Below are 72,089 nucleotides of genomic sequence, written 5' to 3'. Positions count from 1 at the left end.
GGGGGCGAATAACACTTGACGGATTGACTCAGCCGGTCATTCTTTTGAGGTCGGCAACATGAGTACCAACTTGCACAGAAAAGGGAGCCAATGGAGTGTCCTGCGTCAAAGTGGTAAACACATCCAGGGTTGTGCACCCCAGCCAATGAAATTACCTTGGCAGCCTTATGCACCTGATGGTGCGAGGAGAATCGATTGTCCATCCATTGTATTCTGTATTTCAGTAACATATGTGCAACATTCAAACTCTTTGCTGAGCTCCATTTCTTTGTTCCTGGTTTTCTCCAGCGATGGCCGATCTAATCACATTATGCCTTCCAAGGCTTCCACATTGTGGCTTTTCGATATCATGGTGTCTCGCTCAAATACTTCTCTGCACTCTTTTACTCTCGATTCACCTCTTCTCTCTTCGTACTTTCAGTTCCGATTCGTCACGTCCTTTTCTCATTTGTTATTTGGTATGAATGTTAAAATTAAATTTGTCCAGAGAAATATAATCATTATTATTGAAGTTGTGAAAATATAAGAGCAGAAACGGACAAAGACAAAGGAGTTTCTCGCATACCTTCCCACATTCTGTGCAGGTAATCTTCGATACCAACTGGCCCTGGAATATGTCATCAATGATGGAGTTCTCTTTCTGCTTGTGAATTAACCAGCTCTCCTCCACGATATCCTGATGGAAGAACGAAACACATGCATTAGTGTTTGAGATGTCCTCTTCAATGTGCAGACAAAGTGTGTAATGTTTGAAGACAAATCTAAAAACAAATTATTGTTTGGTGTTGGCTTAATGGTTAGGGTGGGGACTTGGGATCTGAGGATGCTGAGTTCAAATCCAATTTTTCTCTTGAATTAATACCAGGTGGGGTTGAATCTGCCTGTCATCCTTCTGAGATCAGCAAAATGAGTGCCAACATGCTGGTGTACTGTGTCGGAGTGGCGACCCATTCAGGATTGCGTCCAATAGCCTTGGAGATTGCTGAGACAGCACCAATGCTCTGCACAGAGTGTGGTCCCAATGGATGTTTGGAATTCTCGTACTAATTAAATTATTGCTCTCAGGGACTGTCTCAATTTTGGACATGAAAATGTCAGGGAAAGAGGAAGAAAAGGTGGTTCACCAAAGATAAGGTTAATAAAAGGGGTTTGTGGGGTGGGAGGAGGTATATGAAAAAAAATGGCTATTTTTGTGTTTGTCATATGTTGAACTGAATGTCATTTGAAAATTATCGAATACTTTGCAATTTTGGGTTTGAAAATTTTTTTTCACAATTTTTTGGTGTTATTAGTTTTTGTTCTCAATGTTCAAAACTGGAAAAGGAATAAAAATCTATCTGTGGAGGTCTTGATGTGATTGAACTCACTCTGTTGGGATGACCATCAGCGCCTGGAAGGTCGATGGAGATGTCATCACACACACAGTTCAGCTCTTCGTGAAGGCAGTTGAGAAGACAGTCCAAAAACTCCTGAGCATCTTGCTGCTGAAAGGCTGTAAACTGGCGAAAATACTTATCCACCAACTTCTGGCAAGGTGGAGGAAGATCGATGAAGAGAAAGGGTGAAAAGTCAGTTTTCACAAGTCCAGCAGATGATACAATGGAATTCAATATCTGACAAGAAATTTAAAAAGAATTGAACTGCAAACACATGACGACCATGACTGATGTAGATTGTACAATCAGATTATTTTTTATGCCTCCACTGACGAAGTCGTCCGATCGAGGGATGATGTTTATCGGGTTCTCCGTCCATCCAGACGTCCATACTAATTCTTTCTGTTTTCTCTTCAACCACTTATCTGATTGACCCGAAATTTTCACCACAAGTGTGAATCCTCATGCAGAATGTTTCCATGGTACATCTGATGGCATTGGTCATGTGGTTCAGCGGACATATTTTATTGTATAAAAGCCTTCAAAAATCTTCTTCCCTGAGAAAAATGTTTGTCATTTCAACCTGATTGGATGCATGATTTGGCAGCCAGAATTATTTAATATTTTGAATCTGGGTTCAGGGATTTTAATCAAATTTGGGACAAGTATGTGTTATGATGTAATAATGTGGGCGGAGTGCTCATATCTGGCAACATTGTGACGTCGAAGAGTGTCCTTATAATTTGTCTTCTTTTTTTTGCTGTTTGGCGAATTATCGTTAAAAGTGGTCAAGAGTCGTCTCGTTCACATTTGCCATCATTCGTTGGTGGAGCTTAAATATCCTTCAGTGCCCTTCCTGAAAAGTAGGCAAGTTATCGCCAGCATCCTGAACGAATCACAAATTCCTTCTCCATCTCACCTTCAGAAGGAACAGCTGCACTCACAGCAAATGATGCTTCGTGCAGCCATTTGCTGTTTAATAAAAATGAAGATGACGAAGTAGTCTCACAGCAAAACAACTTTCTTTCTTTGGTGTGATGTGAGAACCTTCCCTTATATTATCTGCTGTGTATCACAGGTGATGACGAACATGTAAAATGGAACTTCCATACATGCATTGAATGTGTAATCGCAAAAACAAGAGTGAATCTTGACCATATTTAACCCAATATAAATAATTATAAAATCCCATTCACGAAGCTTGGAATGTTGTCCCATGAAACCTGCACCTGTTTACATAATGAACCATGAAAGAATGCTCCGGCTTTCTCTCAATGTTTGCTTACCTTCAGCTTTCGCGGCTTGATTGCGAGATGGTTTCCATCGGAGTACACTGTGAGGCTCCTCATTCCAATACAGATCTGTTTTTTGCTCCAAAGAGCAAACATAATCTGGGCAAAGGCAAAGGTCATCTCTCCACCTGACCCAGATGGGTTTTGGGGGTTTAATTCCTTCAAGAATGTCTTTCCTGTCAAACACATTGAGAGTTTGATGAGTATGAGGGGAAAAGCAGTGAAATTAATTTTCAAATTGATATTGTGATCACTGGAGGTCTTTGGGTCTCTAAATATGCCGCCTGCTCGTGTTCGACTCACTTGGGCAACTCACCAATGCACTGGATCAAAACTACAACTTGACACCCTCAAACCGCTTTCTCGAAGCGAAGTAATCCACAGTGTAAATTTATCGTTATTTAATTCCCAGACCATGACCATAAGTTATTCTTACATTTAACTCCAGATTGTGACTCCACATCCTCAATTTCATAACTTCCTCAGAAACTATTTGAGTAATAATGTCTCAATTTATACTCCCTGAGTATGTAAGATGGGTGTGTTCATTGGATTACGAGTTTGAGGGACTGAAAACTTAGCTCGAAGGTAGCGTACTTGCATATGAGCAGATGAGCATATGAGCTGTAAGGTCTGAGTTTGATCTCAGTCAAGATGGGATCTGACTGGAATCTGTTCATCTGGTGGGCAGCAGACGGGACGATGTGTTTTCGAGTATGTAATTATTTTTGAAGGTACATTGAGGCAACTGACATGTGCGAAGCATTCACTGGTCCAGCACTTCAATGATCCCGTTGTGCCTTTCAAAATGGGGTGGCATTGGTGTGCTGAGACCCTGGAAAACTCCGAATCACTGTCACGAATAACATCAAACGGTGATATTTTATCACCTTGTATATCCTTTCGTGGTGTCTCCACTGCTTCAGCAGCATCTTCGATTCTTGGAGGAAGGCTGGTGAGTATTCGGGGCACAGATTTTGTGACGTAATCATTTGGAGATTCCATATAATTTGGGGACATCAAATATCCTGTGACTATGTGGTATCTTTGATGCAGGGCTAAATTTTATACTTTTGAATTAACAAACTTTTGCAGCAATGTAGATCTAAAAACCACTAAAATCATACAACTGTGAGAACGAACTTCACAACAAGCCGTTATCGGACCAGGTTACGAACCGTGGAAGTACTCCAGTAGACCAGGAGTGTTTGCCAAACACTGCAGGACGCAATTTATAAAGCAAGTCAGGCCGAGGTTCATGAGGCCAATGAATCCATCTTGGGTATCGGTCTTCATCGCTTTGATCTAATGTTGGGTTTGGGAAGAGGAAAACAATTAATGGATCGTTAAACTGACATTGAGTGAAACAATCCATTGACAGACAATGTGCTTCCTTCACTTGTTTTCCTGTTTCCTTCCTTCGTCTGTTCATCTGCAGCCAAGATCTCAGTTCATACCTGTCTCCCTTGTACCTGTGTCTCACCCTTTCAATGCTTTGGGTTCCTCATAGACGGTTCACTCAACCTGATGAATCTCCTGTCTGTGTGTGAGTTGCTTTGGCAACTCGATCACATGGTGCACTCCACAGGACAATCATGAGGGTAAACCATTTGATATTAACAGAGATTGGATGATATGTCCTATTTTGGGGATGAACAAAATGACTGAAAAGGTGAGGATGGACACATTGAAGAGAAATAAATGTTGGAATAAAGAAGGAGGAAAGAAACGTGCAGGTCGGTCGATGACCTTCATTTGTTTCTTTATTTCTGTACCTTTTTATCCTCGGGACAATCTCCGGCAGCTGGTGGAGATTTGCAGTCAAAACGATTCATTTCTGGAACAAAAAGTTTTTGTTTCAGGAGAGTTCAGTTTTACAAAGATACAGACACTTGTACAAAGGAAACTGTAGATTGTGTTTGGTCTCACCTCTGATGGAAGATGGGCTTAGTGCAGTATTCGGTGGTTTGACTGCACCTTGGCATTGAGCCGTCGTGCTCATTTCGATTGCAGACAAGGATGTCTTTGTAAAATTGTCAGCCAATGGGGATCGAGGCACTGCATTGCCTTTCACTGCAGACGACACCTCACTCGCTGGTTTGTCTGTGGATGGGGAAGGGGACTCTTTGCTGCTCTTAGCTGCAGACATTGAGGTCTTTCCTCGTTTGTCTGCAGATGTGGAAGGAGGCTTTTGGCTGCTTTTTACTGCAGACGTTGAGGCCTTTGCTTTTTTGTCTGCGGATGGGGAAGGAGGATTTTTGCTGCTTTTAACTGTGGACCTTGAGGCCTTTGCTTGCTTGTCTGAAGATGGGGAAGGAGACTTTTTGCTGCTTTTAACTGCAGACGTTGAGGCCTTTGCTGGTTTGTCTGCAGATGGGGAGGGGGGCACTTTGATGCTCTTAACTGCAGATGTTGAGGCCTTTGCTTTTTTGTCTGCCAATGGAGAATGATGCTTTTTGCTCCTTTTGAATGCAGACAAAAACTTCCCTGCTGGTTTGGCTGCAGATGGGGAAGGAGGCTTTGTGCTGTTTGTAACTGCAGATGCCGAAGCCTTTGCTTCTTTGTCTGCAGATATGGAAAGAGACTCTTTGCTGCTTTTAACTGCAGGCATTGAGGTCTTTCCTTCTTTGTCTGCAGATATGGAAGAAGGCTTTGTTCTGCTATTATCTGCAGCTGGTGTTGTCTTTTCTCGTTTGTTTTTCAGCATTGCAGGAGCCTGTGCCTCAGCTGATGATGTCAGACATTCGCCAGGTTTAAGTCCATCCTGATGCCGTTCACCCTTCTCATGGGTGTTTGGCTTTCTTCGACGCCAAAAACTCTTTTTTCTTTTCGCACTCTGTGGTGGTTGTGGTGGTTTCTCAACAACACTGGAGCTGCAAGGGCTGAAATCACAAGAGGAGGAATTATAACACATTTGATGAGTTCAATTTACACTTCTTTTCAATATCCATGAGTTCAATGAGGGTGAGGACGAAGGAGGTTTGCCTCTTTGTACTCTTGCACAAACATCCTATCATCAAAAACAACGGTATCCCTAGATATTAGCAAATTGTCCAGCAAAGGAACAAATTCTCTTTTACTTTGTCTATCCTTAACAATTGATGACTGCAATCTATTTATTTTGAGGCTCGCAGGATGGACTCAAGGTATGCACACTCGTCTCTGAGCCATTGAGCCTGGCCTCAAATGCCATCCTCATGTTTCAGTGGCAGGCAAGGCATCGATGTGTTTGTCCGTCCCTCCGATGAACATTAAATTAGGCGTCCCGTCTGTCAACAATTGTTGGAGCACGTTAAAGATCCCATGGTTTCTTCCATGAAGAAGAAGTTTCCATTCAGATTTGTAATTTGCTCAGGTTGATGAGTGATCACCGAAATCACCGACATTGGATCTTGCCAGCCGGTTCGTGAAAGACTTCGGCCAAAATCTTTCTTGGGCCAAACAGACAATAAACTGTAAAAATAGGTTGTGTTAGTTGCAGTGGAAGTGGTGGTAGTCGTCGTTGTCTTTCACGAACCATAGTTCCTGCCCCATTAACATCACCCCCACCTGCCCCATTAACATCACACCTACCTACCCCATTAACATCACACCTTCCTGCCCCATTAACACCACACCTACCTGCCCCATTAACATCACACCTCCCTGCCCCATTAACATCACACCTTCCTGCTCCATTAACATCACACCTTCCCGCCCCATTAACATCACACCTACCTGCTCCATTAACATCACACCTACCTGCCCCATTAACATCACACCTACCTACCCCATTAACATCACACCTTCCTGCCCCATTAACACCACACCTACCTGCCCCATTAACATCACACCTCCCTACCCCATTAACATCACACCTTCCTGCCCCATTAACACCACACCTACCTGCCCCATTAACATCACACCTCCCTGCCCCATTAACATCACACCTACCTGCTCCATTAACATCACACCTTCCTGCCCCATTAACACCACACCTCCCTGCTCCATTAACATTACACCTTCCTGCCCCATTAACACCACACCTACCTGCCCCATTAACATCACACCTCCCTGCCCCATTAACATCACACCTACCTGCTCCATTAACATCACACCTTCCTGCCCCATTAACACCACACCTTCCTGCCCCATTAACACCACACTTACCTGCCCCATTAACATCACACCTACCTGCTCCATTAACATTACACCTTCCTGCCCCATTAACACCACACCTTCCTGCCCCATTAACACCACACTTACCTGCCCCATTAACATCACACCTTCCTGCCCCATTAACATCACACCTTCCTGCCCCATTAACACCACACTTACCTGCCCCATTAACACCACACCTTCCTGCCCCATTAACATCACACCTTCCTGCCCCATTAACATCACACATTCCTGCCCCATTAACATCACAAATTTCCATGTTTTTACCTGGACAACAATCAAGGATATCGAATATTTAATAAAACTACATTCTATTTTCCTGCAACAATTTCAATTTATTGACTTTCATCATCTTTTGTGTTTTCTTTGTTTTTGCTCATTTACTGACTTGATATTAAAAAACAAAATGTCTGACGAGGTGGAGGAAAATGTTTCGTTTCTGATTCGAGATTCATTCACCTGTTGATCACAAACAATGAATAATCGATTAACCACAATCCCCAAACATGAGGAGAGTTTTCACTTACCTTTCTGAATTAAAGCAACAACAGAAAACTGTTCTAATCTTCTTCACAAACTGAGACATTTTCCCAACTCTTCGAGGGCTCGTGAAACGTGAACGAACCGTCAAACCGTCCTCACGAAATGACGTCACAATGTCCTTGTTTCGTGGGTTCCAAACGGACGCACTGTCACCATGGCGACGTGGAGTTTGTGTTATTCAAATTGTTTAATATCATATTTTCATCCTCGTCCACGTCCGTGAAATCAGAAAATCCATAATTTACCTCATCTTGCTGAACATGTGTTGTTTGGATCGTTCTCCCAATGTTACAAACATATCCGGCAACGAAAGAATAAAAATAAATTATTAAAAGGCAAATATTTAAATAAGTTCATTTAATTGGAAATGAGAAAATTATTTTATTGTAAATTGTAAAAGGTTCTTGATCATTTCCTGGATTAGTGTTCACATCTCGCTGTTGGAATATCTTCGTCATTCAAAACACCTCGTTGTGCTGGAAACCATGGCGACAGGAATACTGTGCTGTGATTGGTGGAGACTTGTCATACCTACCTGCTCCATTAACCTGGAGCCCACCTGGAGGCTCCAGGTGTTTTGACGTCGCCCCCACCTGGAGTGGATGTCATGCCTCATGTCACGCCCCCACCTGGAGGCGACGCCACACGATACACATTCACATTGAGAATTTGCAGGACCCCCCAACCCCACTGAAGACCACCCTCAAAGATAAAAACTCCCCTTTTCATGAATTGGGGTCACAATGATGATCTGTGGTAAGTGTGGATGTCATGGGCCCAGAACTGGAGAAGAAGTGCGATAAATAAACACAAACATCCGACCGTGAATTGTCGTGAGGCTTCAGTTTTTTTAATGTTTTTTTTTGCCTCCACTGAGCTGTCTGTTGCCTATACACTGCCCAAGAAAATGTATGCATCAGAACAACGTGTTGAATGCTCAAAACAAGTCCCTCATCGGACAGGTACTCTGCGCTTACAAATACAAACATTGATTTATACATAAAATTCAGGTTTATATGTGTGTGGGTCTTTTGGGCTTCCATCGATTTAAAATGTTGCCATGGTAACTGTGAGATCGTCTTTGATTCCAAACCGAAGTAGTGCTGCAGGTCTCGCGAGATCAACGCGATCCAGATTAATCCGCAGGAACTATTTTGCATGACAGGTTGGTGTCCCGTTGTTATGGTAATTTTAGTCATGGATCCCGACTCTCGATTCACAAATGAGCGTCCTTGGTTACAAGAAATGTCACATGACGTTTTCAAGAGGTTTGTTATGGTGGATTGGGATCCTGGGGTCCTGAGTTCGAGTCCTTTTTAGCCAATGAATTAACACCAGGAGGTTGACTCAGCCTGTCGTCCTTCTGAGGTTGGTGAAGTGAGCACCAGTGTGTTGGTGATAGGGGCACTGCATCAGCGGCATTGCCGTGCCCCGAACCAATGATGCAACCAGCAGTCAAAAAGGCTGCACATGAAGGGAATCGGTTTATGAGTCATAAAAACAGGAAACAGCAAAAAAAAGATTGTATTTATATTAAAATCAACATATATTCACTTTACTCAAAGCATGGTTTTTAATGGTGGTGTAAATAGGAGCTGGATGTGTGGTTTCCTACTTGCTTCCATGTTTGTACATGACGTCACATCAAGGGGAAAATCTGCTGGAGCAGAAGCCCTCTCCGTCTCCCTCTCCGTCTCCCTCTCCCTCTCCCTCTCCCTCTCCGTGTCCCTCTCCCTCTCCCTCTCCCTCTCCGTGTCCCTCCCCCCCTCCCTCTCCCTCTCCGTCCCCCTCACCCTCTCTCTCTCTCTCTCCGTCCCCCCTCACCCTCTCTCTGTCTCTGTCTCTGTCTCTGTCTCTGTCTCTGTCTCTGTCTCTGTCTCTCTCTCTCTCTCTCTCTCTCTCTCTCTCTCTCTCTCTCTCTCTCTCTCTCTCTCTCTCTCTCTCTCTCTCTCTCTCTCTCTCTCTCTCTCTCTCTGTCGCTGTCTCTTGGGTTTGTTGGTTGCACCATTGCTTGGAGACGCTGTTATTCCACTGATGCAGTGCCCCAATTACCAGGACACCGGTACTCATTTTGCCAATCTCAGAAGGATGACAGACTGAGTCAACCACACCTGGTGTTAGTTCAGCAGCTGACGCGACTTAAACTCAGGGCATGAGTATCCCAATTCAGCCACCCTGACCTCGAAGCCAACACCAGGCTTCGAAACAGAAGCTATCGGAAATACATGATTATCGGAAATACATGATTATTGGAAACGCATGATTATAGGAAATACATGACTGTCGGAAACACATGATTATCAGAAACGCATGATTGTCAGAAATATATGATTATCAGAAATACATGATTATCAGAAACACATGATTATCAGAAACACATGATTGTCAGAAATATATGATTATCAGAAATATATGATTATCGGAAATACATGATTATCAGAAATATATGACTATCAGAAATACACGATTATCAGAAATATATGATAATCAGAAATACATGATTATCGGAAATACATGATTATTAGAAATATATGATTATCAGAAATATATGACTATTAGAAAGACATGATTATTGGAAATACGTGACTATAGGAAATACGTGATTATCGGAAATACGTGATTATCGGAAATACGTGATTATCGGAAATACATGATTATCGGAAACATATGACGATTGGAAATACATGACTCTCGGAAATACGTGACTATCGGAAATACATGATTATCGGAAATACATGATTATCGGAAATACATGATTTTCGGAAATACATGATTATCGGAAATACAAGACTATTGGAAACACATGATTATCGGAAACACATGATTATCGGAAATACATGATTATCGGAAATACATGATTATCGGAAATACAAGACTATTGGAAACACATGATTATCGGAAACACATGATTATCGGAAACACATGATTATTGGAAACACACCATTATCAGAAATGCCTGATTATCGGAAACACATGATTATCGGAAACACATGATTATCGGAAACACACCATTATCAGAAATGCCTGATTATCGGAAACACATGATTATCAGAAATACATGATTATCAGAAACACATGATTATCGGAAACACATGATTATCGGAAACATATGATTATCGGAAACACACAATTATCAGAAATGCCTGATTATCGGAAACACATGATTATCAGAAATACATGATTATCAGAAACACATGATGCCACAATTCAAGTGTGGTCTGTCCCACTGACAGACAAAAATAAGTGGGGAATCTTCCTCTTTTTTTCGGACCTTCCATGATATTCGTTTTGTTTTAAGACAAAGTTCGTGATACGATGATGAAATCGATGCGATTGATCCCCACGGAGACAGTGTAAACCAAGTTCATTAGAGATCAGCGCGATCGGGTGGATGAGTCCACTTGAATGTGATCGATGAGGGTGTTGACATTGGCACGCGCACGTCCTGTTCCATGTCTGAAGGGGGTGTGCACCCCTTGCACCCCTTGACCCCCTTGCACCCCTTGCACCCCTTGCACCCCTTGCACCCCTTGCACCCCTTGCACCCCTTGACCCCCTTGACCCCCTTGCACCCCTTGCACCCCTTGCACCCCTTGACCCCTTGCACTCCTTGAACCCACCTCGGATCAGCCCTTGCCGGGGTGCCAATTGTGATCGCGGTTGTGGTGAGGTGTGGGAAGCGCGATGGTGTTCGTGGTCAGGATGTTGAAGCTGTTGGAACGTTTGTGGTGAAGTGATTGAAACGTTTGTCGCGATTGTGGTGAAGAGGTCAAAGGTAGGTTATTGTGGGGATTTTTTAGGAAGGCGCGTAGTTTGAACGAGGAAATGGTGCGCGAATGTTCATGAGGTTTCCTCTGTGTGGCCCGGTCTGTGGAGTGTGTGAGGGAGAGGTCATGTGGGGAATAAGGTAAAATAAATGAGATGAAAGAATAACAAATGGAATTGAAGACCGAACTGTGATAATGAGACCATCACACGGGATCGAAGCTTGAATCGAATACATTCGTTTTATCGTGAGGCTTCTTTATAAAGGGTTTATACATAAATTTATCGGAATTTACTGGAAAGGAATTTCGTGAGGCTTCTTTATATCGGGTTTATATATAAATTTAAAGGAATTTACTGGAAAGGAATTTCATGAGGCTTCTTTATAAAGGGTTTATATATAATTTTATAGGAATTTATACCGGGCATAGTGGCGTGCGCCTGCAATCCAGCTACTCGGAGGCTTGGGTTGGAGGATCGCTTGAGGACGGGCGCTCTGCTCTGCACTGGGCTGCGCTATGAGAGGGTGTAGGGCAGCCCGGAATCATGGTGAAACCCAATCCTTATCCCTGTGTCGTAAGAGGCAACCAGGATTGCGTCAGGAAGGGCATCCGGCGTAAAACCTATGCCAAATCAGAATGCGGATCATAATGGATGATCCGCTGTGGCGACCCTTAACGGGAGCAGCCAAAAGAAGAAGAAGAAGATATAAATTTATAGGAATTTACTGGAAAGTAATTTCATGAGGCTTCTTTATATCGAGTTTATATATAACTTTATAATAATTTACTGGAAAGGAATTTCATGAGGCCTCACCTGCAATAGTGTACAGCTTGGTTGACCAGATCTGAGGAAGGACAGAGCCACCATGATGGTTAAGCATAGCGTACTGAGATTGATGAATTACCGGTCTCGGTTAACTTGACTTGGTGGAGTGGCTGTAAGAGACAGGATTTCATACATTGGAGAGAAGGCGGCTGGGAGTGGATATCAACAAGATGATGAAGATAATGAAGGGTATACACAAAATAACTACAGAAGAGGTTTCTTGCAGAAGGGAGATCAAGTGACAAGACCAAGGTCTGCACCCTGAGAGTAAATAAGAGTAGAGTTAAGATGGTAATTAAGGGTCTTTCAATCAGAGAGTGGATGACACTGCAAAGGTTGTCTGTGGAAAGGTAATGGCAGCAAAAACAGTCGATACGTTTAAATTGGAATGAGATAGGTACCGAGAATCAGTGGGGATCGAGGGAGTGGGACATAACATTGTTATTTACAGGAATTGTCGGGAGCTGGTAACTGAGATATGGATCGGTGATTGGATGTATGTGTCATGATTGATAGATCTCTGAGTCTCTTCAAAAGGTGAACGGGCTGTCGGGGCTTGTTGATTGCTCATCATCATCCTCCTCACCCCCCCCCCCGCCCCCTGGCACCCCCAAAAATGTTTAATAATAACAATTAGTTTATATTTTAAATTAAATATAATGTATTTGTTGTGCAATTGTTCATGTGTATAAATACCCAGGTGATGTCCGTGCTAACTCCACTTTCCTCATCCCCACTCCTGCACCTCCACACCCTCTCCCTCGGTGAATTTGTTTTGATAAACTGTTACATTGATTCATGTGGTTTAGATACAGTGCAGGCTTGTTGGGCCAAATGTCCTCCTCCTCAGTCCGAGTTCCTTGTTGACGACGACGACGACGACAACTACTACCTCGAGTTTCCTCGTATCTTCGCTGCTCCTCGAGTTGCTCCAACTATTCATCATTGTAGTCCCACTACTCGGGTTCTATTGGTATTTTTGTTTTGTTTTGGTTCTCTGAACCGAGTTGGTTCGTTTGTTTATTTTATTTTCGTGTTTTCGTTCTTTAATGAGACGTTTTGTGTTGAGGCCTAGCTTGACTTGTGGCGTTATCGATAAAATATCGTTTAGAATTCCCTTTGTTTTTTTACTTTATGACCCTTTTCCGTGATAAATAGCACAACATTGTGAATGAGCTGAGTAATGTTTGTTTCGAACGAGTTTGTTTAAAAATCGCGTTTTTCAACGTTTGTTTTCCTTCAGGTTAATCACACTGTCCTTTATTTCGTGAGCAGTTTTGTTTGTAAAAGATATATCTCGGTATTTTAAACATGTCGATGAATCCTGAATGGGCTGGCGTTGCCGCGAGATGTTCTGGCCAAGCAAGTGTGAGCAGCTCCACACATCCATTTAACGTGTTGACAAGGAAACATGGAGTGAGATGTGAGATGGGACAAGCTATCCCAATGGAAGCAAATGTTAAGGAAATGGCGAATGTCGTTGGTCCATCAACAATAGTTGCTGCCTCAAATGTCTGGAAGGGCTGTGTTCTTCCTCAAATCCGAAGCTGAAGCAAATAAGGCGATACAGAAAAGGATTGTTGTGGGTGGATTATTTGTACAAGTCAATGCGCTCTCGAGTCTTGGTACACGGATTACCTTGTCCAACATACCTCCTCCTTTCATGGCCGTTAATGCATTTGTGCCTTTCCTGGACCGATTGGGAGTGCGAGGATCACCTATTAGGCCCCTGTCTCTCGGTTATCGTGAGCCTGTCCTACCTCATATCCTGACTTTCAAAAGACAAGTCTCATATCGAGTTGAGAAATGACATGGAATGTGAGGGATCCTTTGTTATTCCTTTTGAAGGGAAGAGTTACAAGATATTTCATATGACCAATGAGCCTTGTTCTTTTGTATGTAAGGCAAAGGATCACATGAGAGCAGACTGCCCCACTATCTTAAATGAAGTTTCTGCTCTTTGGTACCTTAACAAGCCAAAGGAAAAGAAAAGTGTCATTCCAGAAGCTTCTGCATTGTCTTCTCATCCTGGCCCTTCTTCTGCTGACGATCAATGGCAGACAGTGTGGGTGGGGAAGGGAAAGAGAGCGCAGAAGAGAACATCAGAACCAGAAGACAAAGGGACTGCTGATCAAACTGACGTTGTAGACGCAGCCGACAAGAACTTGAAGTGATCCGCAAGCTCAAGTATTTTGGAGGAGACAGAAATTGTGACCAAATTTGTGGAAATGGAAAATGAGGAATATGCTGTTCCTGAAGTTACAGATCATCGGAAGTCTTTGCTGCCAGATGCACCCAAAGACTTGTTGAGTGAACAGAAAGATGGAACATCCAACAAGCCTGGCATGGTCATGAAGAATGATTCTGTGGCATCTCCTGACCTGTCCGAGTCAAATGAGACAGATGTCTGTCGCTAACACAGTACATCCAGACAAACCAAAAACAACTGAAATGAGGATTCATCATAATTCAATGATTGCTGCATCCAAGGCAGTGGTTCTGCATGAAAGGACCACCACTGAAGCTTCAAAAGATACTGTAGAACCCCTTCATGTTGGGACAGACAGACAGAAGGTTCCAGTCTTCCAAGCGACAAAGGCATTACCTGCACTGACCGAGGTCTGGAGTGCTGCCACAAGTCCACAGTAGATGTAGACAGTGAAGTCAAGCAGAGTTCTACCGTAGCACCTCAAACGGATGATCCTCCTGTCCCTACCATCGAAGCATCTTCAATCCCTATAGCTTTGCCAAGCGGTGATGCAACGACTACTTCGTTAGTACCAATGGAGTGTTCATCTGTGTCACTAGGAGAAGGTGTAAAGTCAGTTTTAAGTCACGACAAGGTAGAAGATTTGTCATACATTGCAGATATACCAAAGGAGAAAGACCATGAGCTCCCAGACAGTGAAGATGAGGAGAGCATCGGTGACTGGGAAGGGGATCAAGGATCATGAACAGGCATTGACTTGGAACTGCCCTCAGGGCATCATTTGTGTCTTCCTCGCCATGAAATATTGCAGTTCCTTGAGCAAAGTTTGCACAGTCGGAAAAAAGTTGAAACTGCTTTAAAGCGGTGGAAAGACTACAAAACACTCGTGCATTCCCGATATACTGAGGAGAGATGGACAAAAAGGAAGACTTCAGGTTCGGCTGAGCAAGTCTGAATCGGGAAGTTTCTTGCAAAGTTGCTACGTTATGGGGCTAAGCATGAGTTGGCTTCGACTGTGTTTCTCCTTCCATAATTCTCATTATATGTCATGACAGCATTATCTTTTTGCCTGGGATCACTGAATGTGTGATCTGAATGTGATCACTGAATGGTTTCTGGGTGTGAAGATGCATTTTATTTGCACCAAGTTCTGTCATTATCTTTAAAGGAGAAACTTGGAGTCGCCTTCTGCAGGAGACCCATACAACCCAAGAGGCTGCCTTCTGATGGGAAAGTCAGTGGCAAGGATTGGCATTTTTTCACTTACCTCACAGATACATCTTGCGGAGTGGCTATCCTCTTTTCGTCAAGTGTGAAACCTGAAATACTTCTTGTAAATGAAGTCAGTTTGGGTCGTTTGTTACTTGTCAAGGTAAGGTTTGAAGATTTTGTTGTGAACTTCGACAACATTTATTTACCATGTATAGGAGCTGCAATGGTGCGCTTCTTTGATCACATGTGGAGATTCATGCTCACCTTGCCCGACGAAGAGTGTGTGATTCTTGGAGGATATTTTAATTACACTCTCAATCCCTCCCTAGATAGAGTTGGGAAAGAGCCACACAGTCCTTCTGCTAAGGTATTACAACAAGTGGCAACACTGTTCAACCTGAAAGACATTTGGTGTGTGCAGCACCCCACAGATACATCATTTACTTCCACAAGTATCAAGGGTGGTCATATCTCGCAAACCCGACTGAACTGATTTTACTTGTCTCACTGTTGGTGCAGGAGTGTATGTTGCTCCGGTATAAAATTTGCACATTTTGCAGACCATAATCTGGCCTGGATTCATCTTTCCCTGACTGAGGCAAGGCATGGCACTGGGTTTTGGCATCTCAACAATAACTTGATCAAGGATGAAGCTTTTTTTTGTTAAACTTTAGCAACTTTTGGCAAGCCTGGAAGGACAGTAAAGGAGATTTTTGTTCACTTGGACTCTGGTGGGATGTTGGGAAAGCACGACTGAAATTGTTATGCCAGGAATACTCATATGGATCAAGAAAAGCAATTGGAGGAGAAATTGCTGAGCTCGAAGAGGAATTGTTGCATCTTGAGTGTCACTTTACCACGCTCAGCCCTGCTGAATTGCGTGCTTATGAGGAAAAGAAGAGCACTCTCAAAGCATGTCGTCTTATTCAGGCACGAGGAGCATTTGTTCGCTCTCAGTTGCAGTTTCTTATTGAGGATGAATATGCCCTGAGTTATCTCAAAACTTTGGAAAAGTGCAAAGGTCAACTTTGGATGATATCCAGTGTTCTGGCAGAAGATGGCTCCTTGTTCAATGATCCGTAGTGTGTTCATGAACGAATTTGAGGTGTTTATGCTCAACTCTACTCAGGTGGGAAGGTGGATGCGGATGCGGATGCTTGTGGCACTTTGTGGAACGGCCTCCTTGAAACGGTTCTAGAATACAGAGAGCGACTCGAAGCTCCATTTTCTCTGGGAGAATGAACAATTGTTCTGCATTGCCTGTTGCTGGATAAGTCCCCTGGAGTGGATGGCTTGTCTTGTGAATTTTACACCGAAGTATGGGATTTGATCGGACTTGACTACCTTAGTGAAGCTCAGGAAGCATGCGATTTGGCCAAATGCCACTGTCTTGGAGGCGAGCAACCTTGGCTTTGATTCCGAAGGAGGGTGACTTGAAAGATATAAGGAACTATCGGCCAGTGCCTCTGTTGTGCATGGACTTCAAAATCATGGCAAAAATGCTGTCAAATCGAATGGGACTGGTGTAACCAAAATAATCAGCCCTGACCAGTCATATGCCATCCCTGGCAGAACAATATTTGACAACATATCCCTGGTCAGAGACGTAATCCAGTATGTGGACAAGACTCAGACTCGAGTTGGATTCCTTTCCTTGGATCAAGAGAAATCTTTTGACCAAATGAACCACGATTACCTCTTTGACACCATGCTAACTTTTGGGTTGGGGAGGAGATACATCCAGACGTTGTACATGTCGGCAGAATGTCTAGTTAAAGTCAATGGTCACTTGATCGCCCCCTTTCCATTCAAAAGAATAATAAGACAAGGATGTCCCTTGTCCGGCCAACTTTATTCCCTGTGCATCAATCCCTTCCTTTGTTTGATGAGGCGAAGGCTAACTGGTATGGTGGTACCAAACAACAGGCTCTCCCTCATACTTTCTGCATTCGCAGATGACATCCTTGTTTTTGACAGCAGTGCAAGGGACATGCAAGCCATTTATGATTGTCAGTGGGTCTAATCAGCAGCATCGTCTGTGACAATAAATTGGAGGAAAAGTTCTGGGCTTCTGATTGGACCAATGCAGATCACAGAGTTCCCAAAACTTTTTCAGGAATTGACATGGAGTCACAATGAGCTAAAATACTTGGGGGTGCATTTGTCCATCTCAAGTGGGTGCTCACCACTTGTCAACTGGAACACTTTTGGGGACAAGGTAGAAGCAAAGTTGAGAGACTGGAGTGGGCTGCTAAAAGTCCTGTCACTGGGAGGGAAAACACTCCTCATTAAACAATTTATCATTCCAACGTTGATGTTCAACATCTCATGCATAAGAATTTTAGAGAAGTTTCTGGTTGAGATGCAGACGAAGTTATTGGACTACTTTTGGAATGGCAAACACTGGGTTTCCTTGGGCATTCTTAGTTTTCCCTGAGATGAAGGTGGGCAGTCTTTTCCCTGCCTTCGAAGCCACTACCACACATCCAGGCTGAAGACCATTCAACGCGACCTGCATGCGAATCCTGCACTGCAATGGTGCTCATTGGCGTCATACTTTTTCAACAGTGTTTCTGGAGAATCCCAATGAGGGTGATCGAACTTTGCAGATGTCCAACAGCAACTCCATGGATTTGGAAATCGAACCATGACATTGTGAGCTCCCTCAGCCACCACCCACACACAACTTGGGTTGGCCCCCTGGTGCAGGTAAATGTCCTTCCTTGGGCTGTCAAGGAAGAACATATAACTGCTGGTCATGCATTCGCTCCACAACATGGCTCTTGCAACCCGATGGGACACTCCCTAGCGTGAGATTCTTCCACTTACTTTTCAAAGTCATCCATGTTGTGGCTCACTAAATGTTTACCCAACGCCAAGAACAATGGTGGACCAAAGTTTGAGATTGCGGCATTTCACAATGCTGCTAGAGGAATGCTGCTTTTGTGGTGAAAGAGAAACGGTATTTCACATGAACCTACAATTTTGCCATCTTCAGCCAATTTTCTTGCTGATGAAAAACTTTCTTTTGCGCTTCTAGCTTCACTTCTCACCAACACTTTGTCATCTGACACCCGGTTAAGAAGTAGAGCAAGTCACGGGATCTCCTTGTCAACTTTATTTTAACTTGTGCAAAGATGGCAATATATGAAACGAGGAAGGTGAAAATTGAGAGGAATGTGGTGGAACTCAGTGCTGTGAGCCTGAAAGGCTTGATACACTCACACATTGTCTCCAAATATAAGGCGACAGAATATGGCAACACTGTTCAAAATATTCAGGAAACTTGGACTTCAAACGAAGCACTTTATGGTATCTCTCCACTTGGCACTTTGTATATTCGTACAAATTATTCGTATAAATGTGTTATTTTCGTAATTTGTTTTTTCTTCCTTTTCCTTTCTCTCTTGGAGCTGCTTTCTCTTAAAATGCTCCACCTTACCAACTGCAGTCAAGACCTTGTACTAGCAGAGGTGAGGATAGCGAGCGACGTTAAATGGAATTGTGGCAATTCCAACAAAAGCACGACGACGACTACTACGACTACTCCTATCACTTCTACTGCAACCAACAGCCCCTATTTTTCTCACCTTATTGTTGGTTAGGCTCAGGAAAGGTTTTGGCACAAGTGTTTCATGAACCAGCTGGCAAGGTCTGATGTCGGACAGAAGCTGATTTCGGTGACTACTCATCAACCTCAACAAATAACAAATTTCAATGGAAACTTATTCTTCGTGGAAGAAACCAGGGTATTTTTAACGTGCTCCAACAATTGTTGGCATGAGGGACACCCTATTTAATGTCCATCTAAGGGACGGACAAACACATCGATGCCTTGCCTGCCTCTGAAACACCAGGATGGCATTTTCTGAATGGTTTGAGATTTGAGGCCAGGCTAGGCAGCTCAGAGACGAGTGTGCATACCTTGAGTCTTTCATGTGATGTGGATTTTTTTTAACCCACCTTGTTGTGATCGTTGTCCTCCTGAAGGATTCTAACTGGCCGATTGTGGAATCCTATTTGACTTCAGACAGAGTTTAACGTTTGTCCGATTTGATTATAAAATCCTACAAAAAAACCCTATCGACACTGATAAAACTGATGTCCACACAAGTCCTTCCTTGTGAAACAATTTATTTCCTAATTATACACCATACACTTCTCACCCTTGTACAATGAACTTAAAAATCTCCATTTGTTTGCAATATTATTTGGTTCTATTTCATTTATTCTTACTTTAGTTAACAGTTAGACCAACCTGATTCAATTCACTTCTACAGTACATCAGAGAGTTTTATTCTAACTTGGTACTTGGTCAGTTCCAAGGAGTACAAGCCACTGAGAAACTATACTTCCTCACGTGCTTGTACTCCAAACTTTTAGATTTCAAAGCATTTTATACTTCCATGAGAGAGAGGTTGGGGGATATTCACCCAGACTGTAGACGTGTCCTTTAGACGAAAAGACACTTCGTACATTTTCTAAGCAAAGGTTCATTTATCAGCTCGGTCACTCTGCTCCAGAACAACACATTTCTTATCATTTAGGGCAAAAGTCTTTTGGCCAGAAATGACAGCCAAATCAACTTGCAGCATAAAAGTTACATTTCTGAAACTCCATTTGTTGCAATTTAAAATACATTAATATAAATTTTTCCCCCACACTCCCCCGTTTTTTTTTTTTTAAGGAAAATTTGAATAATTTTTCTTACACATGATTGCCATGTCCCATTCCTGAAGGAGAAAAGATTTCCATTATTCAAGTTTAATCAACAATGGCAGCGTGTGCTCATATCAGAAAATGAGTGAGTTTCCATTTAATTTATGGCCTGTTCATCAGCATGTGTCACACATTGGAAACATGCTAGCCGAAGTCAGAAGATAAACAGGTCAGGGTGTGGATAGAGCGGCACCCAACGGGAAACACAATCGAAGCACTCCTTGAGCTGAGGAGAAGGTAGATGTGGGCAAGTACAAGTTTGGGCCGGACACTGGGTTGAAGGAGCGCAGTGTGGAATTCCAGGCCTGTCGTACATTGAAGCAACCACAGCAAGTTCACGATGTATTTGCAGAGCGGCAATCGAGAGTGTGGCTGAGAACATTCCTCCACGCAGGCACCACACAACGCCGACGTTAAGACTTTGCTCAACCTTCTCCTCAGTGGGTTTTTTCTTTCTTTTCCCACATTGCTCCATCTTATCTCCTCAGGAAGGGGAGGCATAATCATGTGTTGAATGCTCAATCACTCAAATCTGGGTTCTCCCATCGTCCAATCTTTGTGTGGAAGTTCTTTCCAAACTTCATTTAGATGAAATCGTACATTGCTTCAAAGACTGCTTTCAACACTCCGAAACAAACAAAGCATCAATTAAACACCAATCAATAAACGTCATGGGCACATGTTCTACAAGACGAACAAGGATTCTTATGGAAGCATTTAACTTGCATTATATGTCATATCAATATTTTAATCCCTTTCCTTGTTATTTCCCAAAACAACATGCTAAAATATACAGAAATCCCAGTTGTACGTATACTCAAAACATCCATCTCATTTGCTATTTCCATCGACATTTTAAATCTCTGACATTTCTCCATCTATCCACTTCTCTCTCACCAAAACAGCAAACATGCTGCCATTTTTCCAACTCACATACACAAACCATCTATCACTTCCTCCGACCTTCTCAATTACGAATCCATTTTCTTTTATCAAAACAAATAAATCATTTTAAACAGTTGTTCAAAAATTGTCAAATCACTTGTCAAATCTGTTATCAGGCGAATATCATTTATATTGCAGCTCCAACACTCTGTCTAAACATGCAGCTTCACCCTCCACAATCTTTATCCCAGTCTTGGAAAAGCATCTTAAACTTCAGACTAATAAACATCCACTCTCTTAAACAACTTTTTGGTCAAAACAAAATATTTCCTTTTAAAATCCATAAATGAAAAATTAAATCTTCAGCATCTATCAAATTAAATCATGAATTTACCTTGACTGAATCGATCAAAGGGTTACACTAGGTTGTTTGCCATTGCCTTCACAGCACAAGTTCAGGTAACCTCAACATTCGCAGACGAATAAAACAATATTTTAACGTCCATCCGAGGGAATCATCACTTATCTGTGAATTGCCCCACGTGCTAAACATCATCAAATCATTAAAATCGTTCCAAATCACGTTTCTACATTTAAATCACATACAGTATATCCACATTCACAATTGTTATTTCACAATTTATTCAAAATCCCAATGGTTGTGAAATAAAACTTCAACACTTTTTCCGAAATGGACTTCACTTTAAACAGATTCAGTCGAGAGGGTGCGCCACAAACACCAAGGAACAAGGAACAGGAAGTTCTCTCCACATCCAGTGGGAAGAAAAAGGAAAAAACTCTGACAGGCAAAACCCACAGTTTGCATTACTCTGTCATGGCTTCAACACATACACTAAACAGCATTGCATCTCGTAGACTCGCGTGTGATCACGTGACAAATACCAATCACATTTCTATCTCATCCTCTTGAATCTGCATATGAATCGAATTTCACACCTAAAGCAAAGGCTCGAACATAGACTCAGTGTAAAGATAGGCCACCCCCCACAGATCGAGTGGAGGGGGTCTCACACAGTGTAGTTTGTGACCTTCGTGTGGAAATACAGCGCCAAGAATGGAAAACATGCCATTTCAAACAGACCCACAGCTCAACTCAGCACGAGTTAAAATATCGTCAAAATCCCAACAGAACACGTTTCATTGCAGTGAATATTGGAATTGCACAAGTTTCATTTTTTTTTTTTCTTTACTCTCAGGAACACATGCATCTCAATGCAAATCACCAACCATGCTCCCAGCCGGTTAATCGTCTCCTGCACTCTACAAAACGTTTCGTGCAAATCATTGCATTTACAAATCCATAAAACCTCCACACAATATAATATAACAAACTCACTGCCAACAAACTTCCAGTGAGTTCAATGAACAAAAAGTAACTCTTACAAACAGGTAACTTATAATATTTATCTATTTTAACCCTATCTCGGCGTCTCAGCCGTGTCCTCGGCCTCTCTCTCACAGCCCGTCCGTATCAATGCAAACATGTGGCATGTCGCTTCATCATGCCCATTTAATTACGCGTCTGGCTCCTCAACGAGCCTCTTCTTGTCATCTGACTCCTCTTCTTCTCCAGCACTTTTCTAAAACAACTACAGTACTTATTGTTTATTTTAAAATGGACTCCCTCCGCCGGATCCTCTTCTTTCTCTCAATAAAATTATCTGACAATGAACTTTTCTTTGTTCGAAATGCGTTACCTGCTGAGAGCGCTCTCCCTTACCTTCGCTCAAGCACTTGTCGTTCCTCCAGGCACTGCCTCCGGCAGATTAAGCACCTCCAGTCACAAGCACCGCACCAACGTCGGTTCGAATCCGAGTCTCGGCGCCAACTGATGTGGATTTTTTTTTAACCCACCTTGTTGTGATCGTTGTCCTCCTGAAGGATTCTAACTGGCCGATTGTGGAATCCTATTTGACTTTAGACAGAGTTTAACGTTTATCCGATTTGATTATAAAATCCTACAAAAAAACCCTATCGACGGTGATAAAACTGATGTCCACACAAGTCCTTCCTTGTGAAACAATTTATTTCCTAATTATACACCATACACTTCTCACCCTTGTACAATGAACTTAAAAATCCCCATTTGTTTGCAATATTATTTGGTTCTATTTCATTTATTCTTACTTTAGTTAACAGTTAGACCAACCCGATTCAATTCACTTCTACATTACATCAGAGAGTTTTATTCTAACTTGGTACTTGGTCAGTTCCAAGGAGTACAAGCCACTGAGAAACTATACTTCCTCACGTGCTTGTACTCCAAACTTTTAGATTTCAAAGCATTTTATACTTCCATGAGAGAGAGGTTGGGGGATATTCACCCAGACTGTAGACGTGTCCTTTAGACGAAAAGACACTTCGTACATTTTCTAAGCAAAGGTTCATTTATCAGCTCGGTCACTGCTCCAGAACAACACATTTCTTATCATTTAGGGCAAAAGTCTTTTGGCCAGAAATGACAGCCAAATCAACTTGCAGCATAAAAGTTACATTTCTGAAACTCCATTTGTTGCAATTTAAAATACATTAATATAAATTTTTCCCCCACACATGCGAGCCAGAAAATACATAGATGGCTATAATCAATTGTTTAGGATAGACAAAGAAAAAGAGAATTTGTTCAATTGCTGGACAGTTTGCCAATATTTAAAAACACAGTTGTTTTTGATGAGAGGATGTTTGTGCAAGAGTACAGAGGAAAACCTCCCTCATCCTCACCCTCATCTTTAAGTGTAAATTGAACTCATCGAATATATGATAATTCCTCATCTTGTGATTTCATTCTTTGCAGCTCCAGTGTTCGTGAAAAACTACCACAGAGTGCAATAAGAAAAAAAGGTTTGGCATCGAAAGAAGCCAAAGACCCATGGGAAGAGTGAATGGAATCAGGATGTACTTATAGATGGCGCATGTCCGAAATCATCAGCTGAGGCACAGTCTCCTGTAATGCTGACAAACAAAAAATTAAAGACAACACGAGCTGCAGTGCAAGGAAATGTATGCGGTCCTGCAACATCGACTGGCAAACCAAGAAATACAACACTGTCTGCAGTCCAATACAAGGTAAATCGTCATTCAACGTGTGAAGACAAACAAGGAAATATCTCAAGATCTACAGTTAGGAGAACAAAGCCTCCATCCATATCTGCAGACAAACAAGGAAAGATCTGGAGTTAAAAGGAGAAGAAAGCTTCTTTCCACATCTGCAGACAAACAAGGAAAGACCTCAATGTCAACAGTTAAAAGCAGCAAAAAGCCTCCTGCACCATCTGCAGACAAACGAGGAAAGACCTCAACGTCTGCAGTTTAGAGCAGCAGAACCCCCTTCCCCATCGACAGACAAACCAGCAAGTGAGGTGTCGTCTGCAGTGAAAGGCGATGCATTGCATTGTTCCCCATTGGCTGATAATTTTGCAAAGATATCATTGTCTGCAATCGAAATGAACAAAATGACTCATTGCCCTGGTGCAGTGAAACCAGCGGATACTGCACTGAGCCAATCTTCCATCAGAGGTGAGAACAAACACAATTTGCATTTTCCTTTGTACAAGTGTCTGTATCTTTGTAAAACTGAACTCTCCTCAAACAAAAACTTTCTGTTCCAGAAATGAATTATTTTGACGGCAAATCTCCACCAGCTGCCGGGGATTTTCCTGAGGCTGAAAAGGTACAGAAATATAGAAACAAATGGAACACATGAATGTCATCTACCTACCTGCACGTTTCTTCTTTATTCCTTCACTTTTTTCCTCTTCAAAGTGACCATCATCACCTTTTCAGATATTTTGTTCACCCTCAAAATATGACATATCATCATCCAATCTCTGTTTCCAACAAATGGTTTTCCCTCATGATTGTCGTCTGGAGTGCACTATGCGATCGAGCTGCCAAAGCAACTCGCATATCGACAGGAGATTAATTAGGTTGAGTGAACTGTCTATAAGGAAACCAAAGCATTGAAAAGGTGAGACACAGGTACTCGGGAGACAGGTATTAACTGAGATATTGGCGAAAGTTGAACAGACGAAGGAAGGAAACAGGAAACAAGTGAAGGAAGCACATTGTCTGTCAATTTCTCAGCTCGATGACCCTGTTTTTTGGTTTCCTCTTTCCAAACCCAACATTAGATCAAAGCTATGAAGACCGATTCCCGTGGTGGATTCATTGGCCTTGTGAACCTCGGCCTGACTTGCTATATGAATTGCGTCCTCCAGTGTTTGGCAAACACTCTTGGTCTACTGGAGTACTTCCACGGTTCGTAACTTGGTCCGATAATGGCTTGTTGTGAAGTTCGTTCTCACAGTTGTATGATTTTAGTGGTTTTTTTAGATCAATGTTGCTGCAAAAGTTATTTAATTCCAACGTGTAAGACTTAGCTCTGAATCACAGCTACCACATAGTCACAGGATATATTATGCACCCAAATTAAATAGAATCTCCAAATGATTATGTCATAAGATCGTTGCCATGAATACTTATGGACCTTCCTCCAAGAATTGAAGATGCTGCTGAAGCAGTGGAGACACCACCAATGGATATACAAGGTGATTTGCCATCACTGTGTCATGTTATTCGGGACAGGAATTCGGAGTTTTCCAGGGTCTCAACACACTATTGCCACCGCATTTTGAAAGGCACAACGGGATCGTTGAAGTCCTAGACCAGTGAATGCTCAGCAGATGTCAGTTGCTTCAATGTACCTTCAAAAATAATTACATACTCTTATACACATTATCCCGTCTGTAGCCCACCAGATGAACAGCTTCCAGTCAGTTCCCATCTTGACTGAGATCAAACTCAGACCTCACAGCTCAAGTACGCCACCTTCGAGCTAAATTTTCATTCCTTCAAACTCGTAATCCAATGAACACACCCGTCTTGCATAATCAGGGAGTATAAATTGAGAGATTACTACTTCAATAGTTTCTGAGGAAGTTATAAAATACAGGATGTGGAGTTACAATATGGAGTTAAATATTAGAATAACTTATGTTCATGGTCTGGGAATTAAATAACGATCAAAATTACACTTTGCATTACTTCACTTCGAGAAAGAGGTTTGAGGGTGTCAAGTTGTAGTTTTGATCCAGTGCATTGGTGAGCTGCCCAGGTGGGTCCAACACCAGCAGGCAGCATCTTGAGAGACCGAAAGACCTCCAGTGTCCACAATATCAATTTGAAAATATATTTCACTGCTTTTCCCCTCATACTCATCAAACTCTCAATGTGTTTGACAGGAAAGACATTCTTGAAGGAATTAAACCCCCATAAGCCATCTGGGTCAGGTGGAGAGATAACCTTTGCCTTCACCCAGATTCGGTTTGCCCTTTGGAGCAAAAAACAGATCTGTATTGGTATGAGGAGGTTCACAGTGTACTCTCATGAAAACAATCTCGCAATCAAGCCGCGAAAGCTGAAGGGAAGCAAACGTTGAAAGAAAGCCGGAGCATTATTTTGTGGTTCTTTCTGTAAACAGGTGCAGGTTTCATGGGATAACATTCCGAGCTTCGTGAATGGGATTTTATAATTTTTTATATTGGGTTAAATATGGTCAAGATTCACTTTCGTTTTTGCGATTACACATTCAAAATATGAATGGAAGTTCCATTTTGCACATTCATAATCACCTGTAATATAAGGGAAGGTTCTCACATCACACCAAAGAAAGAAAGTTGTTTTGCTGTGAGACTACTTCGTCATCTTCTTTTTATTATACAGCAAATGGCTGCAGGAAGCATCATTTGCTGTGAGTGCAGCTGTGCCTTCTGAAGGTTAGAAAGAGCAGGAATTTGTGATCCGTTCAGGATGCTGGCGATAACTTGCCTACTTTTCAGGAATGGCACTGTAGGATATTTAAGCTGCACCAACCCATGATAGCAAATGGGAACGAGATGACTCTTGACCATTTATAATGATAATTTGCCAAACAGTGAAAAAAAGAAAAATTATCAGGGCACTCTTTGACGCCACAACGTTGCCAGATTTGAGCGCTCCACCCACATTATTACATCATAACACATACTTGTCCCAAATTTAATTTAAATCCCTGAACCCAGATTCAAAATATTAAATAATTTTGGCTGCCAGATCATGCGTCCAATCAGGTTGAAATTAAAATCTTATATGCCCCATGACAACTGGATCATAATTGTGATGTTTGACTTTGACTGATGAAGCGGTTCAAGAGAAATTTTTTTTTTTATTATTGTCATTGAATCCAATATGGCTGCCAGACCATGTGACCTATTAATTATTCGTGAACACCCTGGTATCCCCAAGACATGGAGAACAGGGAGTGAAGTTTCCCCTTGATCTGTTCAGCCGTTTCGGAGAAGAATATTTTTGAAGCGTTTTATCTTAAAAATCAAATATGGCCACTGAACCACATGATTCATGACATCATAAGTGTGGAAAGATTCTGCACGAGGATTCGCACTTTTGTTGAAAATTTCCGGTCAATCAGATAAGTGGTTGCAGAGAAAACAGAGAACATTTGCATGGACGGACGGACAACCTAAAAAACATCATGCCTCAATCGGTTGACTTCATTAGTGAATGCTTAAAAAAATAATCTGATTGTTTACAATCTGCATCAGTCATGGTCGTCATGTGTTTAAGTTCGGTTCTTTTTAAATTTCTTGTCAGACATTGAATTCCATTGTATCATCCGCTAGACTTGTGAAAACTGACTTTCCACCGTTTTTCTTCATCGATCTCCCTCCACCTTGCCAGAAGTTGGTGGATAATTATTCTCACCAGTTTACGAACTTTGAGCAGCAAGATGCTCAGGAGTATTTGGACTGTCTTCTCTGCCTTCATGAAGAGCTGAACCTTGTGTGTGTGATAACATCTGCATAAACCTTCCAGGTGCTGACGGTCATCCCAACAGTGAGTACAATCATATCAAGACTTACACAGATAGATTTTTTTTTACTTTACTGTTTTTAAACATTGAGTATAAAAATAAGAACACCAAAAAATTGTGAAAAACCTTTTTCAAACAGAAAATTGCTGTGTATTCGATAATTTTCAAATGATATTCAGTTCAGAGCTATCAACATATGACAAACACAAAAATAGTATTCAGTATTTCGTGATACGAACTAGAAGTATTTTTTTCATACACCTCCTCCCACCCCACAACCCCCTTTCATTAATTTTATCTTTGGTGAACCACCTTTTCTTCATCTTTCCCTGACATTTTCATGTCAAAAATGGAGATGTCCCTGACTGCAATAATTTCATTAGTCCCAGAATTCCATCCATCCATTGGGACCATTCTCTGTGCAGAGCATTGGTGCTATCTAAGCAATCTCCAAGGCTATCGGACACATTCCAAGTGGGGTCGCCACTCTGACACAGGATAACAGCAAGCTGGCACTCATTTTGCTGACCTCAGAAGGATGACAGGCAGAGTCAACCCCACCTGGTATTAATTCAACAGCTGAACAGGATATGAACTCTGCATCCGTAGATCCCAAGTCCCCACCCTAACCATTAAACCAACACCAGGCAATAATTTGTTTTTCGATTTGTAGTCAAACATCACACACTTTGTGTGTACATTGAAGAGGACATCTCCTATACTAATGCATGTGTTTAGTTCTTCCATCAGGATATCGTGGAGGAGAGCTGGTTGATTCACAAGCAGAAAGAGGACTCCATCATAAATGACAGATTCCAGGGCCAGTTGGCATCGAAGATTACCTGCACAGAATGTGGGAAGGTATGTGAGAAACTCCTTTGTCTTTGTACATTTGTGCTGTTATATTTTCACAACTTCAACAATAATGATTTTATTTCTCTGGACAAAGTTAATTTTAACATTCATACGAAATAACAAATGAGAAAAGGACATGATCAAATCGGAACTGAAAGTATGAAGAGAGAAGAAGTGAATCAAGAGTAAAAGAGTGCAGGAAAGTATTTGAGCGAGACACCATGATATAGAAAAGCCACAATGCGGAAGCCTTGGAATGCATAATGTGATTCGATAGGCCATAGGTGGGGAAAACTAGGGACAAAGAAATGTATCTCAGCAAAGAGTTTGAATGTTGCACAAATATTACTGAAATACAGAACAAATTGATGGATGATCGTTACTCCTGACACCTTCTTCTTCTTCTTCTTTCGGCTGCTCCCGTTAGGGGTCGCCACAGCGGATCATCCATATGATCCACATCGTGATTTGGCACCTGTTTTACGCCGGATGCCCTTCCTGACGCAACCCTGGTCGCCTCTGACGACACAGGGATATGGTACACCTATTTTCACCGGGTTATACACTGGCCCAGTACAATGGTACTCATTTTGCTGACCTCCGAAGGATGACAGGCTGAGTCAACCCCCTGGTGTATTGATTCAGTGGTCCAACGGGGCTTGAACTCAGGACCTTTTGGATCCCAAGCCGCTGCCCAAGCCACTGCGCCAACACCAACACCAGATCGATACTCCTCACACCATGGGGTGCATAAGACTGCCGAGGTAGTTTCATTGGCTGGGTGCACAATCTTGGATGTCACCACTTTGTCGCAGGATACTCCAATGGCTCCCTTTTCCGAGCAAATTGGTACTCATGTTGCCAACCTCAAAAGAATGGCAGGCTGAGTCAACCCGTCAAGTGTTATTCACCCCCATTGGACTTGGTCTGAAATGGGGGCTTATGGATTTGGCTCAATTTTCATGTCCGCGCATGTGTGTGTGCGTCCGCAACCATATCTCGGACATGTATGTAACAATTTTATTTGTACTTGGCACAAAGACGACACATGGTACTATACATATGCACATCAGTTTATTTTGTGATGTGATCAAATTTGGTCAACTGGCGGCTATTTTAGTTGGAAAAAAACCCGGTCTCGAACATGTCTTCAACCATTTCTTCAACATGCATTAACCGGTGTTGTTCAAACTTGATACACAGATAACGAATGATGGCTTGCATATGCACATATATGGTATGCTTGCAGTGTCAGTGCTTGCAGTTGCCAAGGTTTCAGTGAGTACAAGTTTCCTACATCATCAAAAGACACTTGGAAACTGGAGGAAACTCTGACAGGAAGAGGTCTGGCAGACCCAAAGCCACAACACAATCAGAAGACAAGTTTCTGAGAGTCAACAGCTTGCATGATAGACAGTTCACAGGACAGCAGCTTGAAGCACAGCTTCATAATGGTCGAAGTAAGGAAGTCTTAGTTTCAACTGTGAAGAGAATACTTCGAGCTGCAGGTTTGACAGGTTAAGTGGCAGTAAGAAAGCCATTGATTGCTAAGATGGCAAAATAAGAAAGAGGCTTGCCTGGGCCTTGAAGCACCGCCAGTAGATGACTGAAAACTGGAAGAAGGTCTTATGAACCGATGAATCAAAATTTGAAATCTTCGGTTCATCACGCAGGGTTTTTGTACGCCGTCGAGTAGGTGAAAGGATGGTTCCTCAGTGTGTGACACCAACTGTCAAACATGGAGGAGGAAGCGCGATGATCTGGGGCTTTTTTGCTGGATTCAGTCGGCAACTTGCACAGAGTGACTGGTACCCTGAACCAAAAGGGCTGCCACAGCATTTTGCAGCGCCATCTAATACCCTCTGGTCTACATCTAGTTGGTTAGGGGTTCATCCTACAGCAATATAACGACCCAAAACATACCTCCAGGCTATGTCAGAACTACCTTAGAAGAAAAGAACAAGACGGTAGGCTTCAAATCATGGAATGGCCAGCATAGTCTCTAGACTTAAACCCCATCGAGCTGGTTTGGGATGAATTGGAGAGAAGGGTGAAGGCAAAGCAACCTTCAGGTGCAACACATTTGTGGGAACTTCTGCAACAGTGTTGGGAAGAACTTTCCAAATAATATTTGATTTCCATTGTGGAAAGAATGCCACGAGTATGTTCGGCTGTTATATCTGCAAAAGGTGTTGACTTTGATGAGTCAAAAATTTCTATTACATTTTGTTCCACAAAACGATTCCATGATTTCTTTTTTTATCTGCAATTGTTTATTTGTTCTCTGGTTTAATTTCAGAGTACATTGAAACATTAAAATGCTTAAACTTCTGTAAAAACTCGAAAAATGGGGGTGTTCTAAAACTTTTGACTGGTACAGTATGCACCAAAGTTTGTTCACAGCATAAAAAAAAATCAGGCCAGAGGGTGATCTACGGGGGGTTGTACCCCAAAATAGGTATTTTCTTTCTTCTGAGAAACTCGACATGCAATGCCGATGAAACTAGACAACAACCTTCATCACCCGTGATGTACCAACATTTGTTAATGGCATAAAAAGTTATTTTGGGTCTGAGGGGGTCCACAGAAAGACCTGAGGGGGTCTTATGTGGTTGGGGGTGGGGGTTGCTCCCTAAAATATGGATTTGAAACCACTTTTTTTTTTCATTTTGCTAATTCCATCCCATATTGACTTCCTCCTCATCATTATTCAACCAGGTGAGCATCCAGGGATATTGCCCATATCTTTTTTTTATTTTCGCACCCTTGGAATATCCCTGATTATGCCACATTGCACCCACCCAACACTCCTTCCCTCATTCCCCCAATTAAATTACGTCACTTTGATGGATATATTTGGTGTGTTGCAGGCATGATGGGCTGAGTGGCCTCCTGTGCTGGTTTCCTTGTTATTCCTTGAAATGGTAGATGGGATTTGAACCAGGGTTTCATACCCCATGAGCCAAGTATTCATGTTGTGACATCAAAAGGGCAACTCCTCCTTTCTCTTTCTCTTTTCACCCCTGTTGTCTTCTCCTTATTATCTTTCTGGAAGCCTTTGTTGCACTCACTGATCTCGTTTTGTGAATGTGCTGACCGACCGTGAATGCCAATAACTCTACCACTTGATTTGGGGTCCTCCGTCTAATATCGGTTACCTAATATCGGTTACCTTTTTCTATGTGTAAGTCAACGAGTCCGTTTGTGAGTCAGTTGGCATCAGTGAGTCGATATCAGTCAGATGGCTTTACCAGTCAGTTGGAGTCCAGTGAGTCAGACGGTTTTACCAGTGAGTCGGAGTCCAGCCTTTACCAGCCAGTCGAAGTCCAATCACTCAGACGGCTTTACCAGTCAGTTGGAGTCCAGTCAGTCAGACGGCTTTTCCAGTCAGTCGGAGTCCAAGGGAGTTGGTGACGGCCTCAGCGCCTCAGCACTTTACAGTGCCTCACAGCTCCAAACAGCTGTCCGTCAGTTGTGGCTTCTGGTGGCTCCTGGCGGTGGGTGACGCTCGTGCCGTTGATGCTCACTCTGCTTGGGGCCTACTCTTGGCATACCTGATTCTTGGGGGTGACGTCGATTGGCGTTCCAGCCTGTTTGCAAGTGGGTGCATGGCAAGGCTGGGCGTTGGCAACGGACAAGGCATGCTCACACATTTCAGGACGTTTTATTTGACGTACGACTTCGATTTGGTGAGCGAGACGATTTCTCTTCAACCCCTCCCCCCTCCCCCCCGAATGATCTGCTGCGTATCCTTGGCTTTGTTTAATTGTTAAGTAAGTCACTCCCAGATAAGCATCTTCTCTTTGTATCTTTTTCTATCAGTGCCTGATTAATTATTTGCTTGCAATCTTTTTCATTGATATGGCCTGATTAATTACTGATTTGCTTGCGATTATTTTGATTGATTTGAATTTACTAATTTTTCTCGCACAGAATTAAAAAGTTATTTTTATTTATTTATTTTCTTATTAATAAATTGCTTTGTTGACGTTCCAACCTGTCCGTGCTTGTCCTTTCCTTCCATTGATCCAGCATTGTCAGAACCTAGATAGACTGGGAGGTAATGACCACACAAACTGACCAATAATAGTGGGCACGCACCAGTGGTTAAACACTCGGCCACCCTAATTTAGATCTAATCAAGATGAGATTGGTGCTTTGCCGAGGGCGTGCTCCCCTTTCAGGAAACCACGTGATCTCTAGTTAAGCAGCATAATTAGATAATGGACACTGGAACTTGTGGTTAACTGAGTGGCGTTCATGGTTCAAAACCAACCCACTGTACCACAAAGGTAATTGTGAGCGGTGACCCCAGGTCCGGCTCTTCTGAGGACAAACGAGGAGTAAACGCCCTCATAATTCGCTCGGCGCCATAACAATATATACATGTATATATATATATATATATATACACACATATATATATATATATATATATATATATATATATATATATATATATATATATATATGTGTGTATGTCATGTATATACAGTATGTATGCTGTCATTTTTTTCAGATGAGTCCCAATTTGCTCAATTTTCTGACATTGGACGCGTATGGGTCTGGAGACTTCCCAGTCAAGAGTTTTCTCTTTGAACTGATTGCAGGCAACTGTCAAACGGTGGTTTTACAGTGATGGTGTGGGGAGAAATCTGCAGCGCTGGTTGGTCAGGGCTTGTGGAGTGTGTTGACAAAATCAACTCGACGATATACATTTCTATCCTTGAGGATGGACTTCTCCCAGTCTTCTCCACTGGTCACATGGTCAAAAACAGCACTGTTCTTGGAAGATGGTGCTCCATGCCACACTCCAAAAAAGACCAAAGAATGGCAGGACAGAAAAGGACAAAGAATCCATTGGACTTCAAATGTTCAAGAAATAAATTCTTTTAAAATCATGTTGTCTATTTACTTCTGTCATGTCTCTGTTTGTATGTTTGTATGTGTTGTGATCATTATGGGGGTAGATGTAAGGATTTAATGGGGAAGTTAGCATTGTGTGGTGTTGCATGGTCCGTGGCGAGTGGAAGCGTCTCAATGGGATTAAGTTCGGGAATCTGTGAGCTTAAGTGTTACGTGTCACCACACGAGGGGTGGTGCGGTGTTAATTAGCTTTGGGAGTGAAAATATGTCCCCCAGTACATGATTGCCCTCTGTGATTTTCCCGATGTTTTTTTGTCTTTCAAGCAAGGCAGTAAAGCTGGAAACACATCCCTGAAATGACAAACAGGAGAAGTCCCGCCTTCCCGGGTTTGGGGTGAGCAGGCCACGCCCTGGAGGGGATATAGAGCACGGTGGGGAAGGAGCCGAGAGGAAAAGAGGAGGTTCCTACTGGATGTGACGAGGAAAGGGGGTTGTGGAAGAAATTCAGTTCTTCTCTTTCGGAGTCTGAAGCCATTTATTAACGGCACACATCAAATTACCAATAACAACAAACATGCGCATGGGAAAAGGATAACAAGACAAGCAATAACAAACAATCCTCTTTCTGCCCAAAATGCACAGAGCAATTGTTTTTATACTATTCTGGAGTGCAAAAGACACGAGAGAGCTAAACATTTGGCAAGGGTGAATGGGGGTGGGGGCCAGCAAGCATGAGAAAGGGAACTGCAGACCTGGCCACTTTGGGAGGGAAGGGGTGATAGACACGCTCAGATCATGACACAGCCCGGGAACACGAGGCTGGCCGTGAGAAGGAGAGGGTAACAACAAAGTTGAGACAAAATATGAAGAGGCCGAGTGAATGGAGACACGAGCATATTACTTTGATCATTCCTTTCGTTCACCATTGAGTAAACAATTTCTCCAAATACGACATTCCATTTTATGCTGTCATATAATTGTCCTTTGACAACAAGGCGTCCATTGAAATCGCCTTTCGGGAGTTATTTAATTACCATCAAACAATTGGTGCCAGCAGCAAAGCGTCCTTCTCTTGAGCAGCAGAGCAGTTTCATTCAAACATTGCAAACACTAATTTGGATATATGACAGGCTGGGATGACAGGATGACAGGCTGATTCAACCCCCCCCCCTCCCCCGCTGATGTTAATTCAGTGGCAGCAGGGCTTGAACTCAGGACCCAGAGGATCCCAAGCCACCACCCTAACAATGAAAGCAACACCAGGCTCCGGAAATACATCAATATAATTAATTTTATTTCTTCCACATCGTGATCGAAGGCGCAGGAGAGGCAGGCACATTTTGCACGTGTGGAGTGTGGAAGACTCCCGTCTGTTTCAGCAGAACACGCACACGTGGTCGGTGTGAGGACCGCACGAGGTAGGTGGCACCTTTTAAGAAAGAGGAAGGTTGGGACATTTGGAGACTTCGTGTGGAAAGCTGCGAGACGAGCGCAACTGTGCTTGCGTGGGCTCTGCGACAAGTGACGGTGACATTTTGCCTGCGTGTTCTTGTGCTGGTGGAAGCGTTCCCCATTCCGAGTTTGACGAGAACCAGCCCTGGTCCAGGCTGAGTACCAGTGCACTTAAAAAAAAGGGGGGGCGTTCTTTTCATTTTGTCACCCTTTGTCTGTTCTGTGTCTGTGTTTGCGTCCGTGTGCGAGGCCTCAACCATTGGATTTATTTATTTATGATTTCTATTATTTCCTTTGCATTGTCGTCTTTGTAAATATTTGAACATTAAATGTCGTTATTTTGAAGAAACTATTTGCGTAATTGTCGTGGGTTCCCAGATAAACTCTCTTGAGCTGTCCTGGTGCAGCACCCTATGCTGTGTTCCTCCCCCGTGCTCCTCCCAGTCTTCCTCCTGGGTGGATCGCCTCTCCGCCATTACGCTCGTTAATGTGCTTGCATTACTCCCTGAGTCTCGGTTATAGCCTTCAAGGAAGAAGCTTTGCCATCCATCCAGATAGGTTTTTAACTCGGACCCTGGACGCAACAGCATGTATGTATATTTGCATGTTTTAATGTATATATTGTTGTGGCCGGGGGTCTGGGTGAGAAGAGCACGAGGGGTGGAAGCTATTTCGGGTTCCCACCAGACTCCTCAGAATTGCAGGCTGTCGCACACTGATAACTCCGTGACATGGCGGGTCGATAACCGACCGTGAATGCCAATAACTCAACCACTTGATTTAGGGTCCTCCGTCTAATATCGGTAATCTAAAAATAATCACATTACCTAATTACTGGGGGACACACCCTCGGTTCGCCTTGTCCGAACCAGATCACCTTACCGGATCAGATGCAGCTGAGCAACACTGCCAAGGAACGTACCGGCTAAAAGAACGGATCATTGGAAATAAAGTCCCAGCTTGGCTGGGATATGGACCGCGCTGGATCAATGAAAGAAAAGACAAAAACGAGCTGGGAACATTTCCACATGATCATTTATTACAGGCAGGTGAGGAAAAATATGTGGCACAGTGAATAGATTTATTGTTGTGTGTCAGCAGGGATAGAAAGAAATGTGAGGTGCGACAATAAAACAAGAAACTTACAAAGCAGACACAGAGCAGACTTATCCCGATATAATTCTTCTGCACTCTTAACTTTAGCAAGGACAGGCGCCATCACACACACACACACACACACACACACACACACACACACACACACACACACACACACACACACACACACACACACACACACACACCCTGATGAAGAGGAGTTAATCTCAAGAAAGGAGAGGAGATGAGGCTAACGGTCTCGTAATACCTTGCATGGTTGACCGACTGTGTTACTCAGTACGTTTTGGGGTACGCTCTGCTGAGCGATCCCAGTTTGAGGGTTGGCGCGTTGTCTCCTCCTTGATTACGATGTCGGTGCAGCATGTGCACGGATCCAGAGAAAGGGCGAGACCATCTGGCGTGAGGAAGGCCGGTAGGTGGAGTTATGTGGGTGGGTGGAGCCAGCTGCAAGAAGTAGGCGGGTGGGCGGTGGAAGGGCGGAGTGAGCACGCGAAGTCAAAGATCGAGAGGCAAGCAGATGGAGTAGGCGGATCCAGATGGTGAATGTAGGGATTCGATAGGGATATGCGGAGTGGCAGACGAGAAGGCGGAGCAGCAGGCGAATGCAGAGATCGATCCCAGGCCAGACAGAGAGGAAGAACAGGTGCACGGATGGCTTCGCAACACGTCCGTTTTCAGCCCTGCGGTGCAGGATGGGGCGCCGCCCTGAAGCGATGTCGTCACCCGAGTCGGGCACTCTGTTTTGGCCCCAGCCAACACATGGCCCGGCCGTAATGGCCGGAAACGGCCTCATTATACATCCATGAGAGTGAAATTGTCTCGCTCCGAACCCCATGATATGAATCTCCTGGCACCGAACTCCCGGCCGAGTGGCGCGTCGGCCTCGCATGCCCGCCTGGGCACCACCGGTGACCCGCGGTTAGTGCTCGTCAATGCACTTGTTCAGTGGTACGCCATGCGGCCCGAGCGATCCGGACCGTACAGCATGCCTCTGCTTGGTGGCGGCTGCATCGAGATAGATGTGCGGAAGGATGTCTGCTGTCTGTGGGAGACATTAGTGGCCACGGTGGCATGCGAAAATCGATGGTAAGACGCCATTGTGAACCAACGCGCAGACCCGAACAAAGATGTGTGCCATGTATGCCCCGTACTGTGCGATGGTAAGATTACATTTAATCAGCACGTAGACCCGAATGAAGAGGTGTGCTATTTTCCCGTACTGTGCAATGGATTGAAGGAAATGATTGGATATAAATCAGGGTTAAAAAGAGAATAGATATAATTACTGGATGGAGATTTAGATGAAAGGGCGTGCCACGTGCATCCTGTATGATCCTGTGGTGGAGGTTGTTGAGGTTGTTTTTTTCCATCATTTCGTTAATTGGTTATTCCTTTTACGTTTGCGAGAACATTCATACTGTGGATGATGTTGCTGTGGTTTTCAGAAGCGGCTGTCTGGGTGGGGTGCCTGCTTGGATTTATTTCAGGAATAAGAGGAAAAGCGTTCGAATGAAGATTGAGATGTAATCAGACCTAACGATGAGATCCACACAACGCACTTCGTCCTGTTTGATGCATTAGACACGAGGGAAAGGTCTAACTGCACATATATTAATGAAATAACTGTCTGGGGATCACTGTATGATGGATGCCATTGCCTTCGAGGCTGCGGTTTTCAGAACTGCAACAATTTGTTTTTATGTATATATGTATTATGTATATGTATGTGTGTATGTTTGTATATCCACTCTCACCCATTGGTTGGATAAGTGACCTGACGTCACCCACATTTGTCACCTGAAAGACAACCTAAAGTACCCAGAGGATTGAAAAGACCCCCCCTCACCCAAGGATCCAAAAGACCCAAGTGACCCCGAGGATCCAAAAGACCCCAAGACCCCAAGGACCCAAAAGACTGAAAAGATCCCGAAGACCAATGGACTCCAAACACCCAAGATACCCTGAAGACCCTTAATGACTCCGAAAACTAAGAAGACCCCGAAGACTCGAAGGACCAAAAATACCCCGAATACCCACAAGACAGAAAAGACTGAGGACCCAAAATACCCGAAAATCCCTGAAAGACCCCGAGGAACCAAAACACCCAAAATAACTCAAGTTCTGAAAATACCCTGAGAAGCAAAAATACACCAAGGACACAAAAGATCCAGAGGACTCAAAAGACCTTGAGGATCCAAAAGACCCCAAGGACCTAACAAAAACCACGAGTAACCAAAATACGTAAAAGAACCCAAAAGACCCAACGGTATGATCTCGGCCTCATGGAAATTCTGCATGATGTAAAATGTGGTCCCGAAACACCCCCTCCCCCACACACAATCCCAAGTCCTCAACCCCCCCTCCCAACTCTCTCCTCTCTCTGCCCCCACCACCACCACACCCAGATTCTGTACTCCCCTTCCCCATTTTTTTCAAATCCTCAAACCCCTTCCCCCTCCTAACCCAATGTCCTCAACTCCTCAACCCCCCCCCCAACCCCGCTTCAAAAGCCTCAATCCCAACTCTGCCCCCTCTCTGTCCTCCCTCCCCCAAGCCAACTCTGTCATCCCCTCCCCCTTCCCCCTCGTGAATGTAACTAACCCACTAACTAACATTACTCTGACCCTGGGGTCACTTGGGTGGGATTCACTCCTCCCCCCCCCACTCATTCATTCGCACCATGCATACCACATTCGGTCCACTCACACTCTTGGGCCCGCTGACCCATATTCATTAATCACACATTTTCCATTTCTCATTTTACACCAACACTCCAACACTGCCATTCTGCTATGTTCCCCTAACTCGTGCTCCCTCGTCGTTCCTTAAACTAATGCACGTTCCATTAAATCTACATAGCTAAGCGACGTCCCCACTACACATTCCATGTCTGTCCATGTCTCCCAAAATCCATTTTCCATTTCTAAATCTAACCTAACATTCCCTCTAACTAGTCCATGGGCTCCATGGAGGACAGCTAATCCCCCCATGAGGCCGGTCTAACTAAGCTAAACCCATCCTGCTAACTAGTGCTTCCTTTGCCCAAACAATGGGCTGTGTACTTGGAGCGAGGCTTTTTAATTTTTTTTTACACCACCAAGGCGGCGGTCGACAGCTTGCCTGTTCGTCCCTTCCATTGGGCGATATGTGCAGCCATGACATCACTGCAAATCGCACCGAGCGCTCACTTCCGAGGGATTCCCCACGCGAGCCAACGTGCGCTGTTCGCCCGTAACTCGCGCCGCGAGGTCCGTGCCAATGACCTCACCCGTGCACCGAACCTGCATGGTTTCCCGTGCAGGCCAGCACGAGCGTATCGTCCCGGAAACCCGCTCTGCACGTTCCGCGAGCAGAACACGCGGCATGCAGCATGTGGAGCTTTGCACACGCGCTCGCACGTGGACCCCTCCATTGCAAATTCAAACACTCGCCTGCATTTTCGCCGTCCACATGGCCGGCTTGTATCCAATGTGGAGCGTTCCCGCGCCGGATCGCAATTGCGCAGACGCACGCGTGCTGGCCGTGTGCGAAATGCGCCATGGACCTCGTACGCGCCATTGCGAGAACCCGGCGCGGTAGCCAAATTAACCCTTTGCGGCCCTCCAGGCTCGCCATTCGTGTCTCCCATCTGGATCGGGCCGTCATCCATTTTCATGAACGCATCTCTGGTGTTCCCTCCTTTGTCTCCTGCGTTTCCCTTTGTGTCTCCTTGAATTTCTCCGTCATCCCCTCACGTTCATTAGTTTCTTCCTTTGTCTCTTTTATTATCTGCGTCTCTGTCACTTAATTTCTCCATCACCTTTTTAATTTTTCTGTCGTCCCCTTGTGTCTCGTTGTGGCGTCGTCCATCATCCCTGTACTGTACTGAAATGGGAGATGCTTAGCAGGCAGACACGAAGCGGAGGAACAGTCGAGCCGGGCTGTGTTGCACGAGTGCGAGCGCGGGCGTACTGTGCCCGCGGCTCCCCTTTATTCCGTACTCGGTACACTCACGAGCCGGCCGACTCCAGCATTACTACGACGCCTCAGGCGGCGCACACACCTCATATCCCTTGCCGACCCCCACGGCCACCTCCCATCATCACGCCCACCATGCAACATCACCATGCCCTTCCCCATAGGCCCGCAGACTCCACCACACTCCTCCCCCCTAAAACTATGATTATTAACTGATTACCATTATAAGAAGCATGCAGAACACGAAGGACTTCGTATAATAATCATGGAAATAAAATGAAAATAGCAAAGTATAATAGCACACCACATCATATAATGTGTCGATGCAAGCGAGTGGAGCAGCAAAGGTCAGGTCTGACCGCGTTACCGATATGAAGCAGCAAAATGAGAAGCACAGCAGCATTATGCAGCAAAAACGCCCCCAGGCGGCCCATGCTGACATGACCCTGGCCAAGGTCGTAACGACCTCTCGAGCCAACCTCCTCCGGCCCCATCAAACGCCTCCGGCCCACTCCCCCCGGGCAGACCCGACGTAGATAAACATCCCGAGGCCGGCAGCCCGCTATCTGGAAGTCGTGGCGCCAGCCTTAGACCTTGGCCGGGGGCACTGAACAGCGCCGCTGGCTGCATGCATTTAATGCACCAAAACAACTCACGCACCACAATCAGTTGAGACGCCAACGCCCGTCCCAACGGCCTTGAGCGAACACAGCGAGTTGCGCTCGCAATCAGAGGTGGGGGTAACGCCGACCAGGGCACCAGGCTTGGTTCCGAGTCGATCTCCGAGACCCCCACGGCCGCTAGACGGGAGCAACTCCACCTAAACCACACTGCAATCATAGGCTCGTTATAAATCATTACGAATAATATTCGAAGCATCGCAAATTCATTTTTCCGTACAGCGCGCTTTTTTAATAAAATCCCAGCACATGACAAAGCAATTACCTGCGGCCCGGGACAGTGGACGGCCAACTCAAACCTTTTATTCGCCACCACCGCCCCTGAAGCCCCCACATCACATTGATCATAATCCAACTCCCATTGACTGATCTCCGCCACATCCACTTTTACACGAGAACTGCTGGCATTTATTTCAACAACATTAAACTGCATCACTAGAGCAAGGAAAAGCACATATGCCATGAACAACAACCCACAACCCGCATCACGAGTCCGCTTCTTGGCTGTCGACTCGATGTTGTGACTCGCGACTCCCTCCAACGCCAACTCCCTCCACACCGTCACCTGTCGAAGCTGCCTGCACCACACCGACGCGCATTGCCTCACGAACCCTGCCAAAGCGCGGGAACTCATCGCGAGCGAAGCGCGGGAACTCATCGCGAGAGCTGATACGGCTCTCGCCGCCCGCCAGAGCCTCGCCCTCGGTACTCGACGAAGGCCTCGAAGAGAGTACTGGCACATCTGGAGGTACGAACCGGAGACCCAGTCCGAGGTGCGCCAGCCAGTCTCGACCCAACAGGGGGGGCCCCTCCCCTCGTACAACGAACACCGAGAGCTGGGCGCGTCGATCTCGGTAGCGCACTGAGGCGTCGGCCCTCGCAAGCGGTGCAATCGCCTCACCGGTGTACGTGTATAACGACAAGGCCGTCTTGACCAGGCGAATACCGCGAAGACCACGAGCCGCCCGCTCATCCATGACCGACACTGCTGCCCCGGTATCCACGCAAAACACAGTCGGTTGGCCATTCACTTCGACCTCAACCGTGAAAGGCGTCGTCATCTCCGAACCAACGGAAAACAGACTCAACCGTGGTTGCATCTCCCGCTCTGGCTCGCCGGCATTGTCAGGCCCCGGTTGCAGGCCGATCTCCAGGTCACTGGGGTCCTCTCGCACCTCGTCATCCAAGACCCCAACGGAGGCCCCCGCCATCCGACACACACGCTTCAAATGTCCCACCTTGTGACAATGCAAACACACGGTGTTCTTATACGGGCACATCTGTCGCAGGTGCGGACCCCCACACCCCCAGCAGCCGCGGAAAGTCCCTTCGCTCCAGGTGCGACCGTGCTGCGGTGCCCCCTCGCTCCAGGCGCGACCGTGCTGCGGTGCCCCCTCGCTCCCGGTGCGACTGTGCTGCGGTGCCCCTTCGCTCCCGGTGCGACCGTGCTGCGGTGCCCCTCGTCCCGCACCGCCAGGCGCGCGTGCGACCTGCGGCACTTGAGCCACCGCTCGGACTCCGGGCTGCGTGACTCGCGGCACTTGTGCGGTTACCGCGTGGACTTCGGGATTAGCCGCCATACTCCAGCTGGAGCTACTCATTGCGTCCTGGCCAGCAATGGCACGGACATCCGTGAGCGTCTGCTCGACAGATGAAGCAGTCACGACCGCCGAGTCGAATGTGATGTCGGTTAATCGCAGGATAGCCGCTACCATCTTCGCGTCTCGCAGACCAGAAATAAAACGATCTCTGAGCCTTGTCGGACGCTCCTCTGCCGTGAATTTGCAAGGCACAGCCGAATGCTTCACTCGTGCCACGAAGTCCGCAACGCGCTCCTCGCCACCCTTAGCGAGATGATCGAACTGGAACCGCGCGAGATGTAACGACTTCTCCGGCGCCAAGTGGGTCTTCATTTTCGCCACGATGTCCTGAAAGGATAGCACATCATCACTGGGTCTATTTGGAGCCACCAAATCACTCAGCAGGCGGTAGTGCTCCGTTGATAGCGAGGCGAGCAAGATCGCCTTGCGTTTCTCTTCATCCTCTACATCATTCGCCCGAAAGTAGCAACCTAACTGTTCAGAAAACAACTCGAACTCATCTCCCCCGAACACGGGTACACGTCCGTGTGCCGTGCCGCGACCTTCCGCCATGCTCCGTGAGACCCTTGGCTCCATAGCTTGGAACCGCCCTTACACACGCCGATCCGCAGATCCTCGTTCGCCAACTGTACTGCACTGAAATGGGAGATGCTTAGCAGGCAGACACGAAGCGTAGGAACAGTCGAGCCGGGCTGTGTTGCACGAGTGCGAGCGCGGGCGTACTGTGCCCGCGGCTCCCCTTTATTCCGTACTCGGTACACTCACGAGCCGGCCGACTCCAGCATTACTATGACGCCTCAGGCGGCGCGCACACCTCATATCCCTTGCCGACCCCCACGGCCACCTCCCATCATCACGCCCACCATGCAACATCACCATGCCCTTCCCCATAGGCCCGCAGACTCCACCACAATCCCCTGTCCGAGTTTATATACTTCTCGTCCAATCGCCATTATTTTCTCCGTCACATCTTCCTCACCCGTCATCGCGGTCCGAACAGCCGCCAGACTCCCCTTGACTCGGTAATTTCTTCAGGTAGAGTCCTGGTCCCATTTGCAAAATCTTGGAGCATTTGTAAATCATCTACTACTGTTCGCATACGCCAATCCTTGCGCTTCATCGCTTGTTCCATTACCTCCATAAACTGCCGCATTGTCACCTGGCCTGGCCGCTCCCACTGACTACATTTAGTGGTGCGGTTGTAATAATAATAAAAACTAGATGAATGGCATCGCCACTTTTCCCAACCCTGGGGTAAGGATGTGTCTTCCTCAGAGGTGTTTTCCTGAGCCACGGATTCCTTTAACGCTACATCTATACCCACCTGCTTCAGCCCATCTTGGCTTGCCATTTTGCGTGTTGGGAATAAAACTTGAAAACGCTCATAATTTGGGGAATGGGGGACGGGGGGTTTGCTCTGTACACCCCTGATCCGAATCCCGTGAATTTCTCTACGGAGGCGGAGGGGTTCGAAACCCGCTCCTGACACCAATTTGTTGTGGGCTGGGTATCCGTGGAGAGCACGACCGCTAGATGGAGCACTAGAGTCGGCTCCACCAAACACCCGGAATCTAGATTGTACCTTCCCGATAACTCCGAAGGTACGGGTCCCTTACAGGACCGTGAATCGTCAATAAGTCAACCGCGTGGGACAGGGGTATTTGCCAAACTTCAAAATACCTAGAGGCCCACGTGGCGAGCTTCCGAGGAATTCACACCCTCGACGGAGCTCAAACGGGACGAACCGTAATCGTGCTCGACCCGTGCATAATCCGAGTGGATGGTTACCAAGGTCCCATCGGTCCAAATGCACGACTACGGCAGCAACGTCCTTTTTAATTCCCCCAACACGCACCGTGCTAAACCAATGAAGGAAAGGACAAGAATGAGCTGAAACATTCAATAATAGGAATATCTATTTGCAATCGTGTGGGAGGGGAACACAGAAGAGCAGAGTTAAACCGACTAAGCAATGCAACGATGAACAGCAAAAAGCACTTAACAATTCTTACTTATAGATGGGCCCACACACAGACGCACGCCCAAAAGAAACGGACCCCAATGGTCTTTATTCGGCTCTCCAGCCGAGGAGGATAGTTCGGCTGGGAGTCAGGATGGCTGGCTACCTGGCCGCGAGCACGCGGCTGGATGTTCACAACTTCCTGGAGCTCCAGCCGCCAAAAGCACGGACCAGGGCAGCCGTATCCAGCGGAGGTGAGATGGGGCGATCTCACTCTGGAAAATGGTCGCTCGCTGTCACGCGCCAGACGAGGCGCCTCGGATGCGTGTGATGCAGTCGGACGCGGACCAGACCGAGATGCACACTTGACCCGACTCAGGACGCAAAACTCTAGCAGACTCGGCGCAAATTCTCCTCACGCTCGTCCCCGACAACCACTCTTTCTCCTCAGGAGGGAGGGGCCTCTTTTCTCGCCACTCGCCTCCTGATTGGACGGTTGTGTCGCGCGATTCGCTCGTCGCCCCCGTGATTGGCCGAAAGAGCGCCAAGTCCGCTGATTGGACTGGGGGGTGGGGGGGGGTGACTGCCATCGCGGCGGACCGCTCCTCAAACAAGGAGAGTAACATGGTCCTGCGTGGGCTGCCCTCATTGGCCGACTCACGGCAACCTTGCTCACATCCCCCTGATTGAGCGAGAGAGACGTCAGGCCTTCATGAACTCCGCCCACGTACGTACTGACATGTATGTGTGTAATGGTGCCGGTGGAGGATGGTGGAAGGAAGCGAGGTGAAGGTGTGTTGTTGTCGTTATAAGTGTAAAAATGTAAAAGAAAACCCTGACTATCAAAATAACTCCGCAGCGCATGAACATTTAATTCCCATTAGGCTTGGGCCGGGACCCTAACTAGAAACACGTACTTACCGATATAACTGTTCTATAGGGACCCTGAATGTTGAGTGCAGTAAGCTTCCAGATTCGCTACACGATATCCATCTTGTTCTTTCCTGCCCCCGATTCCTTTGCATACCTATTGTTTGTCCAAGTCTTACTCCATCTTGGCCTTCAGCTGCCAGCTTTGTTGTTGGTGTGTCTGTGTCTGTCTGTGTGTCTCTGCGTGTGTGTGTGTGTGTGTGTGTGTGTGTGTGTGTGTGTGTGTGTGTGTGTGTGTGTGTGTGTGTGTGTGTGTGTGTGTGTGTATGTCTCCTGTGTCTTTTGTTCTGTTGTGTCCTGATCTGTTCAGTGTACTAGTTTTTACACTAGCCTCTACAATTTATTTTAAAAACCATAAATAAGTAATTAAATAATAAAAAATAACTGAGCAGAGTAAACTATTTGCCTCTCCGAATCTGAAATTCATTATTAGATATTACCAGTTGCATTAAAATTATTTACTTTTAACATTTATTTGCGAATTACTATATATACCTACCATTGACGTGAGGCATGCTGTTGCTCTCTGCTTCACAAGCATGGGTGTGTTCCATTTCCAAACAGCTTACTGTCGCTTGCCAAGCCAGCTGTTCCTTATCGACCCTTACATTGGAGTGCTTGCTTGAGTGCTTAAGCTACTTGGCGAGCGCTCTCCAAGCTGGATTCACACCGGGTTCTCGTGAGAGTTAGGACGTTTCGAGAACTGATCTCGATATTAACTGGATAGGGTACCGAACGTTCATTGGTCGGACGATCTTGAAGCCATCGGAAGCGCTCAATCCGCCATATTGTTTCTCCAACGACACAGAAAATCCCGTTTGTGTCAATGCAAACACTTGCTTCAAGGTGCATATCTCTGACGGAAATTCCACCTTCATACTTGATTTTTCTCCTTTCACACTTGATTTTATTCCGTTCCGACTTGCGTTTAGTCCATTCTGACTTGAGTTTAGTCCATTCCCGGAGTGAAACGGATCCATCGGACGGATCTCGTTGGTGCTGGTGTTCGACGTTTGCTGTTTTTAGTTATCGATTTTTTTCCCTATTTTAGTTATCGATTTCCCCCTATTTTAGTTATCGATTTTTTCCTCTTTTTTAGTTATCGATTTTTCTCCTGTTTTAGTTGTCGATTTTCCCCTATTTTGGTTGTCGATTTTTTCCCCCTATTTTAGTTATCGATTTTTTCCCCTATTTTAGTTATCGATTTTTTCCCCCTATTTTAGTTATCGATTTTTCCCCTATTTTAGTTATCGATTTTTTCTCCTTTTTAGTTATCGATTTTCCCCCTATTTTAGTTATCGATTTCCCCCTATTTTAGTTGTCGATTTTTTTTCCCCTATTTTAGTTATCGATTTTTTCCCCTTTTTTAGTTATCGATTTTTTTCCCCCTTTTTTAGTTATCGATTTTTTCCCCCTTTTTTAGTTATCGATTTTTCCCCCTTTTTTAGTTATCGATTTTTTTCCCCCTTTTTTAGTTATCGATTTTCCCCCTATTTTAGTTATCGATTTTTTCCCCTATTTTAGTTATCGATTTTTTTTTTCCCCTTTTTAGGTCATTTCCAATGACCTAATAATATTGGTGAGAGAAAGGGTAATATGGGTCCGTCCGTCCGTCCGTTCACAATGAAGTTGAAGCGGGAGATCTGGTCATTAGTGATCCTGATAGAGGTCGCTGAGACATACACGATGGTATGACTTTCAAGGTCACCGAAGGTCAAGGTCACGAGGCCTTTGAAGTTACGAAAATGATGATTTTCAAATTCTATCTCCTCCGCCATTTCTCAAGCGATCTTGAATTTGATTGTAGCAAATGAATCTATGGGACAATATCTAAATTTTGTCAGGCCGGATTTTCGATATTCACTTTCGTTTTCGTGTCACGTGACTTCAAAGTTGACAAATAATGCAAAAATGACGATTTTCAAAATCTATTTCATCCTACATTTCTCAAGCAATCTTGAATTTGATTGTTGCATATGAATCTATGGGACAATATCTAAATTTTGTCGGGCCGTAGTTTTCCATATTCGCTTTTGTTTTCATGTCACGTGACTTCAAAGTTGTCAAAAAATGCGAAAATCACGATTTTCAAAATCTATCTCCTCCTACATTTCTCAAGCAATCTTGAATTTGATTGTGGCATATAAATCTATGGGACAATATCTAAATTTAGTCGGGACGGATTTTCGAATTTTGCTTTCGTTTTCACGTCACATGACTTCAAAGTTTGCAAAAACTTCCCTATACTACTTTCAGGAGGCTATATATTTTCTCGCTGAGATGATCATCACTCCCCACGGGGGTAATTTGTTTTAGTTATCGATTTTTTCCCCCTATTTTAGTTATCGATTTCCCCCCTATTTTAGTTATCGAGGAACGGATTCATTGTGATCATACCCCCGACCTGCGATCATACCTCCGACCTGAAACAGAAGAAGGCCGGAGGCCTGAGTTGTTGGGATGATGATTAGGTGGTGCAATGCAACGACAGCGACCATTAGTTCAATATTAAATACTTCCTCGATCACAAATAAGTTTTATGGAGACCTCATACAGTATGCATCAGTGCGAATTCAAGCAGTTTGCAAAGAATGCTATGCTATCAACCATGCGAGTAAGAGAGCAAGTATCGAGGCGATGCTCCGTCGTGACACCACATTGGCTGATGGCACTCCGACAACGGAGTGCTTTGCGACTGAACAACCTCTCTCCAAAACAGAGGAGGATGAAAAAAAACGACCCCTGCAGTAACCACAGTGGGAGTTACTGATTTAAATGGCAAGGAGATGGGAGAAGAGACCTTGGAAGTACCTACGTCATCTTTTGAAGCTACTTTGACCAAGGGTGTCGATAATCATCCGGCAGCAACACTGGCTAAGATCAGGAAACGAAAGTCTGCGATAATAAAGGTGCAGAGAAGCAAGGCTCTTAGATTCAGGCACGAGCCACGCCATCGCTACCGTAACCGATGGTGCAGGGAAAACCAGCGGCGGACAGGGTGGAGGAGGAAGGTACCTGGGTATTTATCACCTGGAACAAGCACCAACCCCAGCCAACCCCAAGTCCGACAACCATAGCACCCAAGAATGGTCATAAAGATCAGAGTGCTCGGTTGCTTGCACCGGACTTCGTGGAGTGTGTGCAACGCGAGACTAACTTAATGTTCTTTGGTGTGGTAGAGTCACCTGAGGCTACACCTAAAGCCTGTTATAAGCACGATGTGATATTCCTGCAATCGTGCTACTCATCTCTCCTGTCAGGGACAGAGGAAGTACCCATCCGAGTTGTAGTTCAGATGGGGAAACGCCCTCAGCTGCAAACAAGTAGCCCGCATCCCATTAAGGTGGTGCTCCGCTCGAATGCCGAGAGGGAATTACTACAAAGGAGGGGGCATGACTTCGAGGCATCCCTGTCAACATACAGCCTAACCTCTCCATTAAGGAAAGGCAGCAACGCTGACAACTAGTTATGTAGTTAAAAAATGCACAACAGGTGAACGAGGGATCTGGCCTTCGGTTGAGAATCTGTGGGACGCAGATTGTAACATCCAAAATTCGAGCAGTTGCGAAACGGCCAATTGTCATGACACACAGGGGGCCACTAAATCCCCTCGCCTAATAACAATGATGTGCACGGATGCACGGAGTCTCATCAATAAGATGGATGCGTTAAGTGTTCTTATGAAAGAGCACTCGTCATTAGTTATTGGGACAACCGAGACCTGGCTCAGAGAAGAAATCACGGATGGGGAAGTAGCCATTCCAAGCTACTCCATTCTGCGGAACGATCGTGGGAATGGTAATGGGGAGGTTCTCATAAACTAGCTGTTGGGGTCTTCTACAGGTCACCCAGCAATTTGAGGGATCAGGATCTGGAACTCCTTGTGGAAATCATGCATCACGGCTCGGCAACAAGAAATGTGCTATCCATGGGAGACCTCAAGGCGCCCCATGTCAACTGGTTCATCCTGGCATCTATGGGAGCGCCAAACTCTTTCAACAGCCGACTTTTGGACGTAGCTGCCGAAGAACTACTGAAGCAGCATGTGGTGGAGCCTCCACGCTTCTCTGAGGGCCAGGAGCTGTCATGTCTGGAACTTGTATTCACCAAGGATGATGAGGATGTGCAATTGTAGTAATCATGTTGTGCTCCACTGGCGACACTTCCTACCGAACAATGTACCACGGATAGCACCGGGCAAGTATCGCAACATCTGGAAAGCCAACTTTGTGGGAATGAGACATGCATCCGCCAATATCCAATGGGAACTGGAGGATATAGATTCGGCAGATCAAGCGTGGCTACACGTCAAGTCAGTTATTCGAAACCTCGACCATCTGTCAATTCGTTTCAAAAGAGTTTACACAGGCCCTCCTGCCCTACTTTCCCACCTGACCTGACCTGACCTGACCTGAAAAAAAGAATTGTTACAGTATTTATGCAATGTTATCGTGTGCCGCTTACGGTTGTAAAAACTGTAACGGCCGTGATCAAGGGAGAAAAGGAATTACATTTCATCAGAAAGTGGCAATCACTTTAATTACTAACAGTCCCAGTCATTCGTTTTGGGAGAGCAAAGATGGCGGACAAATGGCTTCAAAAAAATGAGCTTCCTCTCCTATCCAGTTAGTATAAAGATCAGTGGCTTCAAGCGAGAATGCGAGTGGTAAGATGGTGGACGCGCGGCGAGAAGCTGCAAACCGGAAGAGCTATTTAACGACTCCAGTAGAGATGTGTGATTTTAATACCTAAATTTGGAGGCATAGTTAAACTAATTATTAAAGCTAATGAAATTCAGAAAACGCTATTAAACTGAAAGGAGAAAAAAAATGCAGGAACGAAAAAAACAACAACAACAGTATATCTCGCGATATTTGCGCACGCATCGTGCACCGTGTCTCGTGTGTGCATAGTTTTACGATTTCAAAACAAATTACAGTACTGTACTGTATTTACAACCGAGATTGAACAAATAAAAACATTGTGAGCGCACCTTTGAAACAACCAATCAGTGGAGAGTTTAAGACGAGGCGATATTTTTGGCGAGACGTTTCTGGGCCTCGGTGACTGTGGATGGCGAAGGCAGGGACAAGCCTCGCTGAGGGAAATCAAAACGACGGTGTGTTCATCGATAAACGTCCTGGGTTTACTTTGCCGCCTCGTAGACACATCACTATATGAGAGTTTTTTTATGATTTTCCTGATCGTTGTGTTCTTTCTAGAGCCAGAGCTGCACACTGTACCCGATGGCTGGAAGGAGCCAGCGTTTACTCGACAAGACAACCCGTGTGGCCTGCTGGAGAGAAGTTCTTTCGCTACACTTTTCCCAAAGTACCGAGAGCCGTATCTGAAGGAATGCTGGCCCCTCGTACAGAAGGCTCTGCTGGACCATGTACGTGCTGTTCGCAGTGGCCGTCATGAATGGAGTGTTTACTCTCGGACGTGTCATCATGGAATCTGTGCCGGTTTCGTGTCCAACTTTTGATATCTCGCTCCAATCATCACCCCTTTTACCACCAATCGCACCTCTTCCCTCCAATCACCCCTTTTACCACCAATCGCACCTCTTCCCTCCAATCACCCCTTTTACCACCAATCGCACCTCTTCCCTCCAATCACCCCTTTTACCACCAATCGCACCTCTTCCCTCCAATCACCCCTTTTACCACCAATCGCACCTTCCCTCCAATCACCCCTTTTACCACCAATCGCACCTCTTCCCTCCAATCACCCCTTTTACCACCAATCGCACCTCTTTCCACCGATCACCCCTTTTACCACCAATCGCACCTTCCCCCTAATCGCACCTCTTCCCCCCCCAAATCGTGTCCCCCCAATCTACCCCTCCTCCCCCACAATCGCCCTCCTCCCCCCCAATCATTTCCCCCCCCCAAATCTCCCCTGTTCCCCCCCCCCAATCGCCACTCTTTCCCCCAATCGCTCCTCCCCCTCGATTCACCTCTTCCCCTCCTCAATTCACCCCTTGATTTGCCCCTCTCCCCCCTCGATTCGCCCCTCTCCCCCCTCGATTCGCCCCTCTCCCCCCTCGATTCGCCCCTCTCCCCCTCGATTCGCCCCTCTCCCCCTCGATTCGCCCTCTCCACCCCCTCCACCCCCTCGATTTGCCCTCTCCCCCCTCGATTCGCCCTCTCCCCCTCGATTCGCCCTCTCCCCCCTCGATTCGCCCTCTCCCCCCTCGATTCGCCCCTCTTCCCCTCCCCTCGATTCGCACCTCTCCCCCCTCGATTCGCCCCTCTTCCCCTCCCCTCGATTCACACCTCTCCCCCCCGCTCAATTCACCCCTTAATTTGCTTCTCTTCTCCCTCCATTCACCCCTCTTCCCCTCCCCCCCCATTTGCCCCATCCTCAACTTCCAATCACACCCCACCCCCTGATGCTGTTTCAGAGTGTTTGTCATCATAACAGAAAACTGACTGGTTATCCTATGTTGGAAAATCATAGTGAATTATAATGGAGGTTTAGACTGTTGAGGCACGTAACCAGTGGTAGTTGCTTGTTTCCCATCATTCAGGGTGTGAAGGCTGAGTTGGACCGCATCGAAGGCAGCATGACTGTATCAACCACGCGGAAAACTTACGACCCTTACATTATCATCAAGGCGCGAGACCTTATTAAACTTCTGGCAAGGAGCATTCCCTTCGAACAGGTATGGGAGCAATGAAGACCTTTTCATGTTTTTGAGTTGGCTTTAATCAGTGATTGTAGTGGAAGAAAAACGTGACAAAACGAGCCTGTAGTTGAGCCCTTGAAAGGTACACGGGACTATCCCACATCCAGAGTCAAATTGAATGAAGTGCACCAAAGTTACTCTTTCAAGGTCGGTACACCTTTTCACAGGTGAGTGCGATTCAATATGGGAACCTGAGCATTTATCACATTGGATAGCCCAGTTTACTTCTCAGTGGCTCATTCGATTTGGTTGTCGTCACATATACACGTTGTCATATTTTGCCAGTTTGTTTGGCACCACCAACCTTCATAGTTAGAGAGCCCAGTGACACATAATTAAAGTATTGCACACGAAAGGTTTCAAGGTGTCATTTGATGGCCCATGGCATGAAAAACTAAATAAACCGTTTCTTGAGTTCGGCCACCATGGCCTTCGAAGGTTTTAGGTCCCTGAAAAAGGCTCCTTTTGTACTTTTAATCAAACCATCGAGCACGAGAAAAACGAAAATTGAAATCATCGATTAATTTAACTGAAATCGTGAAATGACAACTCAAGAATGAAAATATGCAGGCTTGGCTGAACAAGAAGGCCCCAAAAGGGCCCGCAGTTTGTTTCAATAAAACTTTTAAGCACAAACTCTAAAGTGGTCTTAGAATACTCCTATAATGTCCAAATCATCAAAAACACTGCTCAAGAAAAAAAATTACCTTGGCCCGTCGAGACAAGAAGGGCCCAAATTCGAGGAGGTGCTGAAAAAGGGCCCAAATCGGCCACTTGAAAATAACAAGCGTATGCTGTCATTAAGCAGTGTCATCGCTATCATCAATGTCATCTTCTAACAAAGCACTTTCGTCTATCTGTTCGTTTTCATCATCACCATCACTATTTTCATCGTCTTCCTTCTGCTTTTCGGGAATAACATCGTCTGGAAATTGGTCGCCTTCAAACCACACAAAACGATAAGTGCCGTCAATCAACTCCCAACCCTTACTAGGTATTTTGGTCACACTGTTGAGATGAGCATCTTGCCAGTATTTCGCCACGAATACTTCTTTCAATTTGCTGTCTCACCTCTGCTTCGCAAGGTGGTAAGCTACTCGTGTCAACACCTTTCATTTTTGTGAATGGTTTGGCAGGGTCCTTGGGAGCGTACGCTATTTCAAATACACGGTGTCTGTATTTGTATTTGTTCAGCGCAATGGGCTTTTTGGCACCGTACAACAAACACGTGAAGTCTTCAATGGCCTGCACCACGGTCTCATTGGGCGCTTCTCCACCTAGTTCTGCGACTTTCTGGTACCTTTGATCTTTCTCCAGAATAGCGAGCGGGCGTTTTTTCCCCTTTCGTGAGAAGGCTGGAGTGTAATCGCACCTCGTGAATGAATGGAATGCAGGGAACACGGTGCATAACAAGGGTCCACATGCCTCTGCGATCCGGGATACGTTCACATATCTTCTGTCACCTCGACCTGACGTGCCAACTTCCATCCATACACCAAGGGTCGTTTCGTGAACCTGATGGAGGAGTATGACTAGGATATCAGTGTCCGATGCCCTGATCACCACGTTATCGTTATCGGACAGTCGCAACTCGTTGATGTGCACAAGGTGCTGGCAGATTCTCGTGTCTCCTTCAGGATGATTGCTGCATAGTTCTCCAACTAAAGACTTATGGATCTGTCCGCCCTCCACAGCGAAGCATGCGTAGACATCGTCAACTCCAATATAAACTTCCTTGTCATGGAGCGCATGGGCATGACGTTGGTCTCCCCAATCTTTCAGAAGGAATCGCGGTAGCTGGCTTTTGAATGACGTAGATTTCAGAGCCTTATTCAAATCCTTAGGGCGGATTTGATCTGGGCCAGTGATCGTGTAGCGTACATCTTCAGCGCCGCGTCTTTCCCATTCACAGTCTTTAATCCAAGGTTGTTCATAGGTGTCGAAGACGATATCAACCCTCGTGGATGGGTACGCAACAACAGCAGTGTGAAGAATTGATTGCGATAACCCTCCATAAGTTGGTGGGAGCGACGGTGCGAGGAGTCGGAGCTGGTAGTTACCATCAATAACGTGCACATCAAGAGCTGGTGGACTTCCATGCTGTGATACTTTTTGTTCAAGGACAGAGAAAAGGGCGCTCTTTTCTGTGTGCATTATTGTTCCGTCCTTTTTGCACATTGTGAGAGGTACTGGCATCAGAGGGTGAGAAGGCGGTACTCGAGATCGACTTTCCTTTGTGACGCGACAATGGCTATTCTGCCAAACATGTCTCTGGTACACCGAAGCTGTTTGACGATGGGATTTTGCGCCCTTGGGTTCTTCGCTCCCTGATTTGAAAATGTCTTTAGTTAGTTTCTCTTGATTGGCTTCTCAAATCTGTCAGCATCTTCAGCGCATTCTCGGATGAATGAAATGTGTCGCTTGCGACCTTCATTAGCGATATTTAGAAGTGACTCGGTGATTTCAGAAGTCGTGCTTTTTCCCGAACTGATGTTGATCAGATAAAAAGTATCGAGTTTGAATGGGAATGCCGATGTCTGGATACTCTTCATCAGTTTCTGTAGATCGGTATTATCTCGTCGTATGTGGCTTGCAGACAGTTCCGCCTGTGCATCGTTTGTTCGTAGCATCCCGACCATATCGAAGAAAACGCCGACGAGTGCGGCTCGAGTACCTTTCATGACGCTCCACTGGAGGTGCCCGCTGTAACTGTTGGTTGATGCCGTAAATCCCGTCTGCCTTGAAGAAGCATCACAATTGACTGTCTGCTTGAGCGTCAGGTCTATGGGCAGTCGGCTGAACTGGTTCTCTGTTCTGCGACATGAAAACAGCCCTTGCCGTAGCATCTCCATCAGTCCAGGGTGTGTAAACTCGATATTCAGTCATCCATCTTAAGTAATAGTGGTGGTTTGTGGCAACGAAGACGTCAGTCACCTGTGTAATCACCCAGATGAACAGGTCAACGTCATTCGTGAGGACAGCTCTGTCCATGATGAGAAACAAACCCACGTCGCCAACGTACTGCAACCAAAACTGCGCGGTTTTGCCGAACTCGCCATCTAGTGTGCTCTGCACCAACTTCCCGTACTCATCTAGTACTGCATTAATGACCCGAGATTCAGCCATGGTGTCCATTGACTGGGCGTTGGTCATATCCACTGAATGAATCTGAGTAACCAATTCGTCGAAGTTCTCGTACGTGGTCAGAAATTATCTGAAGTGAAGAACACGCAAGGCTTAGGCAAACATTGGGTGCAGACATTTGCAGCGGTTGTAGTTGGTGCATTCGATGAAGCCACGTACTGAGCCAGATGCAAGGACGTCTGCATCAACAAGGAGCTGTGGTCCACCGGATTCACTGATTAGCTTTCCTATTGCTCTGAATAGACATATTGAGATATGGAAAACACCGAACAGGATGAATACATCATCAAATGTTGGACTTTCAGTGGATTGGATTTTCAAAGCATTCTTTGCCACATCCAAGTCGTAAGTCACGACTCCGTACCTCTGCCCGAGCTCGGCAACGCCTGCCTGTGTCACTTTGAGGGTCTGGACAATGAGTTCTTTGCTCAGAGGCGGCTCCGGAATGTTTTTCATGAAGAGGACACGTTGTTTCGGGAGGTGGTCAACGTGGAAACGACCCATGAAGCCGGCCCACATTGGAATATTTTCCATCTCGAGAGCATGTGCAACCATCCAGATAAAATCCAACTTTCTCGGGTTTTGAGATTTGAGACTTATCAGCTAGACTAAATACACCCATGTTTTCGTACGTGAAGCGGTCTATGCGGGGTTTCTTCTGGTATGGCTCCAGTGCCGCACTTTGGACATTTACTTTTCGTCTTGGCCGCCATTTGTGGGATGACACAGTGGGCATCGACTCCTCCGGAAACACTTCTTCAAGGGGTACTCCTATCCAGGCGGGAATGGTTTGATAAAAGATATCCATGGTATCATGCAATGTGTTTGCTCCAGAAAGGGTATGCACGACCTCGTCGTAATTGTCAAACGCCAGACCCGCTAATTCATCCACCTCAGCTCCATCTGGGCAATTGAGCTTCCTGTCGAGATTGGAATACGCTAATTCGGTCTCCAGCTCCTCGGTTGCCGTGTCGTTGATGCAGTATCTGAGCCGATTCAAGATGGTTGATACACGGCGACTTCCGGTGAGTGACTTCAGCGCCATGGCGATCAGAATATGCTTGACAGGTTTCATGGTGGCCCCTGATACGATGAAGAGCGCATCTAGACTGGTGGCATTAGCTCGGCGTTTAACAGCTTCTGAATGCTTTTTGACATTGAGACCACCAAATAGGACCCTGTAAAATGTCTCGACCAATTCAGGTGGATTACCTTCACCCTTTTTCAGTGAGTCAATTGTGAGCGGATCAGTGAGAGGCTCTTTCTTCACTGACTCCAGCGCCTTCCGCATCACGAAAGCGGCTTTCGTTACTTGCCCTTCGGGTGATGATTGAAATCGTAAACTGTTTCCACTGACGAATAATCAATGGCCGCGCTATGGACTATCACACCATATTTTTTGCTGGCTGATGAATTCATTATCGGTTGGCCTACAAATCTCTTCTTCAGTACTTCGCCAAAGTACTGATTCGTGGTGATGTGATTTTGCAACTCGAATTCTTCACACAGATCAGATATCGATCGAAAATTGATTTCAGATGTTCTGGTCGTTTCCTTTCGATGACGTGTTCTTCGACGTATGCATATATTGATTCCAAGACATCCTTCGAGACTTGCTTTTCAGGAGGTATTATCCTCCTTCATTGCGCTCACTCTGTCAGCGGCTTTAATTTTCTCGGATCGGCATCAATGATGGATGTACTTTGGCTCTTTTTGCAATCAGATCCACCCCTGATATCTTCACCAAGACATTTTGCAGCTTGAGAATTGTTGATGTATCTCATATCTTCTTCTCGGCCTGTTTTGTCTCAATCCTACCCGGTTTCTCTTTCCTACCATTTGGTCGGCATTTGATGTTCTTATTACAAAACAGACATTCGTCACCAAAAATACCAGCAGTGGACGTTGATGACGTTGGAGAAGTGACGCGACGTAACTATGTTGCGTTTGTCACTGACGTTTTGGTTGGTAATGGTAACTCTGGGTGTGCTCTGGCTTTCAAAAGGAATTAGCCACTGTGGCTAATCCAGGTTTAGAATGATTAGTCACAGAAGAAAGGAAATGGCCACATTTTATTCAAAAGTTTTTTTTTTTTAATTTTTTTTTTAATTTTTTTTTTAAGCAATCTGAAATAATAAGTTAATTTTAAGGCGGATGAGTGAGTTGGATTGTTCAGATTGGTTGGATGAGTGAGTTTGACGTGTGAGATTGGTTGAATGAACGACCATCAGGGGAGGTGGTGATTGTGTGTGTGTGTGTGTGTGTGTGTGTGTGTGTGTGTGTGTGTGTGTTATGGTCGTGCCTTTAGTTGGTAGTGGGGGATGGGGGTGGTTGTGGACCAGGATTGGGCCAACCTCATGCCAGTCAAACTCACTCATCCAACCAATCTCACCCATCAAACTCACTCATCCAAACAAACTCGTACTACTACTGATTGTGTCAAAACTCACCTGGCAACCGCTGACCCAACGAAGCATGTCACGCCGAATCATGCCGAATCATTCCAGAAAAAAAAAAAATTTTTTTCAAAAAAATAAAAATAAAATTTTGAGATGAGAATCATGGGAATCATGCGTAATTTCGGTCGTTTTTTAATTTTTTTATTATTTTTTTTTACTAGAAACTAGTTTTAAACTACCAAAGTTAGTATATATAAGTTTGGACGAAATCACGCGCGATTACCATAATCAAAACATACAAAATGGCGGCCGTCTCAACGAAGGTTGAATTCTGTACTAAAATCACCCAAAATTCGTCTAAAACTGGTAAAAAAAAAACAACCCCACTATAACATGGATTAGCCACAGTGGCTAATGGGTGGTTTAAAATATTAGCCACAGGTAAGGGGGATTCGCCATGTGGCGAGTGGCAGCGCACACCCAGGTAACTGGCAATTTCGATGATACAGCGGTGAAGTTTTTGTAACACTTGCTGTGATACCTGTCGGTATCTAACGGGAATTCTGGTAAACGTTCAACCACGCTACGATATTTGGATAAACAAGTTTTTCAGCAAGCGTCTGGAATTGGCTGAACTTCTTATCACCTTCAATTTGTTGGGCGTCACTTCTAGGGTATTACCGCAGGATCCTGCAGGACACTCATGAATAATGCAGCGTGTCGGCGGGGTCACCTCAGATGCTCCCCCTGGAAGACATATGTGGGACACTGTAAACCCTCGGTAGGAAGTTGTGAAACGATCGCGACAAAGGTGCATATGCATTGGGCTTGTCTGAAATATGAACATGAACTTAAAAACAAAACAATCAGACTGGAATTAAATTTATCTGTTCTTCGGAATGGTGTGGTATACCGGCTTACCTGATTGCGGAATAACTACAGTGGATCCTTTGTTGTCTTTTTTCCCCTTCTGTTTCCACTGAGCTCATTTCTGGCACCGGCTCTGTGAACGGCAGGTCACTGTCTGGAAGATGTTGTACATTCCTGTCGTCACTCTGTGATGAAGATTCTGGCTGATCATTGTGATCGTCATTATTGAACTCCGAGTCACTGGAATCCATTTGTTGATCCTCATCATTTGCACTGGGATCCATGTTCGAGTGTCCAAACACAGCACTACGAGTACGAAAGTCGAATCCGATTCCTCCCCTTCACGAGACTTACACAGCGCTACGAATATATTCTCAGTGCTGTGATGCACAGTTGGAGCTAAAAGAGAAACTAAGTCTACTCTCAGGAATGAGAACTTTGGAAATACCAGAAGAAATACCGAACTGCTGTTCCGAAAACGTTTAGGTTAGTTTCGTTTTCTTTTTTTCCAATTGGGTGCCCTTTTTGGGCCCTTCTTGTTGAACCAAGCCTGTGTATTTTATTTGAGTTGTCATTTTAAGATTGCAGTACATATCCGATTCAGTCATTGAGTCCGTGCGCGTTCTTTTCAAGTGTCCGATTTGGGCCCTTTTTCAGCACCTCCTCTAATTTGGGCCCTTCTTGTCTCGACGGGCCAAGGTAATTTTTTTCTTGAGCAGTGTTTTTGATGATTTGGACATTATAGGAGTATTCTAAGACCACTTTAGAGTTCGTGCTTAAAATATTTATTAAAACAAACTGGAGGCCCTTTTTGGGGCCTTCTTGTTCAGCCAAGTCTGCGTATTTTCATTCTTGAGTTGTCATTTCATGATTTCAGTTCAATAAATCGATGATTTCAATTTTCGTTTTTCTCGTGCCCGATGGTTTGATTAAAAGTACAAAAGGAGCCTTTTTCAGGGACCTAAAACCTTTGAAGGCCATGGTGGCCGAACTTAAGAAACGGTTTCTTTAGTTTTTCATGCCATGGGCCATCAAATGACACCTTGAAACCTTTCGTGCGCAATACTTTAATTAAACGTCACTGGGCTCTCGCACTATCAGGAGCATTTGTGTTTTTGATGAAGGATGAACCACGTGTTGCTCAGATTGTCACATTTGCTCCACATTGTTCCCTGTTTTGTTCATTTTCGTTCAGTTGTTGATAAACTTTGTTGATGCATCTCCGCTCTCGTACAAATCTTTCGACTCATTTCCCTCACGTGTTCATCGGTTAATCAAGGTTTCTTCTTGCAAGACAGAATGCCCTTTTTATATTTGGAGCTGTTTGTCAACATGTCCTCAAAGTTTATCTTATGCAGCCTGTGATGTTCACTTGTGTACAACGGGCCCAATATATTAGCTAACATGGACCCGTGCCTGCACCTGCTCGGGCTGCTGTGATAAAGGCAGTACGGATTCTTGAAGATGACGTGGCCTGTGATATCATCAAGATTGGAGGTCTCTTGGGAAAACGAGAGCGCTTTGTGAACCGTCGTCAGCGCCTGGTTGGACCAAAAGGCTCCACGATTAAGGTCAGTGTACTTTACTCCATTCTCACGTCCAGGAGGGTTGGTGCGGACACAACATATTTTGACTGTCATATGTTGAGGCAGGTGCAGTGCAAGTTATTCCTTTGGCCTTTCAATTTGATGTGCGAGTTTGTATGATTATACATGATGAGGGGTGGAGGGAGAGATTGGGTAGGGGTAGAGGGATCGTGACACACAGACACCCTTTGAATTGGAACTAATTTTAGGTGTGAATGAGGTATAATAGGGTCATAGAGGAAAAATGATTACGGTAATACGTAGATGGAAGCTGGCTGTTTGGTGAAGTGGTCAATGCGTTGTTTCTTTCTCTACCGGCTGATGTGGGTTTGATTCCCACCACTCCGTACTCTTGCCATCCAGTGTCTATGAAGTATGGAGTCTGCCAAACACCTCTCAATGCTGTTTATGGAAGGCCTTGCCTTACAGGAATCTGCAAATGGTTGGTTTACAGTGAAATGGAGGGAAGGGCATAGAAACTATGGAATTTCAACAATAACTGTGATGTTTCTTTTCCAGGCGTTGGAGCTGCTTACCAAATGCTACATCTTGGTGCAGGGAAACACCGTGTCTGCACTCGGACCCCATTCTGGCCTTCATGAGGTCTGTCAACAGATTCCCCCCCCTGTTATTCCTCATCGGTGTTTGTCACTGCTTTGATCGCCTATCATTTCGAATGGTGGCCTGGGTAATAATATGATTAACTTGTGGAATATTTAATTTATTTACTTTACAGTGATTTAAGGCTCATGGAGGAGTTTGTACTTGTATATCCCATGTAAGATTGGAAAATTGGGATACATCGGTGTACATTTACATTCATTATAAGGACATTAGGATGCATTGGACAAACCAAGAGTTCATGTGATCTAAGGGCTGACAGTATAGCCTGGAGCAGCGTTTCTCAACCTTTTTTTTACCCTTGTGGAACCCTTGAAATAGTTTTCATGTCTCAGGGAACCCCTGCATAAAAATTATTATATACCATTATTAATATCCAGCTCTTATATTTTTATCGGAGTTCACGTAAATATAATATTTTTTTTTTTCGGATACCTGGTTTAAGGAAAAAATGACCCCCTTTTGTCGAATTTATTGGCGATGAAGAAAAAAAACAAAAAACATACTGCTTGTTTATGAGACCTCACACCGAGGTTTTAATTCACACAAAAAAAATCTTTTTTAAATAAAAAAAACACACCTCATGTAACTTGATCAACAAAACTTAACTTAAACAAATAAAGCTGAAGCAATAAAAGGTAGTGAGACTGGGACTGAGACTGACTTCGCACGAGGAAGCACAGAGAAGATAGATGGACACCGTGCATGCGTCCCGTACTTGAGTCAGTCACTCAATGATACACGAATCCGCCGCGTACAGGACGTCCACTAACCAGTGAGGGCGGTTTCACACTGGCGCCATATAGACATCGTTAAATACATTCCCTATGGTTGTTATAATTGTAAATAATATAAGAGGTTGAAGCCTCTATTATAATAACCAAGGAGTTTCCAACAATATACCGTACGTGTCTCGTAAAATTACGAATATTGAATCAAACAAAAACTACTCAAAAATACATTAGCCTATTTATTAGTTTCTCGCGGAACTCCGGTTGAGAAACACTGGCCTCGAGGTATGCACACTCACCTCGAAGCAGCTGTCTCGCCTAGGTTTGAATCCCGACCCAGCTATAAACCCTCATCTCAGTGTTTCACAGGCAGACTGATTCATCAGTGTTTGTGCCGTCCCTCGGATGGATGTTCAATGTGAGTCCGTCTGCCAGCATTCGTTGGTGGACATTAAAGATCCCATGGTGTCCTTCACGAAGAATATGCGAGCTATCACTGGCACCCTGAACAAATTCCAAATTCCTGCCCAAACCAGTCAGAGGGCATTGCATCAGTGGCACAGCCATGCACTCAGTCAGCGACGCAACCCTGCAGCCTTGTGCTGTATACAAACGAATAAGAAGATGGATCTCAGCCTCGAGCCCCAGCATCGAGAGTCAAGAACTCAGATGGGAACAGCCAACAGGCCAACCCATTACATTTGTAAGTCTGTGGTTAATTTGATTGAGGTTTTTGGTGCAGTACATGATTGCTCTAAATATTTACCTGTAACTGTGTCCAACTTGTTTTTTTTTATACGTTTGATTATCAATGTTGTTTTGATTTAACCATACATTGCCAAAAATGGTGCTTCTCAGAATCCTTCATCATATTGATATCACCTGCCTTTGGATATCGGAGGTATCAACATTGATATGTCTGCACTGTATTGGTAGAATTTCATTTTTCCCTACATCACCGAAGATTGGGTGATTTCAGATGACGAACTTTGAATGGAATACATTTTGATTTTTCTCCTCGTTCTTGGTTTTGAAAACTCGACACACTGTGTTGTATTATCTCATGTGAAATGATGACACCAGTAAAGAACGCATCCTTACGGACGGCTTCCCCCCCAAACTCGCACTTCTGTCTGTGGTGCATTTTGTTACCCACGCCGAAGGAAAGGGTATTGCATTTGGGTCCGTTTGTTTGTCCGCACAGAACTTTCATGTTTTTCTCTGCAACCGCTTGTTGAATTGAGACAAATTTTTCACCATCGGTGTGACTACACATGTAGAATGTTTGAATGATAATTATGATGTCATAGGTTATGTGGTGTGGCAGCCATATTGGAAAAACTTTGGACCTCTGTATCTCAGAAACCACACCAAGGAAAAAATTGAAACTTGGCACAGATCACGTACTCCTCATGGGGAATGAGTGTGATTTCTTTAATGATGTCATTGGTGCCCTCATTATGAGATCATAATAGCATATGTAGAACGCCACATCCAAATGCCAGTGTGGACATTTATGAGTCATCTTGGGATTAAATGGTCCACTAAAAAAATTCATGACTTCATCGGTCACATGATTCAGTAAAATCAAACTTGTAAAAATCTTCTTCTCCAGAACGGTTGGACAAATCGAGGGGAAACTTCACCGAAGTGTTCCCCAAGCCGTGGGTGTACAAGTGTGTTCAGGAATAAATGATAGGTCACATGGTTTGACAGCTATATTGGATTGAACAAAAATATTAAGTCGTGTTTTTTTCTGGAACCACTTAATCAATCGATCTGAAACTTCACACTTATGACCTAGTAGAGATGGGGAATATACGTTTTAAATTTCTACTTGATCATCGGACACATGGTCTGGCAGCCATAATTATTGAATTTTTTGATCTGGGGTTTTTTTTTTTTTTTTGAATAAGACTCACTTGGCTGCACCTGAGTGGGTTTGAGGGTAGAGGAGTAGCAGCTGAAATGTGAATCCTATCCAGGTTCCTCCTGATGACTTCATCTTTGCTTTTTGCTTGTTTGGGTTCTTTCTGATAACTCCATTGCAGGGCTGTACCTATTTTTTCTTCCATTTGATTTGAATTTAATTAATTTTAATCCCATTCTAAATTCAATTGAATAATCATAAAAAAACGTCATGGGTTGGGCTCACATGTCTGATCAAAGCGGGGTTGCATCAAAGCGAGACGTCTTGGTACCCGGTCATAACTGCCAGCATTTGTAAAGTGGCAGTTCTAGTTACGTCTCTTATTAATGATGTAACACACCAGTACACAAAATGCACCACATAATACAAGTCCTGACGATGGTCTGCAATCTCTGATTGCTCCTTTAATTGTTTTGACTTGTAATGTCAGCTCCCACCGGGTGGCATTCTACAATCCGTATTTACGAAGAGAGAAGTGGGTCATCTCCTCACCTTGGAGCCTCAGGACTATGAATTTTATGCCTTCACAGACAAAGGCCAGAGGAATTATGCTTTTGGGTTGTCTCTATGTCCATCTGTCTTTGTCCATCCATTATCGTTTTTTGTTGTGACAAGTTGTGAACCATTAAAGGGATTTGCATCAAATCCTAATTTATGGTGTATACTCCCTAAACACACACGCACACACACACATTATATAAAGTATCATTATTAACCAAACATTTTAGCTTTTGGCATGTTAAACAACCTGCCTTCTTATCCTTTGCAAAACTTCTTTTTGCTTAAGGTGTGCATGTGTGTCCTACTCTTGCTTACACCTGTGCCACAATTTCTAATTTGACAAAAGACCCTCCCTGTATTGACCATTTTTAGCTCGCCTGTTCGAAGAACAGAGAGCTATAGCGATACCCTCGGCGTCAGCGTGAGCGTGAAAATGTTAGTTTTTTGTGCAAGTTATTTCCTTTCTAATGTTTTTATCTACCACACTATTTTTAACTGATTACAATATACAAATACATATATTGCTTTAAAATTATTTGGATCAGACTTCACTGCAATGCTTTATAAAAAATATTATTAGACTAGTCTTTTAAAAACGATAAATGTAAAAACAGGCGAGCATTGGGTGGCTTTGACACCAACTCTCTGGTTATCTCTGAAGGTACGAAAGGTGGTTTTGGACACAATGAAAAATATACATCCCATTTACAACATCAAGGTGGGCTACATCGTCTGATAGCCTTCATGCAATTTAATTTGTGTCGGTATTTGTTTGCATTATTTGATCTGCAAGTCAAAGCTCAGTGAACTGTTTAAAAAAGAAAATTTTTTTTACAAGTTATAATTTCTCTGTTCTTTGTGTTTTACTCATCCTGTGCGCACACACCTTCGGAAATCTTCATAAGGTTTGTTATCATATTGATTCTGTCATGTTGAATGGCGAGCAGTCGTTGATGATCAAGCAGGAACTCGCCTGTAACCCAGAACTCCGCAATGAGTCCTGGGAACGGTTCTTACCAAAGTTCAAGCATAAGAACCTGACACGGCAGAAGAAGATTGTGAAGAAGAAGAAGAAGCCCAAGAAGGAATACACTCCGTTCCCTCCTCCACAGCTGGAGAGAAAGGTATGCCAAATGGTCTTGTAATTTACTCTCTCAATCGTGGTGTAAATAAACTGGAAAGTTATTTTAGCTTTTGGTTTCTAGATGTGAGGATGGTGCTTAATGAAGAACCTTTTTGTGCATACCAGGTGGATAAGCAGCTTGCTTCTGGGGAATACTTCTTGGATCAACGACAGAGATGGAGGAAAGTGATGCAGGAGAGAAAGGTATGCAAACCTGGATGCAAATGCTTGTACAGTTACATGGCTTGATCTTTGTATGCCGTAGCTCGATGGCTGCAAACTTTCTGCTGTGCACAGGAACGCGAGGCAGAAATGCGTGTGAAACGGGAAGAGGAGAGAAATAAAGTTTTCATTCCTCCTGTGGAGAAACCCAAAATGGCTGTGAAAGGTGAGACCTCCGTTGTGTGATTGCATTTTATTATGCTTACCCTGACTAAGTTGCCGGTGGCATTATGTTTTCGGGTTGTCAGTACGTGTGTACGTCCGTGCTGATTTTCTGTTTTCTCTGCAACCGCTTATCCGATTGATACAATTTTCACCATTGGTGTGACTACGCATGTGGAATATTTTAATGATAATTATGATGTCATAGGTCATGTGGTGTGGCAGCCGTTTTGGGAAAAAAAGGAAAAATTTTGGACCTCTACATCTCTGAAACTGCTCCATGGGAAAAATAGAAACTTGGCACATGTCACGTACTCCCCATGGGAAATGCTATTTTTGTTGTTGTCATAGGTGGCTTCATTGTGACATCATACTTGCATACGTCAAATGCTTTATTCGATCATTATGAAAAATGTTGAGTCATCTCGGGCTAAATTGTATGGGGGGTGGGGGGGGGAATTGATGACGTCATTGGTCATGTGGTTCAGCAGCCTTTAAAAAATTTTTTTAACATAAAAACCTTCAAAAATCTTCTCCAAAACAGCTGAACCGATCGCCGCAAAACTTTACGCCGCAAAACTTTACAGGTATGATCGCCAATACATGAGGAACTAGAAGGGGAGCACTCGGGAGAGTGCAAAATCTCCTCCGCCAATACTGCTGGGTCACTCAAGTGAACCTTATATCTTATTCATTAAATATGATGTCAACAGTGCTGACAGAGTTATAGTTCTTTTCTCCAACATTTTTTTTGGGGGGGTGAGGGGGGGGTTGAAAATCACTTAAAACATGTAGAAATGCAAAAAAAAAAATTTTTCTCTAACAAATTTTTTTTTTGGGGGGGGGGGGGGTTGTAAATCACTTAAAACATGTAGAAATGCAAAAAAAAAAATTTTTTTCTAGCTTTTTGGGGGGGGGGACCAAGTCCAAAATCTAATGGCATGATCCTTGGACCATACCTAACCCCCCCCCCATCCCCACCAAGTTTAGTCGAAATCCGTCGGAGTTTTTCTGTAATACTGTTCACAAACAAACAAACAGAAAGGGGTGAAAACAGTAACCTCCATCCATTTTTGATGGCGGAGGTTAACAAATAATTATCCACCTATGACATCATAAATCACATGGTTTTGGCAGCTATGATTTTTTGAAGCAAACCTTCTCCAGAACAGCTTGACAGATCAAGGGGGAAACTTCACCCACATGTTCCTGAAGCTTTGGGGATACCAGGGTTGTTCATGAATATAATTAATAGGTCACATGGTCTGGCAGCCATATTAGATTGAGCGAAAATCTTTCAAAAAATTATTTCTCTTGAACTGCTTCATCAATCTAAGTCAAACATCACAATTATGATCTCGTATTCATGCGGAATACACGTTTTACATTTCAACTTGATTGGATGCATGGTCTGGCAGCCAGAATTATTTAATATTTTGAATCTGGGCTCAGGGATTTAAATCAAACTTGGTACAAGTATGGAAATGATGTAATAATGTGGGCAGAGGCATATCTGACGACACCGAAGAGTGCCCTTCTGGGATGTTTTTTTTTCCTAAAACACTCTCCAACATTCACTGATGAAGCTCTGAAAGTTTGGCGAAGATCCTTTTGCCATCTCTGAGAAAATTGGCGACGCACACACAGACAGACAAACATCTCTCTTGTAGTATACATCAAATTCTAATTTGGTTTTGGAGGTGACAGATTGCTTTCCACTCTCCTAATGTGGTGCCCTTTGCAGTCTCTGCAGATGAGTCGGTCGATGTGGACAAGCTCAAGGGTAAGGTGAAGACGGCTGGGAAGCGAAAGCTCGGAGCACCCCCACAAGAGATCATGCTGAAACGTATGACAAAAGAGAAAAAGGAGAAGAAAAATAAACGTCATTGAAGCATTGACCCTTCGTCAGAGCTCTTTTGTTTCAATGAACGGTTACCCCCAAACATTAGATTTGTGCTTCCCACACCGGTTGGCATACCTCAGTCAACGTCCTGTTGACCTGATCCATTGTTCCACCTGTAAGACTCGTCCTTAATTCTACATCAGGTGTGTAGATTGGTTTGGGAAAGAGAACCCACTCCCTGCATTGGAGGATAACTCGGTACTTTTCTTCCAGGAAGGGACACAATTGGATTGAAGTGACGCCACAGTTTGTTTTTGCAATAAAGATACATTGCGAAAGAGAGCAACCAATCTGGAGTAACGTTGCAGGAAGTGCATGTCACGGTATGTGGCACGACTGCAGCCATTTTTATTATCGTTTTTGCCAGGTTATTGATGTCACCCTTTTACGAATGGAATAAAAAACATTCAAACATTTGATTGTAATCCAATAAAGCTTACGGCTTATACAGTTTAATCTCATTAAGGAGTTTACCTTTTCGTGGAGTACCGCCACAAACACTGTTGCCCAACCACGGCCTTTACATGGAAAAATGCAAACAGCTGTGGGGTTTGAGAATTTTAATTTACCATTCACTTTGCTGTTTTTAAAAATTATTAAAATTTGAGTTTGAAGAGTGATCTTTTGACAAACTGCGAACCAGTTTGTAGTTCAGGAAAATCACTATTCACAGAAGGTGGAAGAGTCGCAGTGTGGAAAATAAAGTGGTACTTGTTTTGTTTTAAACACTATGAAGGCCTGGAGGCTGACAGGATGGCTTAGCACTACACACACTCGTCTCAAAACTGTCTAGCCTGGGTTTGAATGCTGACCAAGATGTAAACTGTCATCTTAGTGGTTTACAGGCAGGGTGATTCATCAATGTGTGTTGTCCTTCGGATGGACTTTAATCTGGCCGTCCCGACTGCTGGCATGAGTTTGTGGACGTTAAAGATCCCTCGGTGTCCTTCACGAAGAGTAGGTGAGCTATCGCCGGCACTTTGGTTAAATTACAAATTTCCTGCACTGTGACTACTGTTGGGAGTAGGATGGCAAACTGTCCAGCATGACCCCATGCCAAGAAACTGCTTCAACAAAACCAATGCTCTAACAGAGTATGGTGCATCGGATGAGGGTCTGGAGCATCCCAACATTTCAGTCAGAGTGGCCTTCCGCAGGAGCTGTGCAGGTCATGCGTGCCTAGATATTATAAAGCGGTAGAACAACTGGCTTGCAATTCGACCATGACACCCACAATTACATTTCTGATGCGTTTTATAATTTTGCACAATTACACTGCCAGTGGAACGACTTTATTTCGGATCAATTTTGATTTGGGTAAGGTGGGTTAATGTATTGTTCTCTTTGAGTCGTGGTCCTGTTACACCTTTCACTTCATAGCTGGTTGGAGCATAGTTCGGACATGTCCTTTTCGACCATCCCATCCCCCTATCCTCTACTCATTCCTGGGATCCATGTTTGTTCGATCAGCATAGCTGTGGTCAAATGCTTCTGAATGAAAGCTAATGATCAGGGGAGATGATACTGCAGCACTCTATTGGGACAAACCATTCAACCTGTCATGCCATTTTGTATGTGACTGCATCAGCATGTAGTCAAAGTGAGGACATTTCTCCAGCAGTGTGGTTTATTGAATCCTTCCATGGCCAACAATATATCCAAATAATATTTCCATGAGAGTATATGGGACAAAGCTCGGTCTTCACAGGGTGGTGTATCGGTAGCACAATTAACTTTGGGCTGTTTAACCTGGGTTCTATGCTCGGCTTGATTCTCAGTCCAAATATAAACTGTTGGATTGGTGCTTCACATCACAGTGTGCGGTCCCCTCAATGCATGCTCAGCTGGGGACGAGTCTGCATGCTGGTTGATGTTAAAGATCCCACGGTGTCTTTCTTCGAAGAGGCGAGTTATTGCTGGCATCCTGAACAAATTATTGTCTTAGCATACCGAGGGGGCACTACATTAGCAGCATTGCAATAGCCCCTAGTAATAGTGCTACTAGAAACTTTGTGCTGCTCCTGAGAGAAGAAAGGAAAGCCTGAGTGCAGCAGTTTCTCAAAGCCAGAACCTCTTTCAAAATTGGATGAGTTGTATGATGCTAAATCTGTCAACTGATCATTAAAAGGCTCGTTCTCACTGAGAAACGTTGCTTGGCTCGTCGTGATGCCAATGGTGCATTTATATGACAGCTGCTTGTTCTCAGCACTGAACCCTTTATTACAAACATCATGAGTGAACCTCAATTATTTCACATTTGTGATCCTCTTGGTTAAATTGATCTTGAGTCGCTCGATTAAACAATTTATGTAAGCGTGACCGTTAACGTTATGTTGCAAAATAATGTTATTATGTTAACATAAATAATAACGTCAGCATCATGTTGTTGTCAACGTTATGCACAGAATGCAATGTCGATTTCTCATGGTCAGTATAAACAAACATACCGCTGCTCAAACTTACACAGCAATCCAAACAGGTCGCAAAAGACAAAATGTCAGGTTAAGGTCATGTCTCCCTGTGAAAAAGTCTATTATCCTCCTGGAATTTTTTTTAAGGGCTGGCAGGATGGTTCACTTGCAAGCTTGCACATTCACTTAATGTGCTTGCACATTAAGCACATTCACTTGCAAGCTATCTAACCTGGGTTCGAATCTCGATCCAGCTATAAACTGTCATCCCGGTGTTTCACAGGCAGGGTGATTCATCAATGCGTGGGCCATCCCTCGGATGGAAGTTAAACTCGTGTGCCGTCTGCTGGCGTTAGTTGGTGGACATTAAAGATCCCAGGGTATCCTTTGCAAGGAGTCGGCGAGCTATCGCCGGCACCACAAACAAATTTAATATTCCTGTCCTGGCATTCTGGGTCACGGATTGGTGACCCGAATGGGATTGTCACCTCGTAACTGCTTCAGCAACACATGTGCTCCGCATCACGCATGGCACATTACGATGAAAGATTGTTTTGATGAAGAGGAAAAAATGACATCCATTAAGATATTTAGAATTACAGAAAAATTTTCATTAAAGAGGTATGGTTAGAATATACTACTATTACAAACAACACCCCATAATATTAGAAATGTAATCAAATTACCTTTGAGATGACCGTACAATCAAGGTGTGTGATATCCTTTTTGGAATATTTTATATTGACATTCTATCTTAACATTCCTGAGACTTGCAATGAAGTGCTTCATTATGATCCAAAGCATAATTTTAAATGATGAGGATGAAAAGGTGTGGGGGGGGGGGGTTGTGGTTCATATGCCTGGTGTTGGCTTAATGGTTTGGGTGGTGGGTTTGGGATCTTTGGATCCTGGGTTCAAATCCCACTCGGCTGTTGAATACCAGGTGGGGTTGACTTTGCCTGTCATCCTTTCCGAGGTCGGCAAAATGAGTGCCAGCTTGCTGGTATCCTGTGTCGGAGTGGCGACCTGTCCAGGATTGTGCCCATTATTCAAGGAGACTGCTCAGGCAGCACCAATGCTCTACACAGAGTATGGTCCCAATGGATGGATGGATTGGGGGGTGTGGGGGGGGGGGTTCATGCATTCTGCACGAAAATTACAACAATAAAACTAGAATGACACTCCGTAGAGAACATACCTCCACCAGGCTGAATAGTTTACATGTTGTATCCCACTGGTAGGTCAGATCTGAATCTGGACCTGAACCGAAATCGAATCGGCTTGTTCTTGTCACCCTACCAACTCATCCACCAAGTTTTGTCATAACTCGTCCACAACTTTTTGAGACATCATGCTATGTATTATTTTTGGCCCAATCTCTCGATGGCGAAGAAGCACTTAAATTTTTTTTAGTATCCTGATCCAGATCCAAACCAAAGATGCAAATTGCTGTCCTTGGCCGGTCACATACATACACAAAAAATTTCAGAACGATTGCTTCAAAACTGTGGACAAAAATCGTGTGCCAGACAAACAGACGTTGCAGACTAAAATAATTGGCGAAATACTTTCACCAAGTAACAGACATAGACAGACCAGGCCTAAAACGTAACCTCTGTCCACTTTCGGTGGTGGAGATGACAACATGGAGAAATAGTTTATTCTATTAAAAATCAATGTTACCTTGTTGATTTGAAACCACAACGATTATAACAACCTTGTGCCCCGTTTTTCTTTCCATACAGATAGATCTGGTGTGGTCGGTGGAGGAGTGCAATCGTTGGGAAACTGAGAGCAGACGTTTTTAAAAAAAACCAGGATGTGTACAGGTGTCTCTGCAGGTCACGGGTGATGTCCACCGATCTTGGTCGGGTTCACGAGGGCCCAAACACTGGGTGCAGGGGTTTCACACGAGCTCGGCGTGACAAACCAAGCCGAAGGCTCCCTCCGGGGGAACGTGTCCCTGGTCCACTGGAAGCTGCGAGCTTTGGGGTCCGAGCCATGGGGGAACGGGACTCTGGCCCTCTGATCACACCAGGTCTTTCACTTCCATCGAGTGTGTCCGTCTCTCCTTCAGGATGCTCCACGTTCCTCACACCTTTCAAAGGTCAGACATTGAGGTGGCAATTAGGTAAGGTAAAATATATATTTTTTTAAAATCAGGATAGTACTGTGATATTACGAAAACTGTGGCATTACGCTCTCGCTCTCTCTCTCTCTCTGATGTACCATAATCTTCACAGAGCATCAATACTGCCGAAGTAGCTTCCTGAGCGAGGGTTAAACTGGGTGGTTTGCCGTCGCCTTCCCAGCAATGGTTAGGGCAGGAATTTGTAATTTGTTCATGGTGCCGGCGATAGCTCGCCTATTCTTCGCGAAGGACACCGTGGGATCTTTAACATCCACCAACGAATGCCGGTAGATGGGACGTCATTTTAACGTCCATCCGAGGGACGGCACACACATTGATGAATCACACTGCCTGTGAAACACCGGGAT

The 72,089-nt window shown here is 44.5% G+C and overlaps 4 protein-coding genes and 1 long non-coding RNA gene across 9 annotated transcripts in view; 3 read left to right on the top strand and 2 right to left on the bottom strand.

The window, feature by feature from the left end:
• Positions 1–7,685, bottom strand: part of LOC147029902 (uncharacterized) — a 29,852-nt gene extending 22,167 nt beyond the window's left edge. For 3 of the 4 annotated variants that reach the window (XM_085873409.1, XM_085873408.1, XM_085873410.1), the window contains exons 1-7: positions 7,354–7,685; positions 4,598–5,550; positions 4,444–4,505; positions 3,847–3,973; positions 2,663–2,844; positions 1,368–1,526; positions 566–676 (exon numbers count right to left, since the gene is read on the bottom strand). In XM_085873409.1, the coding sequence (XP_085729535.1) occupies positions 566–676; positions 1,368–1,526; positions 2,663–2,844; positions 3,847–3,973; positions 4,444–4,505; positions 4,598–5,550; positions 7,354–7,412 (1,653 nt within the window). In that variant the 5' untranslated portion in view covers positions 7,413–7,685. The remainder of the gene's footprint in view (positions 1–565; positions 677–1,367; positions 1,527–2,662; positions 2,845–3,846; positions 3,974–4,443; positions 4,506–4,597; positions 5,551–7,353) is intronic. The other variant, XM_085873411.1, reaches the window with a different exon arrangement.
• Positions 7,686–12,664: 4,979 nt separating this feature from the next.
• LOC147029901 (uncharacterized) lies at positions 12,665–25,130 on the top strand. Its single transcript, XR_015056127.1, has 3 exons — positions 12,665–12,935; positions 23,803–24,524; positions 24,617–25,130. It is a non-coding gene; the product is annotated as an uncharacterized LOC147029901 (long non-coding RNA).
• Positions 25,131–27,755: 2,625 nt separating this feature from the next.
• On the top strand, positions 27,756–67,644 carry KRR1 (KRR1 small subunit processome component). Of its 2 annotated transcripts, XM_085873390.1 has the most exons (11): positions 27,756–27,899; positions 28,615–28,737; positions 50,519–50,688; positions 51,829–51,963; positions 59,846–59,971; positions 60,506–60,589; positions 64,431–64,487; positions 64,717–64,893; positions 65,019–65,096; positions 65,190–65,280; positions 67,021–67,644. In XM_085873390.1, exons 2-11 carry the CDS (start codon positions 28,728–28,730, stop codon positions 67,164–67,166), a joined length of 1,074 nt encoding a protein of 357 aa, XP_085729516.1. In that variant the 5' UTR covers positions 27,756–27,899; positions 28,615–28,727; the 3' UTR covers positions 67,167–67,644. The 2 variants fall into 2 exon arrangements, with proteins under 2 accessions (XP_085729516.1, XP_085729515.1); XM_085873389.1 differs by lacking the exons at positions 27,756–27,899; positions 28,615–28,737 and adding an exon at positions 50,128–50,415.
• A 1,299-nt stretch (positions 67,645–68,943) lies between these two features.
• LOC147029899 (uncharacterized) overlaps positions 68,944–72,089 on the bottom strand; it is a 28,199-nt gene continuing 25,053 nt past the window's right edge. The window contains exon 9 of the mRNA XM_085873381.1: positions 68,944–71,688. Coding sequence (XP_085729507.1) covers positions 71,465–71,688 — 224 coding nt within the window. The 3' untranslated portion in view covers positions 68,944–71,464. The remainder of the gene's footprint in view (positions 71,689–72,089) is intronic.
• Positions 71,574–72,089, top strand: part of FERRY3 (FERRY endosomal RAB5 effector complex subunit 3) — a 108,062-nt gene continuing 107,546 nt past the window's right edge. The window contains exon 1 of the mRNA XM_085873384.1: positions 71,574–71,697. Within this exon, the coding sequence (XP_085729510.1) occupies positions 71,669–71,697 (29 nt within the window). The 5' untranslated portion in view covers positions 71,574–71,668. The remainder of the gene's footprint in view (positions 71,698–72,089) is intronic.

Source organism: Eptatretus burgeri, chromosome 3, assembly GCF_056783735.1.
Source record: "Eptatretus burgeri isolate ZD-2024b chromosome 3, Ebu_testis_v1, whole genome shotgun sequence".
Classification (NCBI taxonomy): Eukaryota; Metazoa; Chordata; class Myxini; order Myxiniformes; family Myxinidae; genus Eptatretus; species Eptatretus burgeri.
The sequence above is the reverse complement of the archived record's forward strand: the minus strand, read 5'-3'. Positions and strand labels throughout refer to the sequence as shown.

Bases quoted from the DNA above. Each gene is read 5' to 3' on its own strand.
- KRR1 (XM_085873389.1), top strand. From the start codon at position 50,370: ATGGCGAAGGCAGGGACAAGCCTCGCTGAGGGAAATCAAAACGACG. The intron at 50,689-51,828 runs GTACGTGCTGTT...CCCATCATTCAG, and splicing joins AGAAGGCTCTGCTGGACCAT to GGTGTGAAGGCTGAGTTGGA. The intron at 64,488-64,716 runs GTGGGCTACATC...AATGGCGAGCAG, and splicing joins ATCCCATTTACAACATCAAG to TCGTTGATGATCAAGCAGGA.